Genomic DNA, 72,089 nt, shown 5'->3' with positions numbered 1-72,089 from the left:
GCTAATTTAAATGTTTATTTGGCACCTCTCTTTACATCTCAGCAGGTTTTGTCCGATTCATTCCCCCGATCATGTTCATGTATGAACTTAGGATTCCGGGAGGGGGTAATCCAAAGAGCAAAAAGGGGGGCATCGTGCACCTGTCTTTGGGTTCAGCGTTGGGGGTGGGCCTGAGTGACAAAGTTTACAGAACTAATCCCTAATTCCGTTGTGCTTCTTGATTCCTAACGATAGGCCATTTTCATGCGAAAGGTTATGATGCAGAATAAAAAAAGCATATGAAATTTTAGAATTACTCTGAATGCTCAATCACATCTTCAAAATGTTAGATTGTTTATTAGCCGCCTTTCATTGTGGTAGACAGAAACGATCACAGAAGCGCAGTATTCTACCATTTTCGTTTTGAATCCAGCTTGTTTAAAGTATGAATCTATAATCTTTTTAAGATGTTGCATATACCCTTAGGCACTTTGAGATAGTGATATCACATTTTAATTATCAAAATTATTATTGAAAGCTTGAAGTTGATCAATTCACATATTTTGCATGGAGGGCAATGTGCTAATGAGAAATCGCTCGCGTGTGAGACGATGATGTTGCCATGGTTATAATCATCGGAGTGAGAGCAAGAGGGAGAGGAGGAGGGGGAGATGGAGAGGGGGGGCGACGGACATAGAGAGATTCAAAGAATGGAGGATTGAGGTTGACAAAAGATAAGCAGAATGACTGAGATGAAAGAAGATAGCAAAAATTTTGTTAGTATTCTGAGAGACAAAATATGAAATATTTCTTATTTGGACCCCCATGATATACAAATATACAACACAAGTCTCCGTGGTAACTCCGTGAAGATTAATGATACCCAAATTGTTACTTGAATCATCATAGTGTACAGTAGAAAGAATCCAATGGCGTGCACCCACATGCGAGCCAAATAAGGGGTAACTTAAATCGGTGCATGGCATTATGGTGTCACCTCAAGTACGCCATCCAAAGTGTTTAAAGTGTTTACCTACACCCAATCCTGATCACTTTCCATCTTACGTCAATATGTTCTTAACTAACGATAGGACTTTGGAGACACTGAACAACTTTCCCATAATTCAATTATCACCCACGTGCAGTTTTTAAACTTAAGAATACCTTAAAAAACACTTCCACCGGTGAATTCAAATTTACACATTTATGCTGCCAATGAGGTCGACGGGAGGCATTTCTTTTCTTTGCAGGTTAATCTTATGATTTAATTTTATGATTTTATAATACTGATTTTGTTCGAAAACAAGATGTTTCAATTTGTAGGGCCTATTATGTAGATAATAGATTTTACTCAAACACTCATAGATAAAATGCCTCTAAACAAACTTTTCGTGGCGATTTATTGAGATTTATGCCATGGCCAGGGTAGACACCACTCTGCCCCCCCCCCCCATCTCTCTCTGGTTGTTTTACAAATTTAATCGCTGCATGCCCATGTCCGCAACATTTACCCATAATTTCCGCGGTCGTTAAATGTTTCATTGATCTTTGTCGCTCTACATATATGGTCCATAATATCCCAAATACCATCACCTAAATGTTGAGAGAGAAAGATGAGACATGAATTCACATTCTTTAAACTTAAACGAGAAGGCAAATAAAAACATAAATCAGTATCGTAGGCCCTGCCAAAACTTTCATTAGGATTTTTCTTCACTGGTGCTTTTGTCTTTGTCGTTATACCGTAATTCTTTTGGAGTTTTTTTTAGTTGTAGTAGTACATGTTGTTCTTGTTTGTTTTCTTTGTTTTTTAATAAGAAAACAGCTATCAAAAGCTTCAATTTACAAGTTAGTGTCGTAAGCCTGTCAGTAAACGAAATCAGCAGAGAACAAAAAAATGCTTCCGTTTTATATTATCACAAACATTAAACAACCATCTTGTTGAAACTAAACTACAACACAAATGACTTTTAACAATGTTTGTTTCTGGTTTATGTTTCTTTGCTTTTAATTTGCTTTTGTTGTTGCGATCATTACCACTGGCGTGAGATGACGGTGAGGAATTTGCCACACGACCGCATTGGGATCGCGCACGCGGTAATGAAAGAATCAACAACTTAAGAACTTTATTTTCCCGCCAACAATAAATTAGTCAAGTCCGTAATCGTCTCGTGTCGCCGTGCTCGCAAATAGCGACAGACAGTTTGCAGGGCGCTCAGCAACTGGCTACCCGAACGGCATTCACTCAAAGCTATGTCGTATATAACCTTGGCGTTCAAATTCTGCCGAAATTATGGCGCCACGAAGATTAGATTTTTAAACACCGCAGCAACGAGCACGGCAACCGGTAACGAAACAGATCAGTTTACAGTCAACTTTAGGGAAGTTATATTTCTGTCCCTATATAGTACAGTTTTAGTAAACTATAGTTCATTAAAGGTCAAGTCCACCCCAGGAAAATGCTGACTTGAATAAATAGAGAACAATCAAACTAGCATAGTGCTGAAAATTTCATTAAGATCGGATGTAAAATAAGAAAGTTATGACATTTTAAAGATTCGCTTATTTTTCACAAAACAGTAATATGCACAACTAGGTGAGTCAGTCGATGATGTCTATCACTCACTAATTCTTTTGTGTTTTATTGTTTGAATTATACAATATTTCATTTTTTATAGATTTGACAATAAGGACCAACTTAACTGAACCATATAGTATTAAACAATGCTAATTTCACATGTTCAGGGAGGAATTAATCGTTGTATCACTTGACAATGAGGAGAAAATTAGAATATTTCATATTTCATATAATAAAATACAAAAGAAATAGTGACTGGATGACGTCATAGTCTCCTCATTTGCATACCAGCCAGGATGTGCATATAACTGTTTTGTGAAATTAAGCGAAACTTTAAAATGTCATAACTTTCTTATTTTACATCCAATTTTGATGAATTTTTTCAGTGTTATGCTTGTTGGAATTTTCTCTTTTTATTCAAATCAACTTTTTGTTGGGGTGGACTTGTCCTTTAATAAAGTCAGTGAGGAATCCTTCTCGAAGCCCCCCCCCCCCCCTCTCTTTCTCTCTTCCTCGCTCTCTTTCACACCCAACCATCTTCACAATGTTCTCTTCCACTCCTAATACCATCCTTTTAGAAAAAAATGTTCTTTTTCTATATATTTGAAAGGTGATCCTGTAGAATATTTTCTCTTCTCTCTCTCTTTCTTCCTCCTCACTTGCACAAAAAAAAATTGAGTAATACTTTTCTAAAATACAATTTCGTTGTATTTATTCCTGAGGATTCCTTTTCAAGCGATCGCCCTAAAAAAAACGCTGTCATTACTCGGCCAATGAGGGGGGGGGGGGGTTACCCCTTTCCACCCTTTAATTTCAGAGTGTATAGCATATCAACCAACAAAATCGCGAAGGGTAATTTCCAAATCATTTCCATTTTCATCTGCTTTCTTCTTTATCTACAAATGTTTTTTATTTTCCAGAAAGCATTCCAATGAGGATAATCATGATAAATCGGCGATTTATCTTTTGACTGTTGACAGATCGATTGCATTCCAGCTACAATAGGAAAACATCAAAGATAAGTGCATTGCAATCATTCGTATATTTGATGCGTTGGTTTGCTGGCGAGTTTCTTTAAATATTGATTATAGTTTGTTTCGATACAATGATACTAATTAGAGTGAACCGTTCTTGGTAGGCAAACTTATCAAATTGAAGCACCGATTCTCACAAGAGGGGGGGTGGATGGATTGTCAGAGTTTTAAATCATTATAGAATGTACCTATTTATTATCAATATGTATGTAAAAAATGATATTCTGCATTCAATAACAATCATGGTTGTATCAAAGTTCGTGTTTTCGCATATACCTACAAAATAAGTTCAATAATCATGCAAAATAAACTTCACTGGCTATTCTTTTGACAAGGGATACAAGTTTTCCCAACATTAGCTGTATTATTTCTCTTACACCGACAAGCGTGGTCAAACAGTTTTCAATTAACAATCTAAATAAAACAGGCGTATCACTCTCCCGGCGTTATTATCCTTCCGCTTTTCACACTTGAACGCAAAAAGCTGTAGTGAGTTTTTCGCGAGAAAGCTCGAGAAAACTTTTGAAAGACCTTCGGGCAATGTCGCCTAAAGTTCTGAATGGGATGAGTCTACTTTGTGCTTTTGTCTCGTTAAAGTTATTTCACAAAGAGTTTGCGTTTTTAATTGGAACTTTGGTGATGAGAGACAATATTGAAAACGATTCGTGGCAAAAAGACTTTATAAATTTTCACGAATAAGCAAGAACTAGCATGGGTATGAAATGAAAGAACTTTGAGAAAAGACGAATTACAGTGAATTTGAATGAGTACTGATAAGTAGTTGTAAAAGTTGGTATTTTTTCGCTCAACTTAAAAAAAAAACTTTACAAGTATACACAAAAACATCATGTAATTGAGTGTACCATCGTTGTAAAATGTCGTAATGAACCATAAATTTAGAGGGGGCCAAGACAATGCGTATTGGGCAAAATTTATTTTAAAAAAGCTGCATGCGAGCGAGCAAAAACCAAACAACTTTTTAATGCAAAAATATTTTTCTAAAATAGATTATGACAACGTGTTCGGAAGATAGTAACGTATTTCACACTTTCCCCTTTCCTTTTCTTTCTTTCTTTTTTCCTTTCTTTCTTTTTTTGCGTGATCTTTACGGCAGTGGTAAAAGGGAAATGTCCGAAAGTTTCAATCAGGGTCTGACGATCTTTGCCTGCGTACTAGATTTATAGAGGGAATAGAGAGGAGAAAGGTGGAAAGAAATGGATAATGACGTGTGTGTGGTTGGATGTGGATGTGTGTGTGGTGTGTGTGTGTGTGATGGTGTGTATGTATTTTTATGTGCGAGAGAGAGAAGGAGAGAGAGAAAAAAAAAGAGACAGCTAGAGGGGGAGAGAGAGAGAGAGAGAGGGGAGAGAAAAGAGAGAGAGGCGGGGGGGAGGGGGCTTGTGTGAGCATGATGATTGACAGAATGTCATGCATCTTCGATTTCTTTCAGAAGTATGTGACAGTTTATTGATAAAACATAAGATGTAACAGTCATGTCGCAGTGCTACACGAGCTTTATTTTTCCGCATGAACCCCATGTTCCCCTTTTAACATTCCTCCACACTCCACAAGTTTGGAGAACTCTCCCAGTGTTTCTTCCCAACATTAAAGGGGAATCCAAGCCAAATAAAAACTTGTTTTTATAAGGAAAAGAAAAATCAGACAAGTTGATAGGTGAAAGTTTGAACAATATTGGACAAACAACAAGAAAGTTATGAATTTTTAAAAGTTGTAAATATTGGTAATCACTATACCCATGGAGACTTCAAATTGGCCGCATATGGGATGTCATAGTGATGTAAGGCAAGGACTACTCTTCCATGTACTCCAATACATATTATGGCTAAAATGTAATTTTTCCCAAAAGTTTTATTTCAAATAATATTTTTCTTTCATGAGGACATAAAACAATATACTACCTGGGTTATATTTAGATTACTGCCCCAGGGGAATGGGTACTTAGGAGTAAACCACAAATCACTGATAATAAAGTACATGGCCTATGGGAAAGTTGTCCTTGCCCCTTGTCATAATTTACTTACCCAGTTGCCAATTTGAAATCTACATAGTATTAGTGATCTCAGTTTCAAAGCAGCTATAACTTTCTTATTGCTTGTCCGATTTCTTTCAGACTTTCACCATTCTGTTTAATTTATTTTTCTCCTTCCCAACACAACATTTGATGGCCAAGGCTGGATTCCCCTTTAATAACAATGCAGCCAAAATTTCACGCCATTGCGTTACTTGTCTGACAACCAAAAGACAATTGTTTGAGTTCTTGTATTTGAAGAAGAAGAAGAAGACAACGACATGATTTGCAGTTGATGGTTTGCGTTAGCGATTTGGGAGAAAAAATAATATTTGCCGAGCCTGGTCTTCTAATTAGCATTCTTTTTTGGAGAGGTTTTTCTTTAAAGGAGAAATTGGCGTGCAGCGTCGTTGTATTTGTGTTGAATTGAGGAACGTATAAAAAAGGTAGCGGGCTAATTTAAAACACTCGAAACTGACAATTGGCAAAGTTTGACAGTTGGGGAAAAGGTTGAAGTGTTTATATTGGGACAATTACCAAAGGAATAAACGTATTCACTGATAAAACAAATACAAAATTACTACTACATTACGTAAGTCGGGTTTGAATCTTGAATAGATCTAGCGTTGCTATTTGTGGAGTGTTATAAATAAAATATGGACTATAAGTTTACCCATATTCTTTTGTTGCTATAGGTAATAGTGATGTCAGTGACTTTCATGAAATCGAAATATATTTCCCTTATCATATTCACTATCATCATCACCAATAAAATCACCAACATCGTCATCATCGCCATCTTCATCATCGTCATCATCACCATTATCATCATCGACGTCAACATCAACATCACAACCATCAGCATCATTACCATCACCATCATAATCATCAACAGCATCATCACCATCGTAACCAACATCATCATCACCATCTCATCATACTCATCACCATAACCCATCGCAATAGTCTCATTCGTAATCACCATCAATCACATATGTCATATCACAATAGAAAGAATCAAGAAAAACACAACCTTGAATATCTCATCATCATCATCACCACCACTGCCATCATCATTAAAAAATCAGCACCTTCATCAAAACCACCACAATAAAAATCATCATCACCACCATCAGCAACATCGCCATCATCATCATATTTCAATCACAACCCATCACAATATTCTCCTTCATAATCACGATCAATTATCATCACAATCATCATAACTATCCCAACAGGAGGAAACACAACACAAACCAAGAATGACACAATCTCAAACATCTTATTATAGAAAAAGTGTGTCCACCCTTTAATTTCTATTGCTGTAGCTGTACACTATGTATAAGAGAAACTGTGTGAGATTTACAAAAACAACTTATTGAATACGTGTACTTTCGCTACCGTGCATTCTCCATTTTACAATTTAGAAACATCTTTCATCTTAGTTTCATTTTCAACTAAAATAGCAGTATATATAGTTCCACACACTGGCCCTCCGATTCAAAGAAGCTACAAAAAATTGCAAGTACATTTGATATAATATGGCTTGAGTAAAGATAATAATGAGATCTGTATAACAGCTTCCATCAAGTACATAAACACGCATACAAATATATATATATATAGTGACAATTATTTTTACAATACGATATCTTCTCCTTATATTGTAATATATTAGCAACTAGCCTTTGCACTAAAGTAAAGTCAATTTGATCATTTTTCTAAAAATAACGTACGCAAATGCCTTTAATGATTTATGGCATCACGGTTCTACATTTAGATGTGACTCTTTTATAAAACTACTAGTATTCAAATCTTTGTTAAAGTTTCAACATTGTGGGTAAGTACTACAGACAGAAGTAAATTGATAAAAACAATACTTTGGCAACAAGAAATTAATGTAGAAGGCAGTAGAAGCAGTGAAATAAGATATATAAATGTACATTACATCATGATTAGCTTCTAAAAATGTAGATAATTAAAACTGAATCCAAGGCCCCATGACTAAAACTTAAAGGACAAGTCAACCCCAACAAAAGTTGATTTGAATAAAAAGAGAAAAATCCAACAAGCATAACACTGAAAATTTCATCAAAATCGGATGTAAAATAAGAAAGTTATGATATTTTAAAGTTTCGCTTAATTTCACAAAACAGTTATATGCACATCCTGGCTGGTATGCAAATGAGGAGACTGATGACGTCATCCACTCACTATTTCTTTTATATTTTATTAAATGAAATATAAAATATTCAAATTTTCTCCTCATCGTCAAGTGATACGATTAATTCCTCCCTGAACATGTGCAATTAGCATTGTTTAATACTATACGTTTCAGTCAAGTTGGTCCTTATTGTCAAATCTATAAAAAATGAAATATTGTATAATTCAAACAATAAAAAACAAAAGAAATAGTGAGTGATGGACATCATCAACTGACTCACCTAGTTGTGCATATCACTGTTTTGTGAAAAATGTCATAACTTTCTTATTTTACATCCGATTTTGATGAATTTTTCAGCACTATGCTAGTTTGATTTTTCTCTATTTATTCAAGTCTGCATTTTCCTGGGGTGGACTTGACCTTTAAAGAATAATAGTAGGGCTGTTTTTAAGATTAATCGTACATAATAGTCAATGCAATCAATCATATACATCGGCCCCACGATCAATTGCTAAGCTTTGTCCTACAGAACCCATGAACTCATTGGATAGCATCAGCATCCCGTATTCTAAACTCAGGTTTAAATTAAACACTGGTTTAAAGTTGTGGTTTAACTATGGAGAGCCAGTTGTGGCGCAAATCCCGATTAACAGTACACATCCATTTTATTAACTCATTTGACACTAAAATTGTTCATAATTGTCTGGGAATGATAACTGAAGTATTCTGAAGTATTTTTCTTCATTATGAATACAACAGGAAACAAAATAGTAAACATAACAGATATACAATATAAACAGATTTTTTTAATTGTTTGCTCCCCATAATTTTAGCACAGTTGGACTGTGGTCTAAGTTAAACCTGACTTCAGAACATGGGTCTTTTTGTCTCCATTGACTTCAAGGCCACAAGAAATTAATGTTTCATGTAATCGTGAAATGCCATACTGACATCAAGGCCTTAGCGATTGATCTTAGGGGCTGATTTTAGGATTAATCATACACAATAACCAATTCAATCAGTGGCAGACCGTGACCCGGAGGAGACAAAGCATTGGAGGGGCACAGCATTGTTCACAAACAATACAGTGCCCCTCCAATGCTTTGTCTCCTCCGGGTCACGGTCCGCCACTGAATTAAATCAATCGTAGAAGTCAGGCCCGTGATCAATCACTATGATTTATGTAACAGGGCCCCGATTTCACAGAATCATTTAAGTGGAATTCTACACATTTTTCATATTTTAGGCAGGGAAACTTACATTCTATCATTAAATCAACATCAATTTTACTTAAAAAAGATTGTATAACGGGTATCCATTTCACTTTGAATTTCATAGCTCCAATTCAAGATTAGAGATTCTCAAACTTGAATGGCCAACAATAAATGAATACAAATTTACTAATTTATCATAAGGTCACACACAAACTTGATCAGTTCAATTAATACAAAAACAAATTGTCCAGAAAGGGGAAAGTATACATTAATTCTATTAGACCTACATTAACAGACTTATACATGTGGAATATCTAGTTTCTACCCTTGTAAATATGAATTTCTTTGTATAATGTCATTTATTAATGGTACTTAAAAAGATTTTACATTAAAAAATAATTCATCTCAGTTAATTTTGGATTGGATGTTTATTTAACAAATATTAACACAAAGTATCCCTAAAATGTGATTTTAGAGGCAATTCTGTTCACGTCTGGTTAGCCAACTGAGGTACTGATATACTCCTCAGCTCTGAGGTTTTGATAATCAAAATAAATTATATTTCAGCAAAACAGAAAATACATCAACAAAAATTCATGAAAACTAGTCACATTTTCTCTAAAGAAAATGCATGCATATCACTTAAATTCATAAAGAGCTTTCATGATAAAATACGGGAAATAAATAATATACAGCAAATGGTCATACATTTTAGGACTAAACTTATTTTCTGATACCATCTCTACTAACAGCAAAGTAAATGCATGGGACTGACAAAAAACAACCTATTATTTGTTTCTAGCACAAGCTTGGGTAAAGTACACACATTGTTCTATGACTACTTGTCTAAAAGACATCAACATATTCAGTATTCATTGCATGCACAAGATTATCACTGCAGCAAAAATGTACAAACATAAATATTTCTAAATAAATGACAAACATAGCATGTTTGCAGCATTCAAGATTTGTAAAAGAAAAGGAGAAATTCCTTCCTCGATTCAAATATCCACAACATTTATTCCATGAAAATGAAGATGACTATGCCATAGGAAGACAAAAATATATATGCACCTGTTTTAATACTAATTTCTCTTCTATAAATATCTAATAATGATACATTTCTGTCATTTTTGTACTGGACTCAAAGGCCAAATCTCTTCATTTTCACGGATGAATAGGGAACTCAATTTGAAATGGTTTGCTATCAAATGTATATTATTTAATGATAAGGTATTATTTTCCTGTTGGAAATGAATAAACATTTGAATTCGTTATCATTTTGTAAGAACTTTACTCTGATTATATAAGATCTGTTTCAATTTCATCTTTCAATGAGGCCTCTGTAAATGACAAACTACTTTTGTCATTCAATTTGGCATAACAGAGTATCAGAGAATGAACCCTCCAACACAAATAAAGCACATACGAATCAATCAAATAAATAATATAAATGCCTTGGGATAGAGAATGAATTCCATGAATTGAGAATACATCGGTTGTTGGAGGTTATGAAAACAATAAAGGAGTGATGTGAATAACACATGAAAATAAATATTATCCTGCTTTTTCTATTTCATAAATATATATTATAATTTCTTATCAGGAGTTAGAATTCTATCTTAAAGAATTGCCAATTTTTCAAGCATGCATGCATGTGAAGACTACAACTTTAAAAATTAGAAGAATATATTTCATTAAAGAAATGATGTGTACGATAAGTGAGGTAACATCTTGAGAATCATATAATAAACAAGTGGAATGCCTCTGGCCGTCTCACCTGCATCACGCGATTCAATATAGCAGCAGTGCTGATTTTGAAAACTACTATAACTCGCACAAGATGTTCAGTGATACTTGGTTACTCTTATTTCCACGTTTTATGAACTAGACCAATACACTTATAGAGATATGATGGCAATTCAAAAAATACCCCCAACGTGGCCAAAGTTCTTTGACCTTACATGACCTTTGACCTTGATCATGTGACCTGAAACTCGCACAGGATGTTCAGTGATACTTGATTACTATTATGTCCAAGTTTTATGAACTAGACCAACACACTTTCAAATTTATGGCTGTAATTCAACAAATACCCCAATTTGGCCAAAGTTCATTGACCCTAAATGACCTTTGACCTTGATCATGTGACCTGAAACTTGCACAGGATGTTCAGTAATACTTGATTACTATTATGTCCAAGTTTCATGAATCAGATCCATAAACTTTCAAAGTTATGATGGTAATTCAACAGATACCCCCAATTCGGCCAAAGTTCATTGACCCTAAATGACCTTTGACCTTGGTCATTTGACGTGAAACTCATGCAGGATGTTTAGTGATACTTGATTAACCTTATGTATAAGTTTCATGAACTAGGTCCATATATTTTCTAAGTTATGATGACATTTCAAAAACTTAACCTTAGGTTAAGATTTTGATGTTGATTCCCCCAACATGGTCTAAGTTCATTGACCCTAAATGACCTTTGACCTTAGTCATGTGACATGAAACTCAGGCGGGATGTTCAGTAATACTTGATTAACCTTATGGCCAAGTTTCATGAACTAGGTCCATATACTTTCTAAGTTATGCTGTCATTTCAAAAACTTAACCTCAGGTTAAGATTTGGTGTTGACGCCGCCGTCGCCGTCGCCGCCGCCGTCGCCGTCGGAAAAGCGGTGCCTATAGTCTCACTCTGCTATGCAGGTGAGACAAAAAACGGCTGAAAGTTAAAATTCTCCCATTAATCTTCAAGAATTTAATAACTTTCTTTTTGCACTATAAATCATGTTAGATATCAGATTAACCACATACATAACTATTCCTGTTTATGTAAAGCGAATAAAGATGCTTTCTTATGTTTTTTCTAAAACAACATTATTATTCTTATGATTATCATTCAATCAAATCTTGACCCGGTTTCATAAAATCTGTATTTCTGCCATCAATGGTATCTACCATTGACACACTGCTAAACAGCCAATCAAATTCAAGTATTCCATGCAATATAACAAATTTACCATCGATCGTGATTTTACTGTAACAGGACATATCTCTATAGACAAAGGTCGCAAACGCATATATTTGAAACTATGACAAAATGTTGAAAGCATTTACAGTTTCATAAGCAACAGACATAATCTTAAGAAATTCTCCTTAAAGTGATGTAATATTGATCTAAAATAGGCTCATATTCACAAAAGTGCACTATATCAAACTGTAGATTGACATGAGACATATTTATGTGTAGTTCAATTAAAGTGTTTACTAATACACTTTTCATGGATGTTTACTCTAATGCTTGAACAGTAATGGATTGCAATGTACTTAATTTTCCTAGATTTTTGTTGGCAAAGTGAACATGAAACATGAGGTGAATATGCAGTCTGCTTTGCAGACCCTTCACTTGAGTAAAGGGGTCTGAATGTGCAGCCTACAATAACTAGTGTACTGAAATTGAATTTTTATATGTGCTAGTCTTGTGTGAAGACCCACTCATTTGTCAAAGTTTCGATCAGGGTCTGTGCCTGCAGACTATATTGTAGATGGCCTTTCTATTACACAGCTAAATATGAAATACAAAGCTCAAATCATGAGTCCTGAAATGGAAAAAGTGAGGTCTATTCAGAATTACACAAAATGCTTGAAAATTTCCATTAATTTTCTTAACCATAGAATATGATACAGTGACAGATTTACATGGCATTTTCCCAAATACTGACATTTTGAAATGTATAAAAAATAATGTATTGTGATGAAAAAAAAAAGGAATGTCTTGCAATGAAAATAAATGAAAGAAATTTGAAGTTGTTTAATTCTCATAATTCATTTGATATATAATCATATTCTGTAATAATTCTATTTCAAGTAGAGATACAAAAGAATTAAAGCACTTCAATCAACAACTTCAGTCGATGAAATTAAATTTGTTCCCCTTGATAAAATATCACTTAGAAAAAAGTACATTTGTAGAGAGAGAGAAAAAAAAACATTAACTTGTATACTTAACACCCTTTGGCTCTAATGAGGTATCGTCATTTCTAACCAAATCATTCAACAAATATAGCAAGTGCACTTCTCCAAGAAAGAAAATATATCAAAATTACTTAACAAAACCCCTGATTTATCAAAGGCATAATGGAGAAATTGACACCATTCTCACTACCTTCCTAAAACTAGTTTACTGGAAAATAGTTTAACATGTAATTAGAACGGTCGAAGCGATCTTGGAAGCGATCTTCCAAACCGGTAAATAAAACAACCTCACGATGTAGTTTTCAAGAACGCTTTGCCTTGTTAAACTGGTTTTAGCATAAGTGAGGACACAACCGTTCTTCGGGAAGCGATCTTCGCACATTTTGAGCCACTACGACAACACACTGTGTGTAAAATGCGTACGCCGCAGTTTCGAATTTCGCGCGAAACGTGTGTTACCCCACTGAGAGCGTTCCCATAGCAACAAGATTGCTTTACTTGAAGTGATTTTGAAAACCACTGATCAAATGGGAATGCTAGCAAAGCGATCTTCCAAATTGGTTTCCTGAACCGGTTTCCAGTAAACTAGTTTTAGAGAGCGTAATGAGAACGGGGTCATTGTTTCCTTTAGAAGTGAATACCTGCGAACCCTGTGAGCCAAGAAATTGCTAAAGGCACCGCACACCCGATTTTGAAAGAAATCACAGTTTGCTCATTTTCTGACAATGTGAAGAAAAGTACCTTATCATGAAGTTCAAATTAACTGAAAGAAAACTAATATAACAACTTCGGATGACTGCAAGCCTTTATTTTGTAGAAAAGGTCAAGTTAGTTTCAAATCCTAGCCAATCCTACAAATGCTTTCAGTCATTAGGACTAGAAATCAAATTCACTTTTATTCAAGGATACTAGCATAGTCACAGATTTAAACATAGGTATTTGTACAATGATTTAGAACTTTTAACAGATGTTTCATGTCTCAATATTGGCCTAAAATTCTACTACTGTTATTCCAAAAACAGATCGCAGTCCAATTCTCGCTACCCCAAATAGGAACAAAAATCTCATAATGCGCGAGACGAGATAATTTTCACTCCGTCGGGTCGTCATCACCACTTCCGGTTTAGAGTCATGCTCGCGCGAGGTTCGCGATACTGAGTTTTCCACCACGCTGAAATCGATGCCAATCAGCGTAATATGTACAGAGTATAATACTTTTTATTACATTTGGTCAGTTTTGATTCCATTTAAATTATAAATAAAAATAAAAAATATATTTCACGTGAGAATAATTTTTATTCATGTTTTTATTTGGTTATAAAAAAATCAAGCAAATAATGAATATCTTAAAATTTTGCATTTAGCGACCGGCCTGACATCACGATCGTATTCAACTAGACACTAAATATATTCAGCATTCATTTCGTTCAATTTTTCGTCGACCACAAAATGGATAAAAATCAGTTTCGGAACTTAAAAAAATCTTAACTGACAGATGAATACCGTGCAATGGAAAGCGTCAGGCAGAATTAGTGACTTTAGCTGAAAAGGCTGTAAAACTGTTAGTGAAAGAGAGGGTTGTGATCACGAACTTTCCGAGCGAAAGCTACGTTGTGTTGTTGTGCATGACGGCACTGTTGATCTAAATGGCAAAACAGTGCGTTGGACTTCCGAACAGGAAGTTGTAATACCGAAAAAGCTATCCCATAATGCAATGCACGTTACAGGGATTTTCCCGGATCTCGGCGAAATCGCTATTTGGGGTAGCGAGAATTGTAAGGCGTGCAGTGGCCTTAAGGGATTTCCAGAAAAAGGAACATCTTATGATTCCTACTCAATACTACAGAGAAATCTACACAGAAATTGGAACAAGTTAAAGTGACAATTTTCTTTTCTCCAAAATGGGAATATTCCTATGAACTAGGAACACTTGGCATTTTCATGTCAGAAGTTCTTAGCTTTACCATGAGCCTCCTATGCAAACCCTTCACTCGAGTTAAGGGTCTGAATGTGCAGCCTATAAAATAATGGCTTGTGTACTGAAGGCCCTCTTACTAAATTGCAACAGCAAGTTTTACATGCTAGTTTTTGCGTGAAGACCACTTGATGATCAAAGTTTCAATCAGGGTCTGTGCCTGCAGACTACTTTACCATTGTGATGTTACCTGTCCCTGGGGATAAATACCCAGCATTCTTATTTTCATTTAACATTGAGACGTATGTTGTTGCTGTGCGGCTCAATATGACGCATATGACTTTCTACACAGGTCCCACTTGTCACCTGTGTCTGTGATATGTTACGATGAAGCCCAGAAAAAAATCACATCCAAAAATCATTATTTCATGCTTCAAAAAAGCAAAATATAAAGTGACTGGACACCATCGTAATTTCATCACAAACACTTATGTGTTCTATTATTATCGGCACGATAGAAATTATACAAGATCTTTGATTATAACGTACATTGTATCACAAGCATTTCTTTTGATTTTTTGGTTCGTTTCAGAGTTTTTAGGTTGATAGAAAGGTATCCATGTGCATATTTCATCCCTCCTTTTATTTTAAATTACATGTCTATAATGTTAACTCGTACCTTTAATAACAAAATAGTACATGTTCTTACATCATAACATCGGATAGATATTGCAGTTTTACAGCTTTATGTGATGTCAATTGGAGATTAATTCATGATAAGAGTGTACTGTATATATGGATTCGTGGTGACTTTCCTCCACATGAGGTATCCATTTTGCATCCTATCCCAAGGACTCAGTGGCTTCCACATTGTCATCCAGTCTGCATCTCTGAAAGTACGTAGGAAGAATTCTACCAATTCAGTTGAGAAGACACTGCTTTCAGACTAACGACTCTTCTCGAGGACCTTTTGCCTCAAAGTGTTGTTAGACTGATCATCCTCAAAAAGCAGTAAAGGGGTTTTGAAAAACACTACTCTTTTTTAAAATCCGACTTAAAGCACTGTTTCTGGATAATTTCTTTCCTCCTTTACTTGTTGGATTGGACACCATTATCAACAGTTTTATGCAATAAAATCATTGGAACCACCGAATTCGGCGGTGTGGTGATCCATTTGTACGGGGTACTGTGCAGACTATGCAGACCACAGGCTAGCTGTATTCCCCGCAATTTTTGTATAAGCACCCTTTGTAAACTCCCCAAAAGCTTAAAGGTGCGCACTGAAATGCAAATCAATAAAAACACAGACATTTCAGATTTCGCAAATCCGCCACAATGAGTAATCTTTCTACCCCTTGACCTGTACCCTCTCCTGCCAGCAAAAGTCGAACAATAAAACGTAGTCCATTGAAGTGCACTCTCAATCAGCATTTACCATAAGTGTTTCAAAACGGTCTTTCTACCCTTGAAAATTCTGGCATTAACGTACCATCCCGCTAATTAAAAAGCACAATTTTCTTGGTGATAGGCTTCCGACACAGAGGACACTGCTTGAGCGATCTTGAACACTTCTTGCACACGCTGTGGCCGCAGAGGAACACCACGTTCCGTTTGGTCTCCATGCAGATCGGACAAAGGACCTCCTCCTCCATCTGTTGATACTGCTCCTTGAGACGTTTCAGCTCCTCCTCCTTAGAGACACGCCCTGATGACGACGACGACGCCCCTCGTGGAGTTGACGAGCCCGAGGTTGATGCAGCTTGGGAACTCTTAGCTCCTAAAAAGCGAGACAAGATCAGAGTAATAATAATAATAACAACAGGTATTTTTAAAGCACTACTTGGGGGGAATCATGGTCTAGTGGTTAAGACTCCTGTCTTTCAATCAGAGGGACGTGGGATCGATTCCCAGCCAGGGCGTGTTTTCCTTCAGCAAGATATTTATCCACATTGTGCTGCACTCAACCCAGGTGAGGTAAATGGGTACCAGGCAGGAAGAAATTCCTCGAATGCCAGAGCGCCTGTAGGCAGCACGGCTATAGCCGGGGTAATAATAATACTAACATTATTGTAATGCGCAGTTGAGTATATACATATAGAAATTGCGCAATATAAATGTACAATTATTACTATTATTTGTTAAATTCTTAGACACAATGGGTGATTTCAAGAACAGCTTCATACATTTCAATGAACGATAATATTTACTCTTTCGGATTCTTGAATTGATTTTAGCCTTTTTATTCTGTACGATAAGATTTTACTGCAATTTTTCCCCAATGTCACTTTCGTCGAGAAATCTCATGTAAAGTTTAATTGATCAGAGGCGGGTGACGTCATGAGCTATCAATATATTAATAGTGATTTTTGTGAGCTGGTTCAGCAGCGTTTTCATGATCACGACACCATCACCGAACACCCTACTTGAAATTGCCCAATTGCTTCTCAACTTGGGATAGGGTATATATTATGGAAAACATTAGATACATTGAAAACAATTTTTTTCATCTCACTATGATGTTTAAGAAGGCCTAATGCTATCTAGTTCATGGTTATTCATCATGGGTTTTCACTGTAAAGATAACGTCCAAAGTATGTTGATCAACATACATTCATGAGTGAAAACACAAAATGCTAAAAGCATGCATCAAGATTCAATTAATTTATCTAATGTAACTGTGGGGGTACATATAACATAAATATTCTGACATGCATCTTATTAATGGCTAATATAACCACCATGAAAAATATGGAAAATACAATCTAATCTACAAGATTATATATTCAATTGTTTTCAAATAAAGTATACCAATTAATCATGCTATTTAATAAAGGAATAAAAGAGTTGAACAAATGGTAAAAGATACTCTGATATGGCATATAGGTATTTGTGATAATGCTCTTCGCAATTGTGCCAAAAAAAAAACGCTCCCAGTTTTCACTGGTAAATAGAGGTCATACAACCAGTGACAAAATATGCAGAATAATTTCTAACCTACATATTTGTTACAGTGCCCTCCACTTAAAACAAAAAATCTTCTGGACCCCCTTGCATAAAATCTATCCAAAGGTAACTACCATGGTAACATGGCTCAACAGCCAATCAAAATCAAGAATTCCATTAAAGATACCATTGGATGGCAAAGTTACCATTATGTTAACTTTTATGCAATGGGGCCCTGGTCTTTTTTTTTTAAAGGATAATCAAGGATCATGCACTTACCCATTTCAAAATGGGTAAACGTATGAACCATGATTTTATGAACCATGATTTTAAAATTCCCTGACTTAAAAAAAAAAAGCCTTGACCTTTATGGACCCTAAGGATGTGTCTCCATTCCTATATGAACAAATACTGCAAAGATAGTGACTCAATACTACAATGATTAGTGACTCTAATTAAAATAGAGAGTTGACATGAACCTTGTTTGGAGCTTGAAGGACGCTGATGATGGTGCTGTGATGACGATGAAGCTGACGGGGAGGAGATCGTGATACGGTGACCGGCTGGGGTGGGGTCGGGTTGGTAGAAGGCGGGGTCAGGGTGGTAGTGGGCGGGGCACGATAAAAAAACATGCATAAATCATAAGACGATGGACATGCAGGAGATCACGATGCATTGTGTGAAGTGAAAATGGACAATGAAATGACAAATCATCAAAAGACTAAAACAAAACAAAACATAAATATTGTGAAGGTGGTCTGGATGGATGAATCTACTTTGTCTCAATTTGAAGTAGGTGGACTACTGGAGTTGCTATATTTTCAATGAAAGATATCAATGAGAAAAGATTCAAAAGTGCCCATGTTTTCCTGACCATGTTACTGTACCTGTATTTTCCAAAATATATATCAATTTTATTGTGGCAAAATACACTTTGCATAATTTTCTTTTTAATTTATTCATTTATTTATCCTTTTTGGGGGGAGGGGGGAACAAACTCAACCAACAATGAATTCAAATATACAAATTTATAGACTAGAGTAATGATCTTGAATTTTTTTTTTTTCCTCTTCATGATTGAGTCACATACAAATCTTTAAATATACATATAGCTACAGGAAACACCGTTTTGATCTGAACAATCCTCTAGATTGGGGCAAAAAAAAAAAATCTGCTAGATTTTAAGGATCAATTTTTAAATATTTAAAGGAAGGCTCTTCGAAATTGACCAAAGAGCCTAAATATCAGAATTAGCTATTTCAATATTCTACTATTGTGTTAAATTATAAACCAGGACACAAAGTTAGGATATCAACTGAAAAGGGTATCCTCAAAAAAAAAAAACACAATGAGAGCAACAATAAGATTAATGAGGACTAACTTCAAAATATAAATGAAGGGAACAAATCTAGTGACCACATTTGAAGGCAATCAACATGCAAAACAAAATGTAACTATGACATGAAAATAATCAGGGTATAAAATAGTGCTGTAGCCGAACCGCCGAACCGAACGGTAGTTCGCCGAACATGGCACTTCCGAACCGAACAGAACCGAACCGAACACTAAGACTTGGTTCGGAAGTTCGGCAAAAAAAAAAAAAAAAAACGGCTTTCAGCTAATAAATTTATAAGTTTACACCCTTTCTAATCATTATATTTGCGCATTCTCTATTTAATCTTCTTTGCAATTGTATGTTGGAAGTATGCGCTTATTTTGCGGTTACTAGATTTTGTTTTCATTTTCATGTTGACATTGTGGTTTTTACGGCCCTGATTAAGAAAGGAGATCCGATGAATGATGTTGCGCGAGCTTGCGCTATAATCATTTTACTGGCTTTCATCATCTCTCGCTCTGTGGCCGAATCGCCGAAGCATGGTAAAGAAAACCAAAACTGTATGAGTGTTCATTGGTTAAATCTAATTATCTAAAATATTGTTGTTTTTAGGTGGCGAACAAGATTCTTGTTTGAAAATCTTCAAAGTATTTTGAATGAACGAGCTCAATAAACTGAAAGTGAAAGATGAAGTACCATTAATATTACGAATTACGATACGATGTGATTAAGATCGTAACTCGTGTATTGTTGCGGCGGAGAATAAAGATCTGATTGAGGTGATTGACATTATTATTGAGGTGTCGGCTCGATACTGTCTAGTTTTCATGATTTTAGAGAGAAGTAAAGAGTTTTGAAAACGAGAGATCCAGTGAAAGTGGGAAATAAAGTGAGTGACTGTTAGAGATGGAAAGGAGAGACGCAAAACAAATAATATAGAAATGAGATGAGGTGAAGTTATCTTTTTTATTATTATCAATCAGATGAAAATAAAAATCAAACACTCATGAATGATTACGGTATAGCATATAGCAAGATCCCCTTCCCCTCGTTGACAAGTTGAATGAAGAAAAAGCCATGCGGAAACATTCATCTCTTGGGGGAAAATGACCCCCAATCTTTACTTTTTTTTCCCTTTCTTATCAACTTCTCAAATTAACCATAAACAATTCGACGATAACTCTACTCCCCCTGTCCCATTACAGTCGTAAAACTTTGCATTCCACTTGGTCTGTATGTTCATGGTCGAATGAAATCTGACCAATGAAATCTCGGGAATTGCTCTTCAATCAGTGAGCTGAGTTTCGCGAGCAGACAAAGCACGTGGCTGCATGTACCGATGCGACAATCAGCGACATGCGATTGGTGGTTTAGTTCACCCATCGAGCCAATTAGCGAAAGGCGCATTACATAAGCACGCTTTCTTCGACACGCCCCTGGCCCTACTATGCCTACAGTTCAGTGCACTGGCGCTGGCCGCCTCGTATGTGATGCAATTGCCAATCACGTTTGGATGGCCGGACTGTTTATATAAATATTCATGAGCTCAGAGTCCCGCTATAGCCTAGCCTAGCTGGTACGAGTACAGTGCGAGCGCGAGCGTAGTTAATTTGGCAAGTATCCAAAGTGTGGTCCAGGTATGGACGACTAGGAAGAGTCGCCATTTTAGAACTGTGAGTTACCCAATAAATCTATCATCAGATAATCAAATTCGAGATAACAGTTGATTCGTTGAGCGCTATAACTTTCATAGTTTCATGTCAACAAGATAGAGATAAAATGGTTTGATGTGACAGAGGTACACGCGAGCACATGCAGTCAATCAAGTACAAATTGTCTACCGGTACGCTACGTATACCTGAATGAACTATAGCTTTATCAGTCTATCATTACCGAACCCCGAACCGAACCAATGTTCGGCAAATTTCTGCCGAACCTTGCCGAACCGAACCGAACCCGAACATGGCGCCTGACTTGCAGCACTAGTATAAAATGCAAATTCAATTAAACAAGACAAAGGAAACGGTAAATTCAAGTATGACAAAATGATAACAAATAATTTTAAGACAATTTTTCATAACTGAATCCATGCTGTGAGAATACCAACCCATAGATATAAACAAGTGGAATGCCTCTGGCCGTCTCACCTGCATCACGCGATTCAATATAGCAGCAGTGCTGATTTTGAAAACTACTATAACTTGCACAAGATGTTCAGTGATACTTGGTTACTCTTATTTCCACGTTTTATGAACTAGACCAATACACTTATAGAGATATGATGGCAATTCAACAAATACCCCCAACGTGGCCAAAGTTCTTTGACCTTACATGACCTTTGACCTTGATCATGTGACCTGAAACTCGCACAGGATGTTCAGTGATACTTGATTACTATTATGTCCAAGTTTTATGAACTAGACCAACACACTTTCAAATTTATGGCTGTAATTCAACAAATACCCCAATTTGGCCAAAGTTCATTGACCCTAAATGACCTTTGACCTTGATCATGTGACCTGAAACTTGCACAGGATGTTCAGTAATACTTGATTACTATTATGTCCAAGTTTCATTAATCAGATCCATAAACTTTCAAAGTTATGATGGTAATTCAACAGATACCCCCAATTCGGCCAAAGTTCATTGACCCTAAATGACCCTTGACCTTGGTCATGTGATGTGAAACTCATGCAGGATGTTCAGTGATACTTGATTAACCTTATGTATAAGTTTCATGAACTAGGTCCATATATTTTCTAAGTTATGATGACATTTCAAAAACTTAACCTTAGGTTAAGATTTTGATGTTGATTCCCCCAACATGGTCTAAGTTCATTGACCCTAAATGACCTTTGACCTTGGTCATGTGACATGAAACTCAGGCAGGATGTTCAGTAATACTTGATTAACCTTATGCATAAGTTTCATGAACTAGGTCCATATACTTTCTAAGTTATGCTGTCATTTCAAAAACTTAACCTCAGGTTAAGATTTGGTGTTGACGCCGCCGCCGCCGTCGCCGTCGGAAAAGCGGCGCCTATAGTCTCACTCTGCTATGCAGGTGAGACAAAAAGCTGGATGGAGCTTGCTGTATGCTGCCACACGCACGACCTTGAAGCTAAAGGAAAAGTACTCCATGACACAATTAACGGTATATGGGACCATACCAACAAGAAAGAAAACAACATGCACACACAAGAGAGAAAAGTGTGGAACTTTGTGCGCGCTTGACCTTTTGGAGTACTTTCAACGGCCTCAAAGAGTGAGTGCCTTGTTGCTCGATCCAGCTTTGTGATCTATCGACGATACCACCCACAGCGATGGCCGCCATCTTACCTTTATCAAGCATTTCTCTCACTGGTTGTTTACAGGTACTGCACGATTTCACTTTGTTACAGCATCCTACAAAATGATAATGAAAGGAAGAGAGGTGAAGACAGGATGATTAAAATTCAAGACACTACTCATCACCTACAAGACTCTACAAGGATAGTGTAGTAGGTTTCACGGTACATCATGTATCTTTCTTGGGCAAGTGTTGGTCCTAAAAAGAACTACCTTTTTCTGAACCAACACTTGCCCAAGAGAGATACATGGTGTACCGTGAAACCTACTACACTTTTCTTCTTCGCCATGGAAACCTTCAGAAATTACTCTACAAGGATTGCACCTTCATACATTTCAGAACTACTTCAACGGTATCACCTTCCGCGCACCCTTCATTCACAAAATCACCTACTCCGGAGGATCCCATCTGCACGTAACAAGTCCTATGGTTCTAGGACATTTGCCTTTACTGCACCTACACTTTGACACTGGAATGCTTTACCACTGCACATCAAAAGCAAGACCACAGTTGAAACATTCAAGAAAGCACTTAAATGTCACCCCCTTCACCATAAAATAAAATAAACTTTTATCGAACATTTACATTGTGTAGCTTACCTCTTATTTAATGTTTATGTTAAGTTATGTTATTATAATCATCTGACTTACCTGTTTTATGTAAAACGCTTTGAGATTAATATAAGTGCAATATAAGCTTAACATATTTATATTATCATTATTATCATTACGACCCTTTAAAGTTGAATTAAGAAGGGGGTGAGTTTCCATAAATATGGGTTCCACATACAATATATAGTATATATCAGTTGTTCAAACAGATAGCATGTCACAAAAATCCTCTGCCTTCTCGATATTTTGCTTTGAAAGTCTATGAAATTAGCCACCTGTCAGAGCCCGAGAGACGAGTGTACAGAAAATCACTCTGAGTGTGACGTCACCGGGGGGAATTTAGTATAAGAGGTGTCCGGATATAATACAGAAATGCTATGCAGAGAGAGAAAGATGATTTTACTTTTTTTTTTCAAACCAACTCAAATCAAACAAATAGGAATCGTATGTACAAATCTTTACTTTCCCTGCATAAAAAACATTATGAATAACTATCATGAACTCTTAAATCATGATGTAAGATTGCAAACAGTGAGATATTGAATGATATTTTCACTATTTCTCATTTATTTTATCACGATGTTCCATCAAGTGAGTAGCTGGAAAGTAATTCCGGCGGCTAGCTCAGCTCTGCGCGCGCTGCACGCCTATACAATACACACAACACCCAGGCATTGAGTGTACTGTACAGTAGTACAGTGGTCTGGTACCGATATGTCGACCCGCAGTTCATGAACATGCAGCGATCCCCTGGCGTCTTTTTCTTCTTTCCTTTTGTCTTTGACTCCATTTTTATATCCTCTGGATCATTTCCACTCATAGCTCATTCCACAGAACAATCTAGAATCAAACGTACTATTCTTCTCGGCCTTCCGAGTTGTTTTCTATATTTAATTACGCTAGAGGTCATCGTCACACATACAAACGCAATTCGCAAGTGAGTTGAAGACAGCAAGAAAGGTATGCGGTATAGTACGGTAGCTCGACAGCTAGCTGAGTCGGAGCGGGCGGCCGGTCGGCACAAAGCAATTCCGCAACCAACTGTGTTTCTTGCAAGAGCCGCGTCACACGCGGGTAAATATGTCACAATAACACGTCTGCTACGTTATCGACTGGTGAGAAGATCTCGATCAAATTTCATATTATTCGCCTTGAAATTATTCCTTTAAGGTCTATGGTATCATTCTGAGGGAGTTTACATATTAGGAATAATAGTACGGCCATAAATATACTTTTAATCATTTCCTCTTTGCAAGTTCTCCGGCTCGGAGATACAACTTCAACTGCAGTTTATTCCATTATGACTTGTTTCGCCACGGACACAGGAGTCCCGAACGAAAACAAGGCATTAAAATCATCTAAAATCGCTACAAAGAAGAACAGTTTTTACAATGTAGGGATATATTATTGACTATATGTCTTTGAATAATTATTACTTCCTTTCAGTATCGTTCACATAAAATCAATAGCGATAAAATGAAGTTTTGACACAAAAGTAAATATGAAGGCGTACGTGCATAGTACACAAAACGGCACTGCCTTGTTTACTACACCGGGACCGAATACCCCCCGGTGACGTCACAGTCAAAGAACACCCGTCTCGGTAGGCATTGCAGGAGCGAACTCAGGGAAAATGGGTAGGGATAAATCGTTCAAATTCACTATTTTGAAAAAAGAAAATGGGGGGTCGAATCACCTCTTAGTGTTTGGGGGGTTGTAAGGTTGCTATTAATGTAAATATCTCAATATTTGGAATCGTCTTCTTAATTCAACTTTAAACATAGAGTAGTCTTTGATTGCAGGGCTGATGTTTATGCTCGATTACAATGATAACTATGTACAATCAATTATTATTATGTGCAAAATCATCTGAATAAAAACATAGGTGGAATTGATACTGAATTTGATGTACAAATATTGTGTTTTTGTTTAAGGTGGGCAGTGGGGGTACAAATTTAAACAAAATTTTGTTTTTTCCATCAAAATTGTCTGTGTAAGCTTTTAAAATATACCTGATTTATGGGCTACATATAATTATTTTCAAGGTTCGTTCAGATTTAATTAATTGAAACTTCACCAAAAATATTTATGGTTGTGTTGATGTATGGATCGATAATGCATGTCAATCTGTGTTTTATGTATACCTGCATATGTTCCACTTAAGCGTTTGTTTCCTCAAATTATGGCTTTTCAGTCAAAATGCTAAAACTCAAGAAGTTTTCATTCAAATCTGTGGAGAGTTTGTTTTTCCATAAGAATATATAGTGGAGCGTTGTGGCCCAGTGGATTAGTCTCCGGACTTTGAAACAGAGGGTCGTGGGTTCGAATCCCAGCCATGGCGTAATTTCCTTCAGCAAGAAACTGATCCACAATGTGCTGCACTCAACCCAGGTGAGGTAAATGGGTACCGGTAGGAAGTAATTTCTCAAGGAGCTGTGTGCGCTTTGAACGCCTAGCTTAGCCGGGTAATATAGGAGCGCCTTGAGCACCCAACAAGGTGGATATGTGCGCAATATAAATACCCTCTATTATTATTATTATTATAAATGACGAGTTTTGGGAGTATCTAAAGGATCAACCAAGAATATCTAGTTTCTTTACATATTTTTTTCCCCCAAAATCAAGACAGCTGTTTTCTTTGAAAAGCGCTTATTAAATTTTAGCCTCCACGTTCTCGCCAGGTTCACTCTCAGGCAAAGCCAGGATGGTGTTAGACGATTTTGAGTATTGGACCATCTACTAAAAGAACCAGGGCCCTGTTTGCAATCAATCGCTAAATGTCAATGACCAATCAAGATCATCGTTGCATGCGCACCCTGTTTAAAATACTGACCGGGAACCAATCAGTGCGGCTCTTTCATATTTGCAATTCATCGCAAACCTTTGTGTTACGGAGCCCAGGGCCCCGTTGCATAAAAGTCACTATCATGGTAACTTTGCCATCCAATGGTAAATTTCATGGAATCCTTGATTCTGATTGGCTGATTAGCATTGTTACCATGGTAGTTACCATTGGATGGCAAAGTTACCACGATAGTAACTTTTATGCAAAGGGGCCTTTTATACAAACCAGGGGCCTGTAACACAAAGGTTAGCGATTCATCGTAAGCTTGATTTTCATGATTAATTGTACATTGTAGTCAATGCAATCAATCGTAGAAAAATGTTGTATGATCATTGCTTAGCTTTGTGTTACGGGACCCATATGACTTGGGTCTAGGAGTAGGTCAACACTCACCTCTGCACACATTCCGATGCCCACACGGTACCAACGTAATTTCAGCCTTGTTTGTAGAACAAATTGCACATTTCCTTTCCTCGACCTTCACTCTGTCCTTGACCTCCGCCTAGCAACAACAAATCGAGAGAAAATGAGAGAGCTTTGCGAATACCTAAGAATGGAACGGAAATATTTTCATGCAAACACCTTTTTGTATAAAATTGCAAATAATTCTGCTCTTGAGAAAGCGTAGCATTGACAGACTTATAGGCCCGAATTCACAAAGGTGGTTTTGAAAACCATCGGTTGAACCCATGGTTTATGGAGATTTCCTGTATAAATTACACTTAAATACCAAGTATATCAAAAATTACTACCTATACAAGGCATTTTAGCAGAAAAATAAATGTCATATTTCGCTGGCTACTTTCAATCCAAGTTCAACGGGGTAAACAACTGCCATGTTGCCCTCCCAGGGCTTTGCCCATAGGAATCCTGTACAAAACAGAGGACAATATTGGCCATATTTCTGCTAGTGCGCTTGTGCAGTTGAAACCGATTTTGATTGCTAATTTCAATATTTGAGAAATCTGGTTGGAACCAGTTTATGAACCAACGCATTGTAGATAATGTGCATACACAAACCCAGGCGCAATATTTCTACACGTTAAATGTATGTGTGCGACTGCAAGTTAACAATTTACGTCACAATTAATTGCTTGGCAAGGATTACTTTGCTAAGTTTGTGAATAACCTGAAATCAGAAGTAGTGATAAGCAAACAAGCATATAAATTGTTCCAAATAATAGCTTGAATTGCACATTGTACAGCCTCAAATACACTGTAGGTAATAATAATAACACTGACTGGCTCTTCTTTCTGGAAACGTCAAATATGTTGCCCTTAAAACTTTTGAAGTTCCCCTCAAGGCCAGTCAATATTATATAAATGTCCTGATGTGCGCTTTTGTCACAGTGTGCCAAATTGATGCCTTTTGCCATGGTAAGTACGCTATTTTATCCATGAATCCACTGTTTTGAATTAACGAGTCAACTCTTCAAACAGTGGACTCATGAATAAAATAACATGGATAATCATGGCAACAGGCATCAATTTGGCGCACTGTGACAAAAGTGCACATCAGCATTGGACAATTTTTAATATATGCGGTAAATAAGCGTAATTTATACAGGAAATCTGCATAAACCATGGGTTCAACTGATGGTTTTAACAACCACCTTAGTGAATTCGGGCCATAGTGCCAGAGCAACATAGAATGTCATCAGCACAAATCCCTGATGCCCAGAGCACACAACGCGACAGGATGGCACTAAAATCTTATTGCAACCAAATTGTAGATATGTGATTTTAAACTTGAAAAATAAAACAGTAATAAGGATCTTTTGGAAACATTACAGACTGAATATAAAGGATGAATGGACATACATACCTTACACGAGTAGCACTTCTGGAAGAGTGCCGCACAGTCCATGCACGCCACCTGATGGCCGCAGGGTTTGAACTGACAGTTGGCGGGTTTCTCGCACATCCTGCAGTCCGACATGATCGCCTCAAGGTTGGCTGGGGAATCCCCCGAGGGACCCTCCACGGGTGCAGGAGGTCCGGCTGGTGTGGACGGTCCGGCCGGCGCAGGAGGTCCGGCTGGTGTGGACGGTCCGGCCGGGGTGGATGGGCCTCGGACATTCTGGGAGGTACCTGCAGAAGAGATAATGTGATAAGACTAGTATATCTTTGTTGATAGTTATTAATTTAAAAAACAGTTAATTTTTTTTCTGAGGCTACTAATTACATCAAACTGCAGAAATCTGTGACATTTGATAAGTTTTAACCCTATCTAGTGGTATTTTGGGAGATCATATGGCCGGGGAGAGGCCTCGCAGGCGCCCCCTTGAGATCTCGGCCGTCGTCCGCACAATCGCGCCGAAAATTGGCACGCAGGTTATCAAGGACATATTCAACAAAATTGTTTAGTATTTATTTCATGCATTGATTATGCTAATTTATGCGTAATTAGTATGCAAAATCATACTTTTTCCTGTAACTCCCTGTAAAGCTTCAAATGTTCTAATTTTTGGGTTAGGGTTTTGTTATGTTTTTTTTTTTCATTCGTGCAATGGACAGAATACTTCATTCAGTGAAAGATAAAATGAATGATGCACTCCACTCAGCTACCCCTCGTTGAATGGATCATTCATTTCATTTTTCACCAAATAAATAAAGTATTCTGTCCTTTGCACTCATAAACAATTTATTTGTATACTATTGCTTTACCTGGTGTATCTCCTCTGCTAGCCAGGAGTCTCTCTTGACTTGCGCTCCTCTGTCTTCTACCCTGCTTGGAATCTTTATCATGTCTCTGCTTTTGTCTATGAAACACAAAAGAAACAACCGAATAAATAGATATTCAAAATTTATTGTCATGCTCAAAGTAAAAGTAAATCAACATTGGCATTAAAAAATCATAGAGAATCAAAACAATCACATTACTTGACTCTAGTATTCACCATGGCTTGCGTTGCGTTGATTATCATCATCATCATAAAAATCATCATCACCATTATCATCATCATTATTGTTATCATCATCATCATGATCATCATCATCATCATCATCATCACCATCATCACCATCATTATCATCATTATCATTATCATTATCATCATCATCATCATCATCATCATCATCATCATCATCATCATTATTATCATCATCATCATCATTATTATCATCATCATCACCATCATCATCATCATCATTATCATCATCATTATCATCATCACCATCATCATTATTATCATCATCACCATCATCATCATCATTATCATCATCACCATCATTATTATCATCATCATCATAACCATCATTATTATCATCATCATCATCATCATCATCATCATTATCATTGTTATCATTATTATTTTCTTCTTATTCTCACCTTCTCTGATCATAGAGCTGCAACAGGTAGTTCTTGATCTTGATATCCAGGACCAGGTCTAACGGAGACTTGCTCTGGTGGTTCCTATGAGTTAGACTACCTCCGGCCTTGACCAAGAAACAGACCGTCGCTATCGCCATGTTCACCACCAAACCACTGACTATCTTGGTTCGGTACTGCAGAAAGAAAGATAAAATCAAACTTTTTAAACATACAACCCATTACCATGTAAGACTGCAAGGTCTGCCAGAAATTTGCTTCAATTCAAAATTACTGAAAATCTCAATAAAAATATTTTATAATAGCACTGAGCTAAAAATGTATATACCGGTAGTACTACTTGTTAGGAGAGAGGTGCGTCGTCTCTCACAGTATAAACCATTTGTCATAACAGGTGGCACACTGCAAACCCTATACAACACAACTTTACGAGGACAATTTTATACATACAAAATGCTAAAAGCTGAATGAAAAGTGAGTTGTCTTTCTTGGCAAACACTCGTAATGTCATAGGAGACAGCAAGGCTACAAGCTGCCTAAAGCCCATCGATCACCTTACCGCTGGTCTCCGATCCAATTTTGGAAGAAATTGCAATTTGCTTAGTCATCTCTCTCAACAAACACTCTTATGCCAAGACTATAAGCTGCCTAAGATAGGGAACAACTTAAAGGTCAAGTCCACCCCAGAAAAATGACGATTTGAATAAATAGAGAAAAATTTAACGAGCAAAACACTAAAAATTTCATCAAAATCGGATGTAAAAGAAGAAAGTTATGACCTTTTTAAGTTTCGCTTATTTTTCACAAAACAGTTATATGCACATCTCAGTGACATGCAAATGAGACAGTCAATAATGTCCATCACTCACTATTTCTTTTGTTTTTTATTGTTTGAATTATACAATATTTCATGTTTACAGATTTGACAATAAGAACCAACTTGACTGAACCATATAGTATTAAAACAATGCTAATTCCACATGTTCCGGGAGGAATTAATCTTTGTTTCACTTGACAATGAGGATAAAATCAGAATATTTCATATTTCATATAATGAATTACAAAGGAAATAGTGAGTGGATGACGTCACCAGTCTCCTCCTTTGCATACCGACCAGGATGTACATATAACTGTTTTGTGAAATTAAGCAAAACTTGAAAATATCATAACTTATTTTACATCCGATTTTGATGAAATTTTCAGTGTTATGCTTGTTGAATTTTTCTCTTTTTATTCGAATCAATTAATGGTTGGGGTGGACTTGTCCTTTAAAACTTAAAGAAAGGGCCAATACAGTACATGAAATATTACCAGTTGAATGAGGGGTGAATCGTCTCTCTCAGCATACACTTCTTGCCGAACCAAAGCTAGATGTAGACTTGTATCGCCGTCCTCGTCCTCGGCCGATACCTCGGCTCCTTTCGTCACCAGAAGCTCGATGACATGGGTGTGGCCTTGGCCCGCTGCCAGGATCAGGGGGGTCTGACGACGGTTGTTCCGCACGTTCATGTCACCGTGCCCCTACAATGGAAAGGAAAGGAAGGATGGAGGAGGAGAATAAGATGGAAGGGATGAGAATAATGAAAGAATGGAGTAGGGATCGCACAATGAGCAGACATTGGATTTGAAAAGTTTGCAGTTCATTATAAATCATTTAATATCATTTTAAAAATATTTTTACCAATATCATTAAAAAACATAATAGGTGTGGGGTAGTGAAACAAGATGAATGCCTCTGGCCGTCTCACCTGCATCACGCGATTCAATATAGCAGCAGTGCTGATTTTGAAAACTACTATAACTCGCACAAGATGTTCAGTGATACTTGGTTACTCTTATTTCTACGTTTTATGAACTAGACCCATACACTTATAGAGATATGATGGTAATTCAACAAATACCCCCAACGTGGCCAAAGTTCATTGACCTTACATGACCTTTGACCTTGATCATGTGACCTGAAACTCGTACAGGATGTTCAGTGATACTTGATTACTCTTATGTCCAAGTTTCAAGAGAAAGATCCATCAACTTTCCAAGTTATGATGGTAATTCAACAGATTCCCCCATTAAGCCAAAGTTCATTGACCTTTGACCTTGGTCATGTGACCTAAAATGCGCAAAGGATGTTCAGTGATACTTGATTACTCTTATGTCCAAGTTTTATGAACTAGACCAACACACTTTCAAAGTTATGGCGGTAATTCAACAAATACCCCAATTTGACCAAAGTTCATTGACCCTAAATGACCTTTGACCTTGATCATGTGACCTGAAACTTGCACAGGATGTTCAGTAATACTTGATTACTATTATGTCCAAGTTTCATGAATCAGATCCATAAACTTTTAAAGTTATGATGGTAAATCTACAGATACCCCCAATTCGGCCAAAGTTCATTGACCCTAAATGACCATTGACCTTGGTCATGTGACGTGAAACTCATGCAGGATGTTCAGTGATACTTGATTAACCTTATGTATAAGTTTCATGAACTAGGTCCATATATTTTCTAAGTTATGATGACATTTCAAAAACTTAACCTTAGGTTAAGATTTTGATGTTGATTCCCCCAACATGGTCTAAGTTCATTGACCCTAAATGACCATTGACCTTGGTCATGTGACGTGAAACTCATGCAGGATGTTCAGTAATACTTGATTAACCTTATGGCCAAGTTTCATGAACTAGGTCCATATACATATTAAGTTATGCTGTCATTTCAAAAACTTAACCTCAGGTTAAGATTTGGTGTTGACGCCGCCGCCGCCGCCGCCGTCGCCGCCGCCGCCGCCGTCGCCGTCGCCGCCGCCGTCGGAAAAGCGGCGCCTATAGTCTCACTCTGCTATGCAGGTGAGACAAAAAATCATATTTATGTTCAGGATATTTTGTCCTACTCCAAATCATATTTCATATTGAACCATATCGCGATTATGGGGCCCTTTTGCAACTTACAAAATGTATATTTTGAAGGGCTTTTTTTTTTCCTAATTCAGTTAAATTCAAAGGATATTTTGTACTGAACATTATAGGATATATGGGGCCTTCCTGGAATTGACAATTTTCTTTTTCATTTATTTTAGGGAGTGCAAATTGAAAACAAGTTCAAAACTGTTTTTTGTCTTATTTGTATCAAATATCAAATATTCTAGTTCAAAATGAAGTTAAACAGGACATACCTGTACTAATAGGGTCTCAACCACATCTCTATGACCATTGAGAGCCGCTAGATGAAGAGCAGCATAGCCGTCGTCTTTCTTCAGGTTCACAAGCTGTCTGGCCTTGGTTACCAATTTCTCAGTGGCACTGAAAAGAGAGAAAACCACTTAAAGACTGTCTATCACCAGATTTCATGGTAATGTGACACCATTAACAGTGAAAGTCAATCAGACTTACTGGAATCTGTAATTTTGATTCAATGGAATCATACGATAAGATGGGCTCAAGAATGTAAGCAACCTAATTGTCAACTAACGTCAAATGGTAAGTGCATTTACATGTAATAACCCCACTGTGCAACACATTTCCAAGCAAAAAATGATAATCCTTTGTCGAAAGTTGCTGATAATCCAAGTGACGTTTTTGCGTAACTCGGTCAAATTTGATTACAAGAGCATACGAGACGGCCAAACTTAGGCCTTATTTTAGATCCAAGATCCAATATTAAAAAAAGTTACTATGATAGCAACACCTGTCAGAATATCAACTTTCATTGGAAGAGCCAACCAGGAAGCAAAATTTTCACTGTTATCATGGTAGTTGACATTCCAGCAAGAGTTGCTATCATATCAACTTTTTATGAAATGGGGCCAGATGTCATTATTCAGTCTTTTTATTGCTGATATTCTAAGATTTTTCCAACTCCATTTGGAGAATGGTCAATATAAAGGAGTTCATTGGCAGAATGAAAGACCGCCATTGCGAGGATAAGAATTTTCGCTATATGTGTTTTACAACGCCTCGGAAATTTGCAAAAAATATGAAGAATGATAGACCCTTTCCCAGGTTAATCCATGGAAATGAGGAAAAAATATCTTAAAGCAAAAAGCAAAATCCCTAAGCAGCAGCATGTGTAGCTAGCTCGCAGTGATTCAAGTAGTGCTGCAAGTCAGGCGCCATGTTCGGGTTCGGTTCGGTTCGGCAAGGTTCGGCAGAAATTTGCCGAACATTGGTTCGGTTCGGGGTTTGGTAATGATAGACTGATATAAAGCTATAGTTCATTCAGGTATACGTAGCGTACCGGTAGACAATTTGTACTTGATTGACTGCATGTGCTCGCGTGTACCTCTGTCACATCAAACCATTTTATCTCTATCTTGTTAACATGAAACTATGAAAGTTATAGCGCTCAACGAATCAACTGTTATCTCGAATTTGATTATCTGATGACAGATTTATTGGGTAACTCACAGTTCTAAAATGGCGACTCTTCCTAGTCGTCCATACCTGGACCACACTTTGGATACTTGCCAAATTAACTACGCTCGCATCATACCAGCTAGGCCATGCCAGCGCATGCAGTCCCCTTGTAGCGGGACTCTGAGCTCATGAATATTTATATATACAGTCCGGCCAAACGTGATTGGCAATTGCATCACATACGAGGCGGCCAGCGCCAGTGCACTGAACTGTAGGCATATAGTAGGGCCAGGGGCGTGTCGAAGAAAGCGTGCTTATGTAATGCGCCTTTCGCTAATTGGCTCGATGGGTGAACTAAACCACCAATCGCATGTCGCTGATTGTCGCATCGGTACATACAGCCACGTGCTTTGTCTCCTCGCGAAACTTAGCTCACTGATTGTAGAGCATGTTCCCGAGATTTCTATGATTTCATTGGTCAGATTTCATTCGACCATGAACATACAGACCAAGTGGGATGCAAAGTTTTACGACTGTAATGGGACAGGGGGAGTAGAGTGATCATCGAATTGTTTATGGTTAATTTGAGAAGTTGATAAGAAAGGGAAAAAAAAGTAAAGATTGGGGGTCATTTTCCCCCAAGAGATGAATGTTTCCGCATGGCTTTATCTTCATTCAACTTGTCAACGAGGGGAAGGGGATCTTGCTATATGCTATACCGTAATCATTCATGAGTGTTTGATTTTTATTTTCATCTGATTGTTAATAATAAAAAAGATAACTTCACCTCATCTCATATTATTTGTTTTGCGTCTCTCCTTTCCATCTCTAACAGTCACTCACTTTATTTCCCACTTTCATTGGATCTCTCGTTTTCAAAACTCTTTACTTCTCCCTAAAATCATGAAAACTAGACAGTAGCGAGCCGACACCTCAATAATAATGTCAATCACCTCAATCAGATCTTTATTCTCCGCCGCAACAATACACGAGTTACGATCTTAATCACATCGTATCGTAATTCGTAATATTAATGGTACTTCATCTTTCACTTTCAGTTTATTGAGCTCGTTCATTCAAAATACTTTGAAGATTTTCAAACAAGAATCTTGTTCGCCACCTAAAAACAACAATATTTTAGATAATTAGATTTAACCAATGAACACTCATACAGTTTTGGTTTTCTTTACCATGCTTCGGCGATTCGGCCACAGAGCGAGAGATGATGAAAGCCAGTAAAATGATTATAGCGCAAGCTCGCGCAACATCATTCATCGGATCTCCTTTCTTAATCAGGGCCGTAAAAACCACAATGTCAACATGAAAATGAAAACAAAATCTAGTAACCGCAAAATGAGCGCGTACTTCCAACATACAATTGCAAAGAAGATTAAATAGAGAATTCGCAAATATAATGATTAGAAAGGGTGTAAACTTATAAATTTATTAGCTGAAAGCCGTTTTTTTTTTTTTTGCCGAACTTCCGAACCAAGTCTTAGTGTTCGGTTCGGTTCTGTTCGGTTCGGAAGTGCCATGTTCGGCGAACTACCGTTCGGTTCGGCGGTTCGGCTACAGCACTAGATTCAAGCGTGCATTATATCTGCAGCAGCAGTGCGCATTCAGCTAATTGCACATGCATTTATTTACCAAGCTCAATAAATTGAACTGTATTGTGACGGCACCTCTTAAATTAGGCAACGGTACATTTTGGATGGCATGTGTATGATGCTATGAACGTTGCATATTCAGCCAGCCATTCGCTGGCGTACAACAAGCTAAGTATGTGCTGTACAATATGATAATACAAAATTGCATCGATAAAGATAAAATTTTCTGGACTCACTAGTTATTGCCCTTGAGAGCAGCATGATGAAGAACATTAAATCCTCTCCTGTTCTTGAGGCTCAGGTCTGCTCCGTGAGCCTCAACTAGGAGATCGATGATGTCGCGGTTGTCTTTTGCGATGGCGTCGTGGAGTGCAGTGTCACCATACAGGTCCTACCAAAGTAGAGAGATAGTGTAATGAGATTTTGACATTGATTCTTGGTAGTGATGGGAAAATTTGTGATATTACTTTTCTAATCAATCAAAACAAATTATGGGCTTTATCTTATAATTTTTATAATTAAGAGATACAAATTAAGATCAACCTCAAGTTGAGTTTGATCGCATCTTTAGCATAACTTTGAAAGACAGGCCCAAGGTGTAGAAATTCACAATGCTTAAAATCACTGGAGAGATCAAATAGCTTGATTGAAAGAAAATGGTTTTCATCTTACTTTCACTGAAAATGGATTGCTAATGGAAAAAGGACATGGAACTCAGGGATAAATGTTATTTTCATGATCATCATAATCATCACCATCATCATCAGCAGCAGCATCACCATCATCATAATCATTATCATCATCATCAGTAACAGTATCATCAACATCATCAACATCATTATCATCATCATCAGTAACAGTATCATCATCATCACCACCACCATCATCATCAGTAACAGTATCATCATCATCACCACCACCATCATCATCAGTAACAGTATCATCATCATCACCACCACCATCATCATCATCATCAGTAACATTATCATCATCCTCATCAACATCATCATCCTCATTATTATCATCAGTAACAGTATCATCATCATCACCACCACCATCATCATCAGTAACAGTATCATCATCATCACCACCACCATCATCATCAGTAACAGTATCATCATCATCACCACCACCATCATCATCAGTAACAGTATCATCATCATCACCACCACCATCATCATCATCATCATCAGTAACATTATCATCATCCTCATCAACATCATCATCCTCATTATTATCATCAGTAACAGTATCATCATCATCACCACCACCATCATCATCAGTAACAGTATCATCATCATCACCACCACCATCATCATCAGTAACAGTATCATCATCATCACCACCACCATCATCATCATCATCAGTAACATTATCATCATCCTCATCAAAATCATCATCCTCATTATCATCAGTAACAGTATCATCATCATCATTAACATCATCATTGATCATCATCATATTCATCACCACCACCACCACCACCATCATCCTCATCATCACCATCATCATAATCATCATCATCAGCAGCATCAGTAACAGTATCATCATCACCCTCATCATCATCATCATCGTCACCACCATCATCATCCTCAACAACACCATTATAATTGCAAGTACTAATGCTCATCAGAAAAATTAAAAATTTTACCTGTAGATTAGGATTACATCTATGCCTGAGTAGCACCCGGACACAGTCCACAAAGCCTTTATTGACCGCTACATGCAGACTGCTACAGTTACCCTTGTTGACAACGTTCATGTCTGCATTCTTGCTGATCAGATACTCTACAATGTCAGGCTGTTTCCTGCAAATATACAAGAAGACCCAAGCTTCATGAAATTTTTCCGTTTGTGGTCGGTTATAAATTCCACCACATCTACTGATAAAATTTCATTTTATAAAAGTAAAAGTAAACTTCAGAGTAAATAGTTTTTAAATTTCATATCCTTTTCCCTCAAAATTTACTTATTATAGTGCAGATAAGGCAAAGTACTTAATCTCTTAGTAATAATAATTACAATATTCCACTTTTTAAAATGGCCCTTTAAAGATAAAAGAAAGTAGTTGCAGCAAATAATCAATTCATGAGGAAGTCTTTAAAACCAAGGTTAAATGCTACCATATTATCATAGATCTAGTTCTGGTACATTGAAATAAATTTATCTTTATGAAATCACGAAATCTTTGCTGAAAACCAATAATTATGATGATCGCAAACACAAAAAGGCATATGTGGGCAGGGGATCAATATTACTTGCAAAAATACCTGACCATACCATTCTGTGCTTATTTTGCTAATTTCTCAGCAATAACATTTTTTTTCCAGAGCCATTTGGCACATATTTTTTTTATTTATACATACAAACACTTGGGCGGTCATTTTATTGGATTCTGTTCGAACTCATTTTGGGATCTTTGCCACAACTGATATATATATATAATATATTGTAATGGCGTATCTATGTGCTCACTACCCCAGTCATCAGATCCTGGTTTGCCCATAAATTATATAAATCATGCTCTTTCACTGACACAACATTTGCTCCTGCGACAATTGCTCTGGGCTTAATTTCGTCTAAGATGTAGGGTTAGGGTTAAGGTTGCAATATCGTTTTATGTTAGGTTTCAGGTAGGGTATAGTGTTAAACCCATGGTTGAAGTTGGTTATTCCATTAGCGTGTGGAATTTAGAGTGGAGCAATTGTCGCCGGAGCAAATGTCAAAGAACCGCTCTTTCTCCACTCCCTGAAGAGCATTCCAAAAAGAGTTTCCAAAATCAATTGCTAGGCTTTTGCATCCTACCAGGTGCCCAATTTAGCAACTGGGTGTGGATTAATGCCTAGCAAAAGGACACAAGGCTGCAGTAGGATTCAAACACACAACTCTCGGATTACAAGACGAGAGTCGGAACCGCTGCACCGTGACCCTTCCACTATTTCTAAAAGCTGTTGCATACTAGAACAAAATGATCGCTAGATACAAAGCTGACAGAAAATACACATTTCAGTTGTCAATGGGTTAATTCTTTTTATTTTTATTTTGGTCGACTTATCAATGGGATAGTGAAGAGCAGTATCACTCTTCCAAACTTTCAGAAATCTATTAATTAAACATATACTTCTCCTGAATGGTTTTTGTTTTTATAATAATAGTTGCATTTATATAGCGCTTATTACACTTTGTTTCTAAGCGCTTTACATTGCAATTATTATTACCCCGGTCGTCGGATCCTGACATGCCTGCACACAATGTATGCACCTTCTCCACTCCCTGGAGAGCATTCCTACAAGAGTTCCAAGACTCAATTGCTAGACATACTTAATAGACTTTCGCATTCTACTGGGTACCCATTTAACACCTGAGTGGCAAATTGTGGATTGACGCCTTGCCAAAAGACGCTAAGCCATGGTGAGTTTCAAACACATGACCCTCTGATTGCAAGGCAAGAGTCAGAACCGCTACACCACGATGCTTGATTTTTACGTCCACTATTTAATTAAATCTGACTATGGCTTTTACTTTCCTTTTGTGTCAAATAGATAATCAAGGGGGATATTTTTCTCTTTTTTCAATTACTTGTTTCAGCTGAAGGCCTGGTCCCAATGGCTGATGGACACAAAACATACTCATTACGGATACAGCGGACATGCAAAATTTTGGGGTGACTCCATCCATTTTCATCCGCTCCAGACAATGGACAAAATGGGCAAACAATGAAATCACAGTGGACGGATGCTCGATGGATATAGAGTGTATGAAACACGTATGCAAATTGTACACAACGGATACATAAGGTTTTCCAACGGATGGCAAGATTCTTTTCCGCTTTACATCCTCTCTGTATCCGGAAGTGCAGTGGGACCAAGCCTTTAAATGTTGACTTACCCAAAGACAGCGTAGTGGAGTGCAGTATCGCCATCTTGATCCTGGAGTTCCATCGACGCTTTGCCGAGACTAAGAACCTTGATAACCTCTAGATGACCTTGGTGACTAGCTACCTGCAAAGCGGTCTTCCCAGAAACCCTTGCATTCACCTGAAACAGTTTCGAAGTCAAAAGCTGGGGATAAAGTGCTTGAAACAGGCTTTTACACATATCATATTTTTAGGGGTAAGAGATTAAAGTTGAAAAAAAGGGGATATAAGTGTTTGAATGCAAATATCTTTTGATATTTTTAGGGAAAGGGCAATTTTCTTAGGTCATGTTTCTATATTACAGTACAAATGGGGAAGGGGACAACGGACCTCAAAGACAGTTGAGAGGGGACTAGAGGCCAGTCAGCAGGTAGTCTGCTGTGTATTTACTTCACATGAGATGAGTGGTCTGAATGAGCATCCTACAATTATTAGTGTATTGTAGGCCCTCTCAAATCGTGAAATTTTATATGTGCTAGTCTTGCTTGAAGACCCATTTGTTGATCAGTTTCAATCAGGGTCTGTGCCCGCAGACATGTCACCAGGACATTCGTGGCCCTCTGATCAATTTGAATTCAATTTATCACTGCTTGTGAATCAACTGGTATTTATTGCCCTATCTAAATTTATGGAGGTGTTCATCTCAAGGGGAAAAATCATGGACTATTCTGCTATGGAACCAGTTATCGATGAATGGGCTACAAAACTGGGAATTCTGTTTGCATTTTTTTATTTCTTTGTATGTCAGGCAAGGCTCATCATCATCACCATCATCCTCATCATCATCATCATCATCATCCTCATCATCATCATCATCACCATCATCATCCTCATCATCACCATCATCATCATCAGAATAACTATCATCAATAAAATCACCAATATCACCACCACGACCATGAGTAATATCAATTGCTTCAAAACATTTGTAATATCAGCTCTTTATCAAAATCTCACATAATTACTCAATAAACATTGTTCCTTTAGCTTTCAAACCTACCCATTCAGGATGCTTCGCAACAAGTTCTGTGACCACCCTCTTGTTCCCTTGAGCAGCTTCACTGACCAACTTATCAGGACTTTCATTTGGGGTTCTGAGGGTTAAGATCTCCTGCAATAGCTCATGCAGATTACCTGAGAAAAAAAATCATAAATTCATACATAAAGTTTATTTTATTATATTGTTCACAAAAAAGGATCTGTTCAATGTTGATAAGAAAACTTCCAACCTACTGATTAATTTATTTGCGATTTCTGGATTGTCATCATCATCCTTTTAAGAAAAAATTGCAATATCAATTTTTAAAAACACAAATACTCAAACCCTCCAAAGAGTCTGTGAATAAAGATTTACCAGTTTAGGGCTGTATTGAGTTAATTAGAGCATATTTTGATTTTATGCATAAATCAGCATAATTAATTCACATAAGAAAATCTGATTTTGGAAAAATTAACATACAGCCTTGAAGATCGGGGAGGGGGGGTGAAAGCTGCCCCCCCCCCCTCCTCCCTGGCTGTCAGATGAATCCAAATAACCTGTTTCTATTAGGGTTTAAAAAGTCAAGATTGATCACCTTAAAGTTTTCCTTTGTTATGGATTTTTTTTTGAAGAATTGATCAGGCGTATAAAATCAGCCTTATGATCACACGGCATCAGTGTTATGATGGGAATTGAACCCAAGACCTTCTGAATCACAGTCCAGAGATCACTATCCCCTGATCCAAAGAACCTCTACTGCATTCCAAAGAAATGCAGAATTTCTAAAGCAAGTTCACTATCATCCAATCAATTCGAATGATTTGAGTAGCTTAAAACTGATATTGCAAATCTGTTATCCCAACAGGTTTTATGAAAATGGGTCCCGTCTCTGCATATCAAAGAACACTCACCTTGTAATTCCTCTGCTCTGTCCGCTGTCATAGTGTTATTCAGGTCAGGTTTATTTGACCTCTCAAGAGGGGTCAAGCAAGCAGGGTTGAACGTCCAGACCTGTTTGTCCACGGACACTCGAAGGTCTCCATCGGAGTAGATCTTGAGAATCTTCCCGTTCTTGCCGAGAGTCTGAGTGCGGAATCAAAGAATCGTATTATTTTTTTTTTATTGTCCATTAATCTATTTATTTCTATATATATCTATTCATTAATTAATTGATTTACTTATCTACATGTATATCTTCATTCATTCGTTTGTTCGTTCATTCGTTGGTTCATTCATTCGTTTGTTCGTTCATTCATTCATCATCATCATAATAATAATAGTAAACATATTTACATAAAAATGCATAATGCATAAACAGCACAGTTCACTAATATGCAGTGGTCTTCTATGGGGTCCTGAATACTTATAAACATGTTTACATAAAAATGCATAATGTGTATACAGAACAGTTCAAAATAAAAGTTCAAAGTAAAATTTGAGAGTACAAATAAAGCAATACATGTACCAGTAACTGATTAGCAAAACTAAATTTGAAGGCAACTGCCCATCTTTGGACTGGTCTATGACCAGATAATAGAAGAAACAGCATTATGTACATTTTCTTATAACATTAACATAACATTAATGAATGTTGTTTTTTATCGAAGAATGAACCATCTGCTAGTAGACCAAGTGGGTTTAGCCATGATGGTGTTAGACGATCTAAGAATTAGACCATCTGCTATTAGACCCATATGGATACAAACCCACTTAGATTGGGACTCTAAAGATCAAAGCTATACTCACTGCTCCCATGCCTTCACTCCATTCCCCATGACCAGGTTGTAATCTCTTGACCAACGCCATGTCAGATAAAATGGTCACTTCATCACCTACAGCGTAGGAATTCACCTGTACATACATAAAAACAACCCATTGATGTGTTATGAAACCAAAGCTATTTATATGTCATGCCATTTTTCTGCACAACGGCAGATGAGGCAATAGATAGCAAATTCTGACAAATCATTGTATTGTATAATCGAGATGTGAATTGCAGATATGTAATCATTATTCAACTGCACATGATGATGATAATGATGATGTTGATGATGGTGGTGATGATGATGATGATGTTGGTGATGATGATGATGATGGTGGTGATGGTGATGATGATGTTGATGATAATGGTGGTTATAATGATGATGGTGATGATAATGATGATGATGTTGGTGATGATGATGTTGATGATAATGATGATGTTGATGATGATGGTGATGATGATGATGTTGATGGTGATGATGATAGTGGTGATGACGATGATGATGGAGATGATGATGATGGTGATGATGATGGTGGTGATGATGATGGTGGTGATGACGATGATGACGATGATGATGGTGGTGATGATGATGATGATGATGTGGAGGATGATGATGATGTTGGTGATGATGATGATGTTGATGATGGTGTTGATGATGGTGGTGTTGATGATGGTGGTGATGATGATGATGTTGATGATGTTGATGATGATGATGGTGGTGATGATGATAGTGGTGGCGGTGATGATCATGATAATGATCTTCTACACAAATTGTCATGGCTTACGCAGTTCATTAAGTAAGAATGGAAAAAATGGGATTCTAATTACTTTACAGAATTGCCCAAACACTGTATACTATAATAACTATAATCAATCATATTTTAGAGGAACTAACCTTGCTTAGAGCAGCTGGATGAAAGGTCCACCTTGTACCACAGCCCGGGTAGGTCACACGGATATCTCCTCGATCAGTTACACGATGCACTAGACCAATCTTCCCAACATACTGTATCATTAATGGAAAAAAAAATTACAAAATCAAGCAAGCTATAAAAGATCTCCTGCCAAATAGCTCATGCAGTCTACCTGACAAAAGTATAGATATTAGAAATATTCACATAAATTGTATTTTATAATATCTCTGTTGAGTCTTTTGAAAATCTTCTCAAAAGGCTTATGTAATGGTTAGCCCTTTAAGTGCCACAGCACTCTAAAGCATTGATACAAGTCTTTAAGAGTCATATTTACCGTGTTTACACGCTGCATTGGCTCGCAGCGCAGACCCGCAAGCCGATGAAGATGGTTCGCAGATTATCCTGCCTCGCATATACACGCTGCCCCACCTCGCAGGGCAAAAACAAAGATCAGTGGTAAAATTTACGTAAATTTACACGAAGCCTGGTGTAGATCAGGCTTCGTGTTTACATAGAGAAAAATTGCCATGTCTGCACCGGCTTGCGGTTCTGATCCTACTATTTTGCCGGAGCAAAATCGCTGTGTCTGCAACAAGGGCCGGTGCAAGTTATTCGTGTTTACGTGCATAAAAAAGGCGATTCTCCACCGGCTCTCAGGTCTGCACCGCGAGCCGACGCAGCGTGTAAATATGGTAATTATTATCATTATTAATAGTAGTAGAAGTAGCCTTGCATCGCTACACCCTGGTCAAAATACTGAAGATTATTATCTATAAAGGGTGTTTCAATGTTGCATTAAAACCATAAATTTTGGTCCAACTGATGTGGCTGTGCAGTATTAGAGGATATTGCACAGAGCACCAAAATCAGACAAATATCCCATAAGCAACTATAGAAAACTTGTTGTTATGGTACCATATTAAAAAAAAGTCTAATGCGCATGCATGATCACACGAATAATCAATGCAATGCACACAACTAGAGCAGTGACACTAAATGACGTCATAATCATTCTAAAGCAGTGACTGACCTCTGCCATCTTAGGGTTCCATCCACCGTGACCTTCCTGCATGGCCTTGAGGACGTCAACGGTGAGAATGACCTTGACCTTGTCACCAACGCAGAAGGTCACGGTCGGTTCATCAGTGGTTGCTCTCTGGGGGTTCTGCTCTCCAATCTCACCTGCACAATGAGAGAGAGAGGGAGGAGGGGAGGGGAAGAGAGAAAGAAGGATAAATAAGGGTAATATTAAAGCTAAATGAACGTAGTTGCAGTAAAACACTGATTTCATGAGAAAGTCTGTAAAACCAAGGTAAAGTATTGATATATCATCGTAGATCTAGATCTGGTACAGTTACATAAACTGAACTTTGTGAAATCATAATATCTAGCTAAAAAACTATCACACTGAAGATCGCCAACACAGATAGGCACACGTGGGACAGTGTATTATTATTGCTGGAATAAAGACCCGACGGAAGTGACAGAATCCGCGCTTATTTTGCTTATTTCTCAGCAATTACACAATTTCTTCCAGAATCCTTTGGCACATATTTTTTATTCATACAAGCAGACACTTTGGTGATCATTATATTAAATTCTGTAAAAAATCATTTTGAGATTGTTCCCACAACTGGAATTTATCTTTAATACTGATTTGTAGCAGATCTTTGCATTATCACCAGCCTTGGAAGGGGTGGGGTTTGGCAGGGGCAGCATATAAATCACACATGGTTGAGCCATGGTAAATCAAGATGTAAGGCTAACAGACGTTACATAATGCCACTGGAAAATGCCTTATGGTAAAAGTCATTATCTCACTTTCCCTAGCCTGACACTGTTGTTCAAGGCTAATGAGGTTTGGTCAAAGATATCTCATTATCATTATTATTGTTATTATTATTATCATCACGATCATCATCATTCGAAAGCTAAATTTTCCACAGGATGAATCTCATTCTTATTATATCACATACCAAGTTTAGGGAGGTGATCCTTGTAGTAGTAACCTCCGGCTGCATCCTTGGTATATTTGAGATCCACCTTTCCCTTGTGACCTATCCGATAGACGTTGGTCAGACTAGTCCCCCACGTCACGTTGGCAACGCTACGGCCCGATTCCTGCTCCCAACCACGGATATTGATGATATTCCCTGCTTTTCCGTCTCCGCCTATTAATATAACATATCAAGACATATCATCAAAAGTTTTGCGAGACGTTTACAATGCAAAAGAGGAATTAAATGTCAAACAATTGCTTGAAATAGAAAATGACAGTAAAAGAAAATTATTGAAACACATTGCATTTTGATCTATATATGAAATTAACTTGGACAGTAACAAAAAAGGAAATAAAAAAAGTTTTGTTTAAAACATTCATTTGTTAGAAAAATAAGAAATGGATAGAAATGCAGACCTGCCAACCTTCTACAACCAAAAAAGTATTCTTAGAAGGAAAAAAAAGTATTTGTTGACAAAAAAGAGTATTTAAAAAAATTTGGCTCAACATAACAATCGCCAGCCTGTTGTGAGATTGGTGAAAATGACTCTACTTGAAAACTTGATAATTCAGCCTTTTAACCATGTGCTCGTAGGCAAGAATTTGCTTGTTCTTTTCATGCAACAAGTTACTGGCCCGACAGTGATTTTTACTGGTCTGGGACTGTCAGACCGGCGCTAGTGTCCCGCGCTGTGTATAATACATACTCCATGATCAGAAATAACAAAGAAATAACAAAACATTTTTTAAAAATATTGGCGTATTCATAGTAAAAAGCAGAACAAATACTCTAAAAAGGGGAACGGTTGGCATGTCTGGAAATGTACAGCATTGCTAGAAAAAAGACCACAGAAAAGATTGATCGCCTAAGGGAGAGTTAAAGATTAATTTAAGGAAAATTTAAGTAATGTAAATATGATTTTGTCATTACTGTGACCATTGCAATGTTTCATGATTTATAATCCATTGTGTAACTTGATTTGAATGTGATTTATGTTACCTTTGACTTAACTGTAACTAGATACTCTAACAAAGATAAAAAATAAATACATTAAGGTTCAACTACATGGTGGTTTACTTTAACCCCCCCCCCTCCCAATGTGTCTTGTGCTTCCGAGTTGGTAATGGGCGGACGGAATGAGCAAAAGCGTTGTAAATCTTTTCCAAATCTTGGACGTTTTTACTCAAAATTTTACCTACAGGCTACACTTCATCTTAAATTTTGGAAATCAGCTGCTTTTTTATGATTTTTAGTGTTTGGAATATAGCTTTGGCTGAAAAAAATTATTTTTTTAAGCAAAGATGAAAGAGATTTAAGCTGATTTCAGTGCACTGCTGCATTATCAGCATACATGTACGTGTGTACATGTACATGTACGACACAGATCCACTTTAGTACAATTATGAGTTTTATGGGGTGGGGGGGGGGGTTCAAGAGGGGCAGTCTGACAGCCATGAATCGTAATAAGAGATTAAGCTCCAAGCAACACATGACATTTTTTTAGGGGAGAGGATATGAATTTTGCAAATTAAAAAAATTATATGTGAGACTGATAAAACTACAGAAACGGTAAACGTAGTTTTTCCTTCCAGATAAGTAACAAATTAATTAGATATACACAGAGCATTAAAAATCTATACAGTTTAATCTTTGAACTTACCATCTTGGTCACCCCAATCCCAGTCTGCACCTCTGACGACCCTGGCGCCAGGAAGTAGACCCCTGACCTGAGTCTTTGCACAGTTCTGCCGTTTGGATACACGATTGCTATAAACATACAAACAGAAAAGTATCATTGATATTGTAATGTAACAAACAGCGACGGGGCAAAATAGCAGAATCTCATTTTTTTTCTTAAAAAGTTAACTTATGGCGTAAATTAATTGTTCAAAGTTCAAGTCAAGGCTCACTGATTGCACTTTTACTCTGCCTCTTTGGCACATTGGGTTTACATGATCTAGCCATTCTATATCCATGATCCGGCTTATCATGATTTTCCTTTTTATCTAGGAGCAACAGTGTGGCCTGTGAATGTTGACCAGTGATTTGAGTAGAATTACGCAATATTTGCAGAGGTTAACTCTTAAACATTTCAATATGTTGATTAATCCTTCTTCGTTACTTACATGTATTAGGAGCCTCAGGGAACTTGTCAAAAGTCTGTGTCTTTTAGAAGGGATCCCACTATAAATTGCATTTTTTCATTGCAGCTTTCCCATATGATGTAACGTGATAATTGATAATGCATAAATTCTGGAATTGGATTTTGCACAAACTCATTTGAAACTGTTACCATAACTGGCGTTGTATCTTTAAAATTATGTATTTTTTTATGTACGTTTATATATATATATATATATATGTATTGGGTGTCCCACTCATCAAGCTTTTGCTTTTAGGGGCACCCCTAATCATTTACACTATACTGTACATTCATGTATGATTTTGTATATATTTTGGTTTGTATATTGATTTTTTAAATGATTGAATAAAATGAATTGAAATTGAAAATTAAAAAAATGAAATTTAAAAAATGATTGAATGAAGATGTCAGATATATACATACCCTGCTGAGCTCTGGGTGACCAGCCTGATGAACTCATGATTAGGGTCGTGCTTTCCGGCAAAGTAGCAGACTGAGCAGAGATCGTAGTCTTCACAAGATATACACTTCCACCTCATACCTAGGATCCCTTCTTGTTTACACCCGTTACATGTGATGTTTTGATGCTTTACTCCTGCAAAACACAATTTTGATATTTTCATCAATAGTGTACATGAAAATGAAGATGATGATAATACTACTTGCACAACCACTAGTATTATACTAGCAGTAACTACTATTACTACTACTACTACTACCATACTACTTCTCCTTCTTCTTCTGCTACTATTTCTGCTACTATCACTTCTAAAAAGGGATAGAATACATAAACAATAGTCAGTTTCAGACAGGAGTCGAATAGCAACATAAAGCTGCAGCAGCCTTTACCAAATGTACCAATCCCCTTCTGAACATACCAAATTACTGCCAGTGCAAAATGCATGACTGCTGCTTTCAGTGCAAACTAAAATGTGCACGTCCATTGCAAACCCTTACACTACTTTTACTACTACTACTATTACTACTACTTCTTCTTTTTCTTCTCCTTCTACTACCACCACCACCACCACTACTACTACCACCACCACCAACACCACCACCACTACTACTACTACTACTATTATTACTATTACTTTGACTCTTGCCACTGCTACTATTACTGACAAGCCAATCATAATGAATCATCATTATCATCAGGTACTTTTGTGTACGAAATCAGTTACTGATTGGCTAATGAGCTGTTATCCGAAAATATTCTGTGAATAAAGTCAGTCAGGAAATGTAACGCATGTAATTGATAAGGCAACATGTAACCTAGAAACATATCCCAAACTGCCATAAGTATAGTTTACTGCCATTATTATTTGATTTGATCGGGCCCCGAAGAGTGAGAGATTATAAATACCTGCTGGAGCATTATCATATAGAAGCAGATCATACGCTCCTTGATAGCCCACTCTGTAGTTGGTCCTTGTCCCGCAATCCCATTGGACGACGACTGTCTTGTCTGGCGACGTACTGCTCCCCTGGCGACCGATCTCTACGATCGTTCCTAGATGACCGTCGCCGTCATCCTGGTTGCCCCACTTCCATTCTGGCCCTCGGACTACTCTTACCCCGACATTCACAGCCATTGCCTGTAGACAGGGAAAAAGTAGTTACATATGAACTGTAGTCCAGTCAATATAGCAATAAGTACAACTATACTTGCTATTAAAGATAAAGGATGAGTTTTAAGTAAGGATTTGAATATTTCAACAGAGGGAGCATTTTGGATATGGTTTTGTTCCATAGGGCAGAAGCAATTACAGTAAACACACGATAACTAAATTGAGTTTTGTGTGAGGGTCATGGTTTAGATGATAGAGGGAACGAGTATTGTACAAATACTGCAAAAAATCCCTGTATTCATATTAACAGTCATTTCTCTGGAAATGGTTACAGTATCAGATTTCAGTGATATGGACATTTTAAGTAAGGATTTGAATATTTCAACAGAGGGAGCATTTTGGATATGGTTTTGTTCCATAGGGCAGAAGCAATTACAGTAAACACACGATAACTAAATTGAGTTTTGTGTGAGGGTCATGGTTTAGATGATAGAGGGAACGAGTATTGTACAAATACTGCAAAAAATCCCTGTATTCATATTAACAGTCATTTCTCTGGAAATGCTTACAGTATCAGATTTCAGTGATATGGACATTTTAAGTAAGGATTTGAATATTTCAACAGAGGGAGCATTTTGGATATGGTTTTGTTCCATAGGGCAGAAGCAATTACAGTAAACACACGATAACTAAATTGAGTTTTGTGTGAGGGTCATGGTTTAGATGATAGAGGGAACGAGTATTGTACAAATACTGCAAAAAATCCCTGTATTCATATTAACAGTCATTTCTCTGGAAATGCTTACAGTATCAGATTTCAGTGATATGGACATCATTGGAAAGAGAACTATATGAAGGAAATCTAATCTATCAAATGGCCACAAAACCCCAGAAAACACGATCTCACTTCGCTACAATCATGACAATTCACACGTCGTGACTGCACTCGATATCATCACACTCGATCGTACCCCGCGCCTGTACCCGGCCGGTCGGGCGCCGGATTGGGCTTCACATGCACACATCGTTCGAACAACACGGTTGTGTGTTGCTGCCCTCTACATTTGATGTATGTAACAGCACGATATCGAGGTCTTAAAATCCAAAATGGCGGATTGGCGAAAGTCGTTGACTGCGGATAACGATGTAAAAAAAAAAAAAAAATTATCGATGAAATTTCATTTAACCATAAAATAATGCTACTAATGTGAAAGGTGATGATGTATTCATGTTAAATGTGTTTGTCAAAATATTTTGTGCACCCGCATAGATCCGATTAGAACGGATTCTATTGCGTTGTTGGTACAGTGGCAGATACAAATTTTGACCAGCGCGAGTGTTATATTGCTATTCAATGGGTAAACGGAATTGTCACTTTTCCGTGTATACAAAGTCTATGGGGAAACTGAATTTCCGTTTTCTGACATGCTGAAACGGAATTTGAGATTTTCTTAAACGGAAAAGACAATTTTTGAAACAGAAAATCACTGTCCCTACATATTACTGAACAATTCCATCATATCAAACACAAAATTTTCTTAAAATTCATTGAACTTCCACCACAAATACCTAGACCTACAAAAAATAAAGATGAATTTTTTTGCAAGATCACTTTTCTGTTCTTACAATCAACTTCCGATCGAATCCCTCTTCACATGTGAAATGTTATTAAGGAATTTGGTCACTTGAAAATGGTCTCGTATCAGCAAACTGATGTGCTTTCACACATATTTAGGTATTTTTACATTTTCTTATTTTGAGAAAATATGAGCCTTTTAAAAAATGAATTTCCGGCCATTTTTCTATTCTAATTAGCTTTGGAATGATGTTGCCAAGTTCTAACTTGTTATAATGTCTGACATGTAAATGCACTACTTGTGCACATGACAAGCAAGGGCCAGGCCACCGGTCAGTCAGTGAAATAAAGAAAAGGCAAAGCTATTAGTACCGGTATTAATCAGGGTGAAGCCATGATAGGCCAATGGCCTTTTGACACTCCCTCACATCCAGTCTTATGTATTTTTTTTGTTTAAATAATTAAATTGATTGAATTGATCTTACTTATTGATACATTTGTCATTAGATTTGACCATTCTTACTAATGTTGTATGCCCCCAATCATTAACAATTACGTGGCGGATTTAAATGCTGGCGTATTTTTTGTCTTGTGAACATAGGCCAATGAATAATATATTGGAGGCTACTTTTTTCATTTCGGGCTCTTTTCAAATTAATTATTACTTATTGTTTAATATTGCATGATTTTAAAGTTATTTTTTTTCATGCTTAGAATCTTGGATGTGGGTGTGTTTGTGTGGGTGTGACTATGAGTTGAACTTGGATATAAATGAATTCAATATCTAATTTCTACTCCATCTAATATAAACAGAGAGACTGGCTTGTAAAACAGATTGAGTTTTGATGATTTTTTTGTCTGATATGCCGTATGACAACTCACCAATGCGAGGTTACTAGACTATGGGATTTATTGAGGTAGCTCGACCAAACCTCGAGCGATGTTCGTGCAGGCTCCACTCCACTTCACTACCGCTACATCGGGTGGGTAGAGCGTAGTGTAGTAGAATTGAAGTTGAGTGGAGCCTGCACGAACATCGCTCGAGGTGTGGTTGAGCATGCAGTGTCATTCCATTCACAAGAAAAAAACAAGAAAAGAATTACAGGTATTTACATGATATACAAGTAATTGTGACTGAAAAGCTTATATTAATGTTTTATATCAGTTCTGAATCTATATCTATGTCAAAATAGTAAAATAATGAATTATTTTCAGAATTTGATTTTTAAACGCGGTCCAAATTTCATAACGTGGGCGGGCGACGGGAAACTGAACATCGAATTTGCTGGGCTACATGTAGCTAGCGCGCGCTGAGCTGCGGCTCCGATCCGAGGAGTTAATTGCGCAATGCTTTCGATTACGAGATCAGAGCCGACCCATTTCGGGTACAAAGTAACCCCCAAAAACATTTTCTCTCCGGAATAAAAGGCGAATTTGCAAATTGTAAGTAAATTCACTCTAGGCTAGGTTAGTAGTTGGCATATATTTTCGTGATTTGAGCCTGTATAGTGTGGGGATTGCAGAAATAATTTTCACTTTTCAAAGATAAATTTACTTGCGGGTTAAAACCCGACGGGTCAGCGGGTCCCGCTTGCAAATTATTGGATTATACGGGACGGTACGGTTCGGGTTTTCACTTGCGGGTTACAACATTAATTCTTACAATACATATTACTATATCTGTAGGAAAGGCTCTCTGCTGTACTGAAGAAAGAGAAGAAGATTGTATGTAATGTAAGGTAACATGTTAATTGAATGTTATGTTGTTAGATCTATCCGACTTGTTTTGAACTTTTGTTTGTGTTTTTACATTTTAGATTGTGAAAATAAATGAATTTGAATACACATGCCAAAAAGAAAAGAACACAACTTTCACAATAAGAAGTAATGTGTCACTATGTCTTAGATGATCAGATCCTTTGTTTGTTAAAATCACTGTCTTGTTTGCATATGAATGAATCATCGGGATCGCGTTCGCGTTATCCTTTTTTTTCAATGACGTGACTGACTGCGCCTGCCTCCAAATAAAAAAAACACAACATCGAACGTGTGGGACTGTAATACTACATGCACCTGTCTATGCAAACAAACCGTTTAAAAACAATCACATACATGGGGTTAATACGACCGAAAATTAAATAAATTAAGATCACATCACATAGGCTTGCTACATTAAAAATGATAAAATTCAATATCAACGAATAAATATATGAATAACATGCATATGGTGACTTACATTCAGATTTGTCGGGTCATGTTTTGGTTTTCTTCCGCCTCAGTGAAAATACGTTGCACGTATTCGAATAGCTTGAATACCGATCGCCGGTCTTTGATCCGAGATTTGACTGACAGTATACAAATCGTCAGATGAAGTTGAACAATCTGGGAAAACGATAATGATCGATGATGGAGGATGATGCTGGGATGATGATGATGATGATGACCAAAGTGATAATGATGGTGTCACACTGTGTGATGATGATGGGGATGATGATGATGATGACGACGACGATGACAGGGGCGGCGGAATCAGGGGTGCCCCCCCCCCCCAAAAAAAAAAAAAAAAAAAAAAAAAATCCCCGTAAAAATTGCCCTTTTTCGAAATGAAATACCCTTTTCGAAGTAAAACAATACATTTTAGGTTGGAAAATCACAAATTTTGGCTCACGCTCGCATCAATGATTGTTTAGTAACCCTGCGCGGACAGCGTGTACGCTTTTTGAGAGTACTTCTTCAAGGTTCAAGGTATTCGTCCTGTTTATGGTTACAAAAATGCACAGATGTCCAGTTTTCAGGTTGGAATATCACACATTTTTGGCTTGTGTCTGCTCGTGTTTCGCACTCGCATCAATTTTATTATAAATGTACTCATTGATCATTCTGTTCCTGGTTACAAATAAACAGTGCTTAGAATATCCAGTTTTCAGGTGAGAAAATCACAATTTTCTGGACTGGCGCGCTTCGCGCTCGCATTATTGTTTAGTAATACAAAATGCTTAGAATGTCCAGTTTTCAGATTATATCACAAATTTTCATCTCGTGCTTCGCGCTAGCATTATTCGATTGGTGAGATATGTATCCCGTATCCTATTCATGCGTCAATAAATGTGTTTAAAATGATCCTTTTCTGGTCAGTATATTGAAAATTTCAGTTCGCGCTCGCGTTAATTCTTTAGCTAGATTCACATCACTTTTTCATGATTAAAAAAACTGCTCGGAATGTTTACTTTTCATGTCTTATCCAATAAATTTTCAAAAAGGATGATGATGATGACGACGATGATGATGATTATGATGATGATGGTGATGATGATGATGATGATGATGATGATGATGATAATGAAAATGATGATAGTGTAGATGATGATGGTTATGACGATCTGGGAAAATAGATTTCGATTACATTAAGTCACTGCATGGGATATAATGTTACCTTTAATTTAACATAGCAACAAAAGGATGCGTGTTTTTCGCATGTTGCAAATTATTGCAATTTATAGTACATATTTGAATTATAAAGAAGAAGAGCTAGAAGGAGAAGAATTACACGCACAAGACCATGCTGAAAAAAAATAATCTGAACATTTATCTTGTGTGAAGATATTTGATAAAATAAAAACAAAATTATGTTGTAATTTTGACCTAATATTAAGAAATGATATCACAATGAACAACCCACGCGTTTTCTTTCCTTAATTTTTTTTTCTTGCTGGTAGAAATTTTAAAGAGGCAAATGCCCCAATCCCTCATCTATACGCAAGGGATATACCACTAAACCCTGCAAATCATGCAAAGACGAACTAATAGAATATAAAGGCCTTAAATATACCCCTAACACTGGATTTGGATTATATGATTTTCTTTGCTACGAACTATTATAACTCCTATATATCACTATCATGTTAATGTAAAAAGTCATCTTTCATTCGTTTTTCAACATAAAATCTTGGTACATTTATAAGTTTTGGCAGAAATACCGAAACTTCTTCGATAGGGGCGGCACTTTAGAAGCAAGAAGACCTAAAGATGACGCCACATTTCCCCCTCAAAGTATTTATTCCATTCGGCCTATAAAAGGCCTAGACCCCTCGTTTTTTAATTTTCTTCTCCTTTTTATCCGTCACTTTGGCCCCAATACTTGAAAATTATGATGGCGCGGTCCCCGCTTTTCGGTTCTATACCTACTAGTCTAGTAGTGCTTCTGGGTTCTATGAGGTTCTATGACATATTGCTCCGGCGACAATACTGCTCCTCTCTAGATCGAATGACCAACTTCAACGCTGTGTTTAAAGGACAAGTCTACCCCAACAAAAAGTTGATTTGAATAAAAAGAGAAAAATCCAACAAGTATAACACTGAAAATTTCATCGAAATCGGATGTAAAATAAGAAAGTTATGACATTTTTAAGTTTCGCTTGATTACACATTTTTTATATGCAAATGAGGGAACTGCATGACATCACTCACTCATTTTTTTCTTTTGAATTTTAGTATTTTATTATAAGAAATATGAAATATTCTAATTTTTCCTCATTGTCCTGTGAAACAAAGTTTTATTTCTCCATGAACATGTTGAATTACCATTGTTTAACATTATATGGTTCGGTCAAGTTGGTCCTTTTGAGAAGCAAAATTAAAATCTATAATGTAAAAATGCCATTAAAACCGAGGTTTGCTCCCTCTTTTGAAATTCTAATTTTTTATTTTTTTGCTTGCCAAATTTTTTTCGGGTACGAAATATCCTTTATTTGTGGTTGAATTTTTTTTTTTTTTTTTGCTTGTCAAAATTTTTCGGGTACGAAATATCCTTTATCTGTGGTTCAAAACCTTTTTTTGGGGGGGCTTGTCAACATTTTCCTCCGAAAAATTTGCCCTCCCTTTCGGAAAATCCTGGATCCGCCCCTGACTATACCTTTCCTAAGCGGCTAAACCAAACATGAAACCCTATCGCAACCCTAATCCCAAACCAACATCTTAGACGAAATTAAGCCCAGAGCAATTGTCGCAGGAGAAAATGTCGTGTCACCTGCTTCTGGTACTTGTGGTTTTGTTTTTACTTGCTATTGGCTCCCTTGGCTCAAATCATCGTCTTCATTGCGATGTTATATTGCAAATTCAGAGAGAGGGCGCCCTGTGACAGTTGCTGATTGAGTTCCCGCTCTCAACAAGCTGTGAGATCAGACTTGATTTTTGATTGATCAAGAAATCAGAATCACTGTTAATATAGTAACTATCGGATACAACAGACTATGTTGGATAACATCAGACCCCGGCATCCGACAAAATATACTAGAAGTCCATTCATGACAAAAAAAACCCACCTATACAGGGGCATATGTTTAATAAACTATTTTCGTTGTAATTAACCTCCATGGAAACTTCTATTGTTGTTGAGTCCTGTTACCATGGTAGCTGCCAAAAGTTACGATTATTGTAACTCATTAAAAAAAAAATCAGATCCATGGTTAAACGGACAGGGTGAGCATAAGGACATATGTTCGTTTAAACGACGAGTTAATGAGTTCATCATTATCATCATCAAAGGACTCTGCAGTGATGATCTCGAATATGAAGTTCACCACAACAAAGAGTTGATTTGAAGTAAATAAAGAGAAACAAACAAGCAAGCATGTAACACAGAACATTTCATCAAAATCGGATGATAAACTGCAAAATCTCCGTTGGTGATTTAGCCACTGGCGCAAATCCGTGTTGATGGGTGGAGGGGATGACTGAAATATTTTGGCTTTTTTTTTGCAATCATGTTTTTAGATATGCAATGAATTGTCATTGATATGTCCACAGTGGCGTACCGTGGGTCACGGCATTGGGGAGGGGGGCACCAGCAAAATGTTTTAATCACTGAGTGAGAGCGCTCAGTTGCCAGTTATACTGACCTAATAGAGACATTTTCTGGACAATGTCATTAAACGGATATGCATCTCATTGATCAAATAATGCGAGCGCGAAGCACGAGCTGAATTTTTTTTATATTCACACCTAAAAAGATACATTATAATCAAATTTGTGTAATCATGATAGGTACCTGTCTCGCTAAACAATACGAGCGCGAAGCGCGAGCTGAAGTTTTCGTATATTTTTACCCCAAACAGCGAGATTTTGAGGAATATATTTTAGGAATCCATTAAGAGTATGCATATCTCACCATAGTCATCTAATGCGAGTGCCAAGCGCTTGCTGGTTTATAAGAATTACATCTGAACACACGAAACGAAACACTTTCTGTAGTCATTGCAATCATGATTATCATATGCATCTCACTAATCAAATATTGCGAGCGCGAAGCGCGAGCTGAAAATCATAGATAATTCAGACCTGAAGTGGGGCATTCTAAGGTTTCTTTGTAGGAATTAACTAGGACCATACGTATTTTAATATCCAAATGATGCGAGCGCGAAGCGCGAGCTGAAAATTTTTGATATTCAGATAAGAAGAAGGGAAATTTTAAGGACTGATTTTAGGAATTCATGAAGAGCAGACATATCTCACCAATCCACTAATGCGAACGTAATTACGGACAGGAAATGTTTCATATATACAAAGACCTTAACATGGGGCAATCACTTTTTGAGTCATGAAAAAAGAAGCATATATCACTACATAAAACAATGATAACTCAAGTGCTAGGAAATATATTGGTTTATATTGACTTGAAAACGGGATGTTTCAGTACAACAGGATTATATATCTCGTTAACAGACAATGCAAGCACCATGCAGGAACAATGAATACGTAGGCCCTGGGCAAATTATGTTTCATGAAGTTATGATCGATAAAAATGTTTCTTATGTAATAACATTATAATGAATAACATTTTCTTCTTTCCCACTATACGCTTCTCTTCCTTTCTCCCTCTTTTCTCCTTTTCCCCTTTTCCCCGTTTTTTTTTGTCAGCCGATGGGGGGGGGGGGCACGTGCCCCCCATGCCCCCCCCCCCCCCCGTAGTTACGCCACTGTATGTCCATATGGCAAATATCCCTCCAATATTATTATCTTTGTTACCCCATGATGGTTTAATGGTTTTATTAGAGATTACATTAAAAAAGAATTGACATTCCATCTTAATCCCTTCCCAAAGACCCCAACATTGTTGAATTGGAAGAAACGGGAGTTTCTCTTCAATGTTATAATAAGGACATAAGTATTTCGTTTGGAACTGGTGAACTGGCTCTTTATTTGCATTTTATGATTCAATAATATTGTTTTATTTGTTAAGCGGTATTTCAGGAAGAATTTTCACCGATAAAACAATTATCTCTTGTGTTTTTTTTTTCATTTCTTTCATAAAAAGTGGGGGGGGGGATGTTTGCACAGGCCACCCCCCCCCCCTCCTCGAAAAGTGGGGGGATATATCCCCCCATCCCCCCGGGATTTACGCCAGTGGATTTAGCACCAACCCGGAATCTATATACACTGCAAAAACCCTGGTGATGATTTAACACCGGCCCGGAATCTATATATATGTCTACACCAGAGAAGTGTTAAACAACACCAGTTTCGTTTTGGTCTAACACAGGTGTTGATTCGTACAACACCAATTCAGCATTGGTTTGATTCCAAACTGGTGTTGTTTCAATTCTTCTCTGCATGGTGTGGACATATATAGATTCCGGGCTGGTGTTAAATCAACACCGAAGCTTTTTGCAGTGTATATATAGGCCGAGTCTTGTAACTGTATAAGCCCACCTAAAGAAATAATAATAATTAAGCCTATATAAACCCCAAAGTTTTTTTTTATTTCCTCCAATGTTTAAATATTCACATTACAATATTTGCCTGGAAATATCATTTTTACAGTATTTGTATGCATGTATGATTCTTAATAAGTTTTTCGAATTAAAGTTCGAATTATCATGTTGAATTTAAACCAACTAATCCACGATTTCTGATTTAAAAACATTCAGGGTACTTCAATGAAAGCTTTCTGATTTGTAAGTGTCTTGCAGGCGCAAGACTTATATTCTCAGCCCTTCTCAGTCGAAAAAAAGGGGATAGAGTCACACGTAGGCCTACGATATGAGTCTCTTTTTGATACTCCCCCATTACCATAATCTCATCTTCCTCGCTTTTATTTTTCTTCGCTACTTGATCATAATAGGCCTTATAAAAAAAATCACTGAAGGGGCGCTCTCATTAGCTGCCCCTATATGACGTACGCCTCCCCTTGAAATAATGCAATCGTCACTTTCCATATTTTTTGCCCCAGTTTTTCCACATTAGGTCAAACAACTTATGACATGTTATACAAGCCATAGTAGATTTAAGAAACATGAAGACCTCCTGTGATTTTTGTATTTTAAAGTTAAACGGAGGGGCTATCCGAAAACAACAAAGCTTGTATAAAGGAGGCAAGCCTCTAAAATTAGTTTCATCATGTAATTAACACAAAAAGATCAATAGGCCTACAATTTGCAAATCATAACTGAAAGAATATGAATGCTGAAAAAATCATATGAGAGCGAGAGAGAGAGAGAGAAAGGTGGGGGAGGGGGAGATGACATTGCAGTCAAATTGAATTGATCTGTATTAAAAAAATATCAACAACAACAAAAAAGGTCCTACTTGTGTATGGACGACACATTAAACATAATATTCACTGTGGCTCTCGGGGGGGGGGGGTACACTTGTGTATGAACGACATATAAAATTGTTGGCTATGACTCTCGGAGGGGGGGGGCACGGGCCGGATGTGCCCCCGCCCTGGCCACTGGGTCCAGCCGCTCTTCCCCCTTCTATATAGGGACCGTCAAAATCCGAATAGTGATGAGCGCTTAGTCTGCTGTGCAAACCCTTCCGACTCGAGTTAAGGGTCTGAATTGAAGCCTACTCATGCATTGTGTACTGAAGGCCTCTCAGCAAGTTTTGTATGTGCTAGTCTTTGCGTGGAGACACACTTGTTGATCAGTTTCAATCAGGGTCTGTGCCTGCCATAGAGATATACTAGTTATCATCTCTATGGTGCCTGCAGAGTATGATGAGCTAGGGGGCTGGGGGGCCGGGGGGAGGGGCTAGCTAGCCCTGTCTATATAGCTGAGGCGAGGGCGCAGCCTAGGCAAAAGATATCTGAACCAAATAATATTGTGAAATTTTGATAGATTTTTATGAAAAAAACACAGATTTTTAAGTTCGACGCTTGTTTGGGTGCAGCTATACAGTGCGTCCCACAAAAAACGAAACCGAGATTTATCGATGATTTATGACTAAATCACAAATACAATAGACAAATGACCTACCATTGTAAAGCTTATTAGAATCCCCTCTTTCATCTGAAATTACTTTATTAGACTATTTCTCATTCACGCATGAGTGAGCAAAAGCAATTTGAAGAGGGGATGCCAAAAAGTCATTTGGCGGGCTGTACCTGGGTTTCAAAAAGAAAACCACATTTTTAAAAAGTTCAATATCTGCTCTAAGCTTTACATTGGTAGGTCATTTTTCTATTGTATTTGTGATTAAGTTATGGTAAATCATCGCTTAATCTCGGTTTCGTTATTCTGGGACGCACTTAAAGGGATGGTCCGGGCTGAAAATATTTATATCTTAATACATAGAGTAGAATTCACTGAGAAAAATGCCGAAAATCTCATCAAAATCGGATAACAAATAATAAAGTTATTGAAGTTTAAAGTTTAGCAATATTTTATGAAAAACAGTCGTCATGAATATCCATTAGGTGGGCTGATGATGTCACATCTCCACTTTCCGTTTTCTTATGTTATTACATAAAATCATAATTTTTTCATTATTTCATACTTGTGTGAATACTATGTCTTCCTTATAATGAAATGAGTTGCAGCAATAAATATCTAATGCACTTAATCAGTTGTCAATCCAATTTTTCTAGTTCTTGGAGGAAAACATTTGAATAAACCTCATTTCATATAATAAAATACAAAAGAACAAGTGGGGATGTGACATCATCAGCCCACCTAATGAATATTCATGACGACTGTTTTCACAAAATATTGCTAAACTTTGAAATTAAATAACTTTGTTATTTGTTATCCGATTTTGATGAAATTTTCGGCATTTTGCTCAGTGAATTCTACTCTATTTATTAAGCTATAAATACTTTTAGCCTGGACCATCCCTTTAAAGCACCAAAGCACTGAATGGTCCCGTGAATGGTATTTTCCAGGCCATAGAGGTGGAAAAGATCGACATAACATTGCGCAATCAATTCATTCATTCAATCAGCTGTATAACGGTCCGTAGGATCATAAATTCGCACGTGGACCGTACCGTGGCACGGTGACAGACCGTGACAGACGCAGGGTTGCCAACTGGCCTTTTTTCCGGCCAGATTCCCGAAATCTGGCCGTAAAAAAAGTAGCTTGGCCGTGAAAAAAAAAAATTTCACGGCCAAAGAAATTTGGCCGTATTCTGGCCGTAAAACAGAAATCTTGGCCGTGAGTTTTCATTTCTGGCCTTTTTCATAATCAGATAGAAAATTTGATCAGAAAATCACTTTAAGCCCTGGGGGGCGTTTCATGAAAGGACTTGTCGGACGTTTTATCCGACAAGTCCCATTTTATCCGACAGTTACCATAGGAACAGTGCCCTCAGCCAATCAAAATCATGGAAAGATGTCAGATCTGACAACTTGTCGGATGAAAATATTGATGAAACGCTACCCAGATCTAGCTAACGCTACGGTACGGCATACACATAGAGATAGCGTAATTAGTATACTAATCTCTATGGGCATACACTAACTTATTAGTCTTGTCTGTGGTGCATACATGCATTGCATGTCTGTCTACGCATGCATTCTCAAAACGCGCGATTAGTTGCGTGTGGGGGAGGGGATTCTTATTTTTATTTGGCAACCAGTCACCAACATCATATTTTCGCCATTATATATATTATATTATTAACGTTTGTTTTCTTAAATAAAAGTAATTGAATAAAGTAAAATTCAAATATTTAGTTCTTTTTCCTTTCTTTTTTCTTTTTCTTTTCTACGTCTTTATTTCTCTCTTCTTTTTGTAATAGGATATCTACTAGGATTTAAAATCGAGTAGGTGTGTCTCACAATTTAAAATCAGGGCTTTTACTAAAAATAATATTATGTGATAAAAATATGCCTACTAGTATGCAAGTAGGATGACAGAGAAAGAAATGAGGAAAATCACAGCTCCAACAGGGGCGGGTCCAGCTTATCTGAAGGCTGTACACGTTTGGTTAGTCATGACCATATAAAGATGTAATTGCAAAATAAACAGTGTTTGGCTATATAATGTGATTAAAAGTAATCAAAAGCAGCCCAACCTTTACATATTATTATTACGTTTTCTATTTTTTTTTCTGTTTTCTTCTTTCTCAATACTTCCTCAACTAATTTTTTTTCTCTCTCTCTCTTGTAATTTTTTTGTCGTGAGTTTGAAAATCCCCCATGAAGCTTGGCATATGATTATTGGCAAAACAAAACAAAACAAAAAAGCTCAATCTTTTAAATGCTCCTCCAATATAGCTGCATGGGTAGTAACTGATGAACTAGATCGAAATGCATGGTGCTAGTCACCAATGTACTGACTTTGCGAACTATTCTCCGCTCCAGCACCCGTTCCGCACGGTTTACATGAGATCTAACTTTTTTTAAAAGTATGCAGGCTCTATTAGGGAAGCACATAGCATCATTAATTGAGTATAGGGGTATGTCTAATTTTTTTCCTAAAGTAGATAAAATTTGGCCGTGAAATTTGGCCGTGAAAAAAAATTGTTTGGCCGAATTTGGCCGCAAAATCTGTTGAGTTTGGCCGTGAAGACTAGCGACGATCTGGCAACCCTGGACAGACGGTGCTTCGTAATTCTGCACAGTTTGCACTCGTCAGCTACGTCTCGGCGCCGCAGAGATACACACGTTGTGAAGCTTAGCCTTCGCCCCACCTATTTACTTTTGTGTCACTTTTTGAATTCTATGTTACTCGAGGAGTGTTCTGACATTCGAAATTACACAAATTTGCTAAAAGTACTCTCATAAATAATGGATTCTCTGAAAAAAGGATGGTTCAGTGAACTTGGAACGCTTTGGCCTGGAGAAGCTGCTTCGCTGGAAGTGGAGGAAGTTTTGTTTCATGAGCGTTCAAAGTTTCAAGATGTTCTCGTTTTCAAGAGGTATTTAAATTAAACCCAAGCTCTTGTTCACTAGCTGAAACCAGGGAATTGGGATACATGTAACCTACCTCAGGCTCAGGCGATGGTTTGTGTAGGCTACACTATACTTCACTGACACTACTGCTAGTGCTACACCTACCCAAACCATCTGGCGACAAATGCTTGCTCTAAAAAAAAAACAGTGACAAACTAGATGTCACTTTTTGGTAAAAAAGGCAACAGTGACATGTCATGGCATTGACATGTAAAAAAAAGAGGAAGTGTACTCTACAGGTAGTACAGTGACTAAACTTACTATAGCCTCGGACACAGACTCACTCCTTGCCCTTTCTTGTAAACGTCTCAAAATCAGTAATTTGAAGCCGGTTCCCAGTTCCCTACACATTATTAATTCACCGCATGACGAATCCAAAATGGCTAACTCCAGGGTGACCAGACGTCCTGTATTTTGTCCCGGCGTCCCACCTATTTGTCCCGTATTTCAGAATATTGAACAAAATATACATAATTATTAAAGTGACAAATTTTCATCAAATAACCAACAGGTGCATGACGAAGCAGAGAAAACAATAAAAATTAAAATTTACTGTAAACTTTTGCGATATAGTGTAAGGGGGTTAATAGTATAGTTAAGCAGACGACATCATGCACCCAAGCGACACAAGTCACATGACACATCGGCGGGAGGAACCACAACACAATACAGTATACACGCCATTAACATCATTCCATACCCAACCCCCGGTCGTAGCGGACCTGTCACAGTGCCTGGGCCCTGGATAAGAATAAGGTAAGGCTTTCTCCCGGTGTGAAGTTTATATGTGTATAGCGAGTGTATTATTATTTATGTTATCGGCCCACCTCTTTACTGGCGACGAGGATTAAAGCGATTTTTATTTTATTTTCGGCAAAACATTTTCTTTACTTCGCCACAGCCAACGCCGTTGCAGAATCTGCGTTGGCCGTGGCCGAATATAAAAAAGCCGCCGCCATCTTGAAAATTTTAGGCTTTTTATTAATTTGAGCTGTTTGACTCTGTTTCGTCCATAACAGTAAATAAAACAAAAAGTAACATATTATTTTAGTTTGAGATTTTATTTTTTGGTGGAAAAAGTTTGATTTTTAGTTCCGTAAATATACTCTATTTTTTTACCGATCGGCACTGCCGTGCTGGCCTTGAAGGAATTCAGCGGCTAGCTCGACAGGAGCTAATCGGATTTTTCTGGACAAAACATTATACGTTGTACTGTTAGGGGAAATATCCACTCATTTTGTTGACCATATATTTAAATCTTCCCTCGTTAGGATATATTTTTGTGGCCACCGAGTGTGATTGACTTTGATGTAATTTTGATTGCGTTTGACTGTGTTTACTGATGTGGTGTGAATGGATTGCTGAATATTATTGATGTTGTGAGTTGATTATTTTATTACAAGCCTGAATTTGCTTTTCTCCTTTGACCGCCGCGCTGCTGCTGCTGCTGCTGTTAGTATTTTTTTGTAATTATATTTCTGGGTGTTTTTTGGAGAAAACACCAGAAATTTGCTGCTGCTGCTGCTGCTGTTAATTATTAGGAATTTATTATTTTTGGTCACGCGTCTCAGGAGATAAGGAAATTCAGTCTTGTATTAATTATTTTGTTGTTGCTGCTGCTGCTGTATTGAATATTTTGTTGTTTTATTGCTGCTGCCGTTGTGTAATTGATTTGTTGCTGCTGCTGTTGTATAATATATTTTGTTGCTGGTGCTGCCGTTGAGTGAATGCTGTGAGCTGTGCTGCTGACATTTGTATTAAATTCATATTCAATCAATTAATTATAAATTGTATAATTAAATAAATTTTGTATATATTTAGATAAATTGTACTTGTAAATATTAACTTTTGTTCAAAAAAAAAAAAATAAATAAATAAATAAATAATAAGAATTTATTTATTTGAAATTATTTCTATATATTTTTCATATCTTTCTTTGAACAAGTGAGCGTTCGATTGTTTGCATTTTTTCTTTTCTCTCCTAAGAATTAGGAATTTTATTTTTTAGGCAAGGTAGCCTCTGGATTTTAATTTGATTACATTCTCAGGATATTGTGAGGTTAGTTCTGTTAATTCTCTTTCATTTTTTTTTCAAAAAAAGTTAATTTTGTCCCAGATTTATTTTGATTTTATCCGCAAGACAAAGTCTGCAGGATAATTTTTGGTTAATTACAGTTCAATTTTGGAATTTAATTTTTGTTACTGATTAATTTCTACATCAAGATGGCGAGCAACATTCCAAGAATCAAAATCAACTTTTGTTCGTCTGAGGAATTGATGAGTCTGCCCGGAGTGGGTATGGCCACCGCCAACCGCATTCTACACGCGAGGGAGGCGGCCGACCTTACTCCGGATACATTCATGTCAATACCTCACATACCGAAGGCGGAACTATTAGTTTACGCCTTTGACTATGAGCCAACAACAACGGCTCATAATGTGGACCGCAGAGAAGTGCGCTCTGAAGGAGACGAGCCTTCTACGAGCGTTCCAATGATTCCATCAAAGGAGCCCCCCGTGAGCCAGGCGTTTGAGGCTTGGCCACAGCACACCCGTGCACATAGCACTCGGGGTGCTGTAGGCCAGTCTTCTCAGACACAGGACGGGGAGGCCCCCTTATTTTTCACAGGGGGGAGGCCAGGTGGCGCTTTTACTCAGCAGCCTTCGGCCTCTCCAGAAGATAGGGCTAAGTCCCTCTGGGCTAATCAATTTGGGTTTTCAGGATGGAACGATGGCCTGTTCCCACCACAGGGTCCCCACCAAGTTACCCCACCAGGACCCCAGTTCCTGCAATGTGGTCCTCGTGCCCAGGTAGCTACCCCACCAGGACCCCAGTTCCAATTTGGTCCTCATGCCCAAGTGGATTTGCATGGTCAGGCTCCCGGTACTCAGGGTGGCCGACCAGCAATGTTCAATCAGACAACCCAGACACCTCCACATAGCTATCCACAGGCCGTTCCACACTTTACACAAGCACAGTACGAGGAAATGTATGGCGTGATGTTTAGGATGATGCAGATGATGCCATTCGGAGGAACTGGACAGCCAGCTCCTCCATACTGCAACCCTGCTGCCGCCTACGGTGGGTATTGCCCACCATGGGCTGGAGGCAGATATCCGCCACACTATCCTAACACTGTGGCCCCGCAAACCTCTCCCCAAGGACCATGTGACTTGCAATATAGGGGTAGCAACCCTGTGTATCAAGGCGCTGGACCTCAAGGAGATGGACAGGGAGGCCCAGTATACAGTGAACATAGAAACACCACAAGGCCATCAGTAAGCCCTGGATACAGGGGGCTGTCAACAAGAAATCAGCCGCCCCGCGTCACCAGACTTACTTCGGCCTCAAGACCTGTGGTACCGGAGTATGACGACAGAAGGCCCCCTTCTAGACCAACCTCTTTGCCGAAGACTATTTCGTTCGACGGCAAAGGAAGTTGGGCGGCCTTCTATTCAAAGTTCCAACTATACACCGAAAGACACGGCATGTCTGATGCAGACAAGAAATATCAGCTGTGTCTGGCGTTGGAGGCCGAAGCTAGTAAGTTCATGGCTCTCATTCAGGAGAGCAACCCAAATATCGCCTTCTCTGACTTGGTTACCAAGTTGGAGAAGCGGTTCGCTCTCCAGGATGAGCCGGAAGTTACTCGGATGCAATTTCAATCGGCTTTTCAACGCTCGGATGAAGACATCATCAAGTGGGCAGATAGGCTTATGACCCTTGCAGGTCAGGCCTTTGTAGGCCTTCCCGACAAGTTCGTTCAAGAACTTGTAGTGGCAAGGTTCTGCCAAGGTGCCCAAGACAAAGATGCAGGGCATCATGTCCTGACTTCTCGGCCTGGGACCTTAGATGAAGCCATGACTAAGTACAAATGGTTTCAGTTTACCCAGAAGACCATGCACACGCATGGCCCTAGGTCGAGAAAAGAGGTAAGGCAGCTCTCGATGGGAGATGGCGATAGTGACCTAAGGGTGCAAAAGTTGTCTCCCCCAGAGGCTGCCAAGAAGGGAAATTCTAGCCTTGAGGCTAGACTAAGTGCTCTGGAAGCCCAAAATGCAGTATGGGCATCCAAGATGGATTCGATGGTCGCTGCGATCACGGATCTATCTAGAAGCACAAAGGAACTCTTGTCGGTGTCGGGAGGCCGGTCGAGGTACCCCTCAGGCCGTGCCCCTGCTACACCTGACAGGCAGAAATACACCTCCGGCCGAGTTCCTAGTACCCCGGACAGACCAAAGTATACCTATGGTCGGGCTCCAGGTACGCCAGACAGGCCGAGGTTTAACTCAAATTTGACACCAGATCGGTCAGTAGGAGGCCGAAGGCCATTTTTTGGCCCTTCGCCAACTACAACTGATCGTCAGCGAAACTTCACAGGCTGTTTCAACTGTGGGGAAGAAGGCCATTTCAGCAGGGCCTGCCCCATGGGAAGATCGCCTGTGAACAGTAGACAAGTAAGGGCTGTAACCTTCGAGGAGGAGGGAAATGGACAGGGATCGGCGGAGATGGGGAGTCCCCGATCCGATCAGAGATCCCCTCCCCCGCCATCCCCATTCCATTAAAGGGCAGCCTAATGCCACAAGACCATGGGAACCAACGGGCACCGGACTCACAAGCAAGCCCAGGGAGCCCGAAATTCTCTAAGGTAACTGAGCACCCTTGGAGGAATCCGCCATGGCCACCAGACATTTCTGGTGATGTTAAAGATCAAGAGGTTGAAGAAGTCATCTGTAGAATTGTGTCTACTTCAACATTGAGTGTTGAGTTGGCAGTTAGCAAGGAGCCCATTACATCCGTTTTGGACACTGCGGCAGCTGTCACCATTATATCTGATAGGCTTTTCCATCGCCTCCAGCCTCGGCCGCCGATCCTTAAGCGTGTAGTTCTTAAGGGGGCTGGCCGAGACATGACAATGGACGGCATTGTGATAGGACCTATCAAGCTCCAGCTGGGTAACCAAATACTCAACGAGGAGATTCACGTAGCTCCGATAGCAGATGAGATGTTGTTTGGCGTTGATCTGTTAAGAAAACACAATGCCAATATTAGCATTCCAAATGCTATCCTAACTTTGAACGGTGAAAACCTACCAATAATCCAACGCGAAGATTCGGGGAGTACGGCAGAGGTGTGTGTAGATAAGGGCGTCTGTGTCCCTCCATGTTCGGTTCGAAGGGTTAAGTGTTCGGTGGCACTTAATTCTAGCCCATTCTTGGTGGAACCTTTGCCTTTCCTACCCATACCTGTTCTTATACCCCGGAGCCTTCATGAAAGTAAGAAAGATACAGAAGTTTTCCTGATAAATTCCTCTGATATGACCTACAAGTTACGAAGGGGTGATATGATTGGGAAAGCTTATCAAGTCTCGGTGATAGAACCTGAAATAGAACCCTCAGAGGATGTCACAGTTAGGAGTATTAACACTGTAAAAGCTTCGGACTCAGACATACCTCCTCACCTTCTGGACCTTTGGGGCCGCTCTAATGAGGGGCTGGCGCAAGGGGAACAGGAGGAGTTGAGAGGGCTGCTTCTAAAATATCAATCAGTGTTCGCAAAAGATGAGTTTGACCTTGGTGGTTTCAACGAGGTAACTCATAGCATAGACACGGGTGATGCGAGGCCCATAAAACAAAAGATGAGGCGGACCCCCCTGAATTTCATTCAGGAGGAGCAGGCACATCTCGACAAGATGCTCGCCGCTGGAGTTATCCAGCCGTCTATGTCTGAATGGGCATCGCCCCCTGTGTTAGTGAGGAAAAAAGATGGAGGAGTCCGATGGTGCATTGATTACCGCAAGTTAAACAATGTCACCAAAAAGGACGTCTACCCCTTACCATGTATTGAAGAATGCCTTGATACTTTAGCAGGCAACAAGTGGTTTTCCAAACTTGATGCCAACGCAGCTTATTGGCAAATCAAGGTAAACGAAGCAGATAGGGACAAAACAGCCTTCGTTACAAAACATGGGCTGTATGAGTTCGGCCGCATGGGATTTGGCCTGTGCAATGCACCGGCCACCTTCCAACGTGTGATGAACTTAGTCCTGAGAGGTCTCACATGGGACGTGGCTCTTGCATTCTTGGATGATATCCTGGTATTGGGTAAATCATTTCCAGACCACATCAAGAATCTAGGTGCAGTCCTGAGGCGTTTCAAGGACTACAGACTCAAATTGAAACCCAAGAAGTGTGCCTTGTTTCAACGAAAGGTGGAGTTCTTGGGTAGGGAAGTGGATGCTACAGGCTTGCATCTACCAGAAGAAAACATCCAAAGGGTAGTGGATTGGCCCACTCCTGCTTCCACTAAAGAAGTAGAGCAGTTTTTAGGGTTGGCCAACTATCACAGGGTGTTTATGAAAGATTATGCACGGGTGGCTGGGCCATTGTATGAGCTTACAGGCAATCATGCTTTCAGTTGGACAGAGTTTCATCAGGAGGCATTCGAACAAATCAAAGCTCTATTAACCTCAGCCCCTGTGCTCACACTTCCAAACGCACATGACCCGTTCATCCTAGATACGGATGCGTCTAGCACAGCGATTGGAGCAGAGCTGCTACAGGTTCAAAATGGTGAGGAGAAGGTTATAGCTTATGGCAGCTTGTCTCTTTCTCCTCAACAAAGGAACTATTGTGTCACTCGCCGCGAGCTCTTAGCGTTGGTGTTATTTTGCAGACAGTATAGGCATTACCTTTTAGGTAGGCCATTTACTGTCAGAACGGATCATGGCAGCCTAACATGGCTGCTCAACTTCAAAACGCCGACAGGACAGCTGTCTCGCTGGCTGGAGGAGTTAGGGCAGTACAATATGAAAATCGAACACCGGCCCGGTAGGCGCCACTCTAATGCAGATTCTCTTTCGCGCATTCCTGATACAGAATCAGTGTGTGAAGGGTATGAGCATGGTGTGCGACTACAGGATTTGCCGTGTGGTGGGTGTTCATATTGTACCAAGAGACACAAAGAATGGGCACACTTTGTCGACTGTGTCGATGATGTTGTGCCATTAAGTCAAAGCCAAAGGGTCTCGAATGTGGCTGTTGAAGAAACTTTCCCTGTCACGCACATGGAAATATTGTTCAACAAGGCCAATTCATTTGAGATCCGAAGTATCTCAGTTGACCCAACTGAGGTGGCAGAGGAACCGCCTTCTGACAATTTAGTCAAGCAAGAGCAAGAAAAAAACCAGGTTCTCGTGCCCCTCCGTGAGTGGTTAACCAACAAGAAAGAACTGGATGAAGGGACTCTGTTTCTCCTCCCGCCAGAGGGAAAGTTCTTGTGGACGAACAGAGAACTCTTCTACTTCAAAGAAGGAGTTATCTGGATGAAGAAGGATGTAGGTGATGTTATAGTGATTCCAGAATCACTACGGCATGACATCATTCGGCTGAATCATGACCCTCCTTCAGCAGGGCATGCTGGAATCAATCGCACTCGGGCTAAGCTAAAGTCCAAGTATTATTGGTATCGCATGTCAGAAGATATTCGCATTTACATAGCCAGGTGTGCAACTTGCAATCAGAACAAGAAAGCGACCCGCCCTGGGAGGCATCCTATGAAAAGTTTTCATGCGAGCGCCCCCATGGAACGTGTCCATCTTGACTTCATGGGCCCACTACCAAAGACAACAAATGGTAATGAAAACATCCTGGTTATGGTAGATCAATTTACCAAATGGGTGGAATGCGTACCTTTGCCTTCCCAAACCGCAGAGATGACAGCTCATGCAGCAGTGAGCAGTTTTTTCTGCCGGTTTGGATATCCATTTCAAATCTTCACGGATCAGGGCAGAAATTTTGAGAGTACACTTTTCAAGGACATGTGCCGTGTCCTTGATATTCACAAGTCAAAAACGACCGCATTCCGCCCCCAAGCAAATTCTCAAGTTGAGAGGGCGAATAGGACCGTGATGGATGCAGTGCGATGCTACGTCTCAAAGTCACAAAGGGACTGGGACAGGCATCTCCAGCAGATCGCAGGTGCTATCCGCTCCTCTGTAAATCGTACAACTGGATTTACCCCTAACAAGCTAATGCTGGGTCGGGAGGTTAATCTACCCTCTGATCTCGTATTCTCTGTTCCTCAACCCGCTCAAGAGCAGACCAAAGAAGAATATGTGGCCGAGTTGACTTGTGCAATGCGTAATGCTCATATTTCAGCTAGGGCTGCAATCAAATCTGCTCAGCGCAAGATGAAACGAGACTACGATATCAAACAATACACTCGGGAATTCGAGGTAAATGATCGTGTCTACATTAGAGACACGGCCTGTGCCAAGGGGAAATCTCGTAAGTTAAACCCCCCTTGGAAAGGGCCGGCGATCATCGTAGAGAAGAGGTCCCCATATCTTTACAGAGTGGCCTTCAGAAAAACAATAGCCACTTACAATCACGACCGCTTGAAAAAGTGTACGGATCAGAGTAAGGCGGTTATTGAGACTCCTGGCAAAGACAAACTATATTGTTTTTGCCGGAAGCCTGATGATGGCTCTCTGATGATATGTTGCGACGAATGCAATGAATGGTACCACGGAGCGTGCGTTGGTATCACAGAGACGGAAGGATTAGAAAACGTGAAATGGTTTTGCCCCCCCTGTACTAAGAGGAGGTAGAATATTTAGAAACAAATGTGCCGTCTATTATTATGCATGAACTATGATAAGTCGTCTAATAACCACGTTTATATTTCTTTTCCTTCCCCAAATTCTCTCCCCCTCCCCCCATTTGTGCATCATTCTTCTCTTCCCATACAGAGAGAAAATGGAGAGAGAGGAAATCCTGCTACCACCGGGGGTGGAGTTAAACGACATAGAGGTAGACGTTGGTTCGGCCCCAGAGGAGGCCCTTCCTGAGCCCCCCTCTGAAGCCGAACCAACAAAAATTGAATGTATGCAGCAGGCCTCGGAGACCCGTTCCGAGGATCCGCCTCCTGCACCAGCAGGGGCAGATGCTCGGAAGAAAGAGTTCTCTGAGGCCGAGCTTGCTAAAAAAAAACGTGAGCTTAATAGGCGTAGAAAAGAACGGGCCAAGCGTGCCAAAAAGACAAAAAAGCTGGCGCAAGGCCCGCTTCCGGGAACAAATGCCGGTCCCTCGACCAGTGGAGGCCTTACGGTTGGGGTTGGTCGTGGCCGTGGACTACTGTCCACTTGGCCTAGACCACCCCATCCAGTGGAGTGTTCCTCCATTGGAAGAGGGCGGGGAATCACCCCAAAAATGTTAGAGGAAGCTTTGGGGGAGAGCCCACGGCCACTGCGTGCATTCGATGCACACTTTCATCCCGATCGCATAAAAATAAGAAAAGGAAAAACTGAACTTCAGGGACAGCCTCTACACCCGGTCGAGGTAGTCGGAGGGGTATGGAACTTCTGTGATCCAGTAAGATACTCCGCCCCCGGCTTCCTCGACAGGGTATTCGAGGAACTCCCTGAAGGCTACGCAGTGGCGGTGGGCATCCACCCGAAGCAGGCCTATGGCCTGAAGCGTTACTATCTTGAGGCGCTGCGATCGGCTCTCGCCGACCCGAGAGTCAGAGGCCTGTCGGAGTTGGGCCTCGATTGGTCCACGGATGACTCCGAGTGGGGGGCACAGGAGCAGCTTTTTGAGCAGCTCCTAGGGCTCTCCACCGGAAGAGTCCTGGTACTCCATCTCCGGGGGGCCAATGGCTCTCGTCCCGGCAATGAGCCGATCCCTCGTGCTGTGCACAAGCTGGCGCGCGACGCGATTCGCCGACGGTGTCCGGCCGCTCAGCGCATCCATTTGCACTGTTTCATGGGTTCGCCGGACA

General features: G+C 38.6%; 1 protein-coding gene across 2 annotated transcripts; it reads right to left on the bottom strand.

Moving 5' to 3' along the window:
* Window positions 1-15,396: 15,396 nt before the first annotated feature.
* On the bottom strand, window positions 15,397-52,457 carry LOC129275758 (E3 ubiquitin-protein ligase MIB2-like). 2 transcript variants are annotated; one of them, XM_064109849.1, is made up of 22 exons: window positions 52,370-52,457; window positions 48,353-48,584; window positions 47,410-47,581; window positions 46,504-46,610; window positions 44,820-45,014; window positions 43,874-44,025; window positions 42,825-42,935; window positions 41,914-42,018; window positions 41,079-41,250; window positions 40,189-40,322; window positions 39,161-39,309; window positions 36,924-37,080; window positions 35,509-35,663; window positions 32,486-32,612; window positions 30,618-30,827; window positions 29,307-29,482; window positions 28,643-28,737; window positions 27,801-28,066; window positions 26,369-26,477; window positions 22,510-22,575; window positions 18,314-18,397; window positions 15,397-16,668 (listed from the first exon to the last, which is right to left on the bottom strand). In XM_064109849.1, the coding sequence occupies exons 2-22, from the start codon at window positions 48,579-48,581 to the stop codon at window positions 16,388-16,390; spliced, it is 3,252 nt and encodes a 1,083-aa protein (XP_063965919.1). In that variant the 5' UTR covers window positions 48,582-48,584; window positions 52,370-52,457; the 3' UTR covers window positions 15,397-16,387. The 2 variants fall into 2 exon arrangements, with proteins under 2 accessions (XP_063965919.1, XP_063965920.1); XM_064109850.1 differs by lacking the exon at window positions 18,314-18,397 and having other exon boundaries at window positions 15,472-16,668.
* Between the last annotated feature and the right edge of the window lie 19,632 nt (window positions 52,458-72,089).

This window comes from Lytechinus pictus, chromosome 14 (assembly GCF_037042905.1).
Source record: "Lytechinus pictus isolate F3 Inbred chromosome 14, Lp3.0, whole genome shotgun sequence".
NCBI lineage: Eukaryota > Metazoa > Echinodermata > Echinoidea > Temnopleuroida > Toxopneustidae > Lytechinus > Lytechinus pictus.
The sequence above is the reverse complement of the archived record's forward strand: the minus strand, read 5'-3'. Positions and strand labels throughout refer to the sequence as shown.

What these genes read in the sequence shown, in the direction of transcription:
- LOC129275758 (XM_064109849.1), bottom strand. Translation starts at nt 48,581, where the DNA reads ATGGCTGTGAATGTCGGGGTAAGAGTAGTCCGAGGGCCAGAATGGAAG. An exon ending in TTGCGAAGCATCCTGAATGG is followed by an intron (nt 39,310 to 40,188) that starts GTAGGTTTGAAA and finishes AAACTGTTTCAG; the next exon opens with GTGAATGCAAGGGTTTCTGG. An exon ending in TCCTTCAAGCTCCAAACAAG is followed by an intron (nt 16,669 to 18,313) that starts GTTCATGTCAAC and finishes CTCGCTTTTTAG; the next exon opens with GAGCTAAGAGTTCCCAAGCT.